This window comes from Hibiscus syriacus, unplaced genomic scaffold (genome assembly GCF_006381635.1).
Source record: "Hibiscus syriacus cultivar Baekdansim isolate YM2019G1 unplaced genomic scaffold, ASM638163v2 tig00110483_pilon, whole genome shotgun sequence".
NCBI lineage: Eukaryota > Viridiplantae > Streptophyta > Magnoliopsida > Malvales > Malvaceae > Hibiscus > Hibiscus syriacus.
Genome location: NW_024062759.1, coordinates 2,782,342 through 2,854,430, shown reverse-complemented (window position 1 = coordinate 2,854,430; position 72,089 = coordinate 2,782,342). Strand labels below are relative to the sequence as shown.

The window sequence follows — 72,089 nt, the reverse complement described above, 5'->3', positions numbered from 1 at the left end:
GTAACCTCAATGACTGAGAATTATGAACCATAAATCAAGTACGTCACCATTTCATTGTATCGTGGAAGCGTGAAAATAAAATAAAGACCATTAGAATATATGTTCGTCTCCTTAAGATATGTTCAGTGATGACTCAAAAGTTGATTTATGGACAATAATTGTTGGTATTAAAGAGTGAATACATGGTAGGATAATGAATGGACCGATCAACATGCATTAGTTTTGGGAGTTGTTAAACTTGAGTTATTTCAATAATTCGATAAATCGACGCCGACTGTAAATGTCATGAATCTTCATTTCTTCCTTATCAGCTCAAGTTATATTCTGAATAACTGATGATTCCGTTAGTTATTGAACTATTCCTATAGTGATTCTAAATTCTGATATTCTATCGGTAAACTGAAGATCCTTGTTTCTTTGCCCAATAAGATTATCCAGTATCTCTAAAGAATATCTGATAAATATTTCGATCCTCTAGTGTGTTCCACATGTACTACATGACAGTTTTATATGTTTAAAATGAGTTTTAACGAAAATATTGATTTACTGGTTTATGAACCATGGTAACATGGTATGTGATATCCGATTACGGTTTTCATCGAAAATTATGAATTGTACATTATTTATGAAATAATGGAATTTACTGGTTTATGAATTATGGTTACCTGAAATGTGTTATATGGTTTCCTGTTTTCACTGGAAAATATGAATTGTTCCTGATTTATGGAATCATGGAATTTAGTAGGAGTGCAGGTGGGTGTAAGTGATAACTCCGTAAAAGACCATATTTTGGGTCCTTTTAACTTAGGTTATTGAATGTTTAAAGGCTTATTTAGGACCATCTAGATGCATTTAGAAGCATTTAGTTGCATGTAGTGGATTTCGATTTGCCGTGGCATTTTATTTTTACTGCGGTGTTGTTTTATGGGAAAGGTACTTCTCTGGTGATGTGCAGGTATTGAGAGCAAGAAAAAGAGGAAAAAAATATAGTGACATAAGGATATTGTTGAGCAAAATGAATTTGCCACGTTCATCCGACATTTCGAAAGTGCTTAAAGTGCGAGGAGATATTTTTGAAGCCAGCTGTATCCGACTAGTCGAGAGCTCTGCCCGAGAAATACTCCTCGAAAATTCGCCTGGAGGGACCGACACTGCAATCGTCGATCCTGCTGACCACGCCGCCTGATCCTGCAGATCTTGTCTGTCCTTGGGCACCTGCAAAGGGATTATGTCGGTCACTCATACCAGCTACCCAGGCTGTATCATCACCTGTCTTGCCCGACTCCCAAGCAAGTTAACCATAGTTTAGGAAAGTCAAATCTTAGTTCAAGGGTTAATTTCCCCCTATAAATAGAGGATGAAGCCACAATGTTAAAGACTGGAGTTCCATACTGATTTGAGCCTAAAAATTTAGAAAAATAAGGTCTCATCTTTCTCCGTCAATCTCACTTGTCGTGGTATTTCTCCTTGACAAGTCTGAGGGAGTGGCGATCTGAGCATCCGAGAGGAGCCAGTCCGCTGGGAGCAGTTCTTAGTGGCCAAGGGAAGTACTGGGCAGTGCACGTCGAAGGCTTTCTCTCCTCTCCTTAGTTCTTTGCTTTCATATTTTGTTATTGGGTTGTATAGAACGAATGAAACTTGTTTTGTGCTTGTTTATTTCGAACCCCACCATGAACTAATCCTATTTGGTGGGAGTTCGCTTGGATGTTTACGTTTTATTTCAATGAATGGTTGCTTTTATATGCTTTAATCTGTTTTGTTTATGAAAATTAATTCCTTAAGGTTGTAGGAGCTACGAGAGTAGCCTTTCCTTAGGAGAGCTTAAGGGTTTGAGAGAATGCATTGGTAATTTATCTTTAGTCTTCGAGAGGAGCTAGGGAGGAACTACATAAACAAGGGGTTCTAGGTAGTAACTAAGCCTAATCGACCTTAGATATAAGGCTAGGATTTCATTTGACTAATATGAGCTGTACAAAAATGATAGGTTAGATGTTAATACTGTCGCAAAAAGGTATTATTGAGACATATCCTGTTATCTGAACCAATAGGATCACTGCAGGGGTTTACGCCAATCGATTTTGCCAGGGTATCTTTAATCTGTCGAGTCCCTTACTAGAGATAGCATAGGGCACCTCTGTAGACTCTGTCGAGTAGGTCAGGCATAGAAGAAATACCATTCAGAGAAATAGACTTTGATTTTTCCTAGTGACTCCTACCACTCATTCCCATAACAGCTTGTCGTGTTAGAAAGCTAAAGTCCTGTATATATTAAATCTAGTAATTGCATTTCATTTTGTCTTGACATTTCCATTTGTTAGCATGCATCACAATTTAATTTACCATGACATATTCATTTACTACCTCACTGACATAATCCATTTCCATATTAGTCAATTCATATTGCCACAACATTCTAATTTGTATATACCATTACTAACTTTACTTAGGTGACAAAGTAAAGTGCCTTGACAAACCTATCTAACTTCCCCAATTCCCTATGGAGACGATACTCTATTTATCACTTTATTACTTGTTCGATTGTGTATACTTGCACACATATCTGCACCCATATTTAGTACTCACAAAGAGCGAACAAGTTTTTGGCGCCATTGTTGGGGAATTGGCAACTGGAAGTTAATTTGATCTGTCATAGCATTTTTATTTTACTTGTTCATACTTTTTTTAGTTAGTTTTATTTGTTATTTTCTTTAATTTTTCTTCATTTATTTTTCTAGGTACATGACCAGAAGCAACCCTGAAGAGCCATTAGAACCGATTGATCCTGAAATCGAGAGTTTTTTAGACAAAGAAGACGCACTCAACGTATAAACATGTATCAACTCAGAAATTAAGGCATTGGTCATGAGGAAGATCAGAATGTCGGGAAAATTTAAATGCTAGGAATACAGCCAGACCTCGTGCCATTGGTGATCACTTAAACCCGATCTTAGAAGATTTAAATCCTGGAATTGTGGCTCCAAATATTCAGGCAGCCCATTTCGAGCTTAAACCCGTCACGTTCAATATGTTGAACCCTATAAGACAATTTAGGGGCATGCCAAATGAAGATGACAGGCAACATATTCGCAATTTCTTGGAGGTGTGTGATTCTTTCCGCCAACAAGGGGTGCATGAAGATGTTCTGAAATTAAAGTTGTTTCCTTATTCCCTACGTGACCGAGAAAGGGCGTGGTTAAGTGGCGTTCCAGCGGGTTTAATGGAGTCATGGACTGATCTGTGCAAAAAAATTTATTGCGGTATAATCCTCCGAATTTGAACACCCAATTGAGGAACGATATTGCTTCTTTCTGTTAAGCTGATGATGAGTCGATGTATGAATGTTGGGAACAATACAAGGCATTGCTTCACAAGTGTTCGAATCATGGCTTTCAAGATTGGACCCAGGTGGTGATGTTCTATAATGGAGTAAACGCACCCACGAGGATGATGCTAGATGCCTCGGTAAATGGGACGTTACTTGACAAATCACCAGTAGAGGCATTTGACATCCTGGATAAGATTGCCACTAATGATTATCAGTTTCCATCCACAATGCTTGGAGTTGGGCGAAAATCTCATGGAGCTTTCGAGCTAGATTCTAAAGATAACATGTCCGCCCAACTTGCTGCTATCACCAACATGCTAAAAAATTTGCAAAGGCCAAGTGAGGTGAGAGAAGTCAAGACAGCTCATTCAACATGTTTATTATGCCACGACAATCACAATGAGAGTGACTGCCCGACCAATCAAGAATCCATCAACTTTGTAGGTGACTTCAATCGAGGTAACAACAACCCCTATTCCAACACATATAATCCTAGATGGCTTCAACATCCAAACTTTTCATGGGGAAATCAAGGATCTAACAATGCCCATCATCCAGCTCGGCAGTAGAATTACAATGACTCCCAGAGTTATCAATCGAATATGCCATGGCATAATTCTAACAAGGGAGGACCATCTTCATCAAACATCAGTTCTTTGGAAGCCACAATGCAAGAGTTTATTGCAACAACAAAGACAATGATGCAAGACCATACAACCTCCATCAAAAATCAAGGAGCCCTTCTTTAAAGCCATAGTTCGTCGCTAAGGGCATTGGAGAGTCAAGTTGGTCATATTATTGCGGCATTACAAGAATGCAAACCAGGACAGTTACCGAGTGACACTGAAGTCGCTAAACCTCATGGCAAGGAGAACTGGAGTGTGTTGATTCTCAGAAGTGGTGCACAAATTAATGTTGAAAACAAGTTTGAGGGGAAACTAAAGGATGATTCACCCCCTTTGACCGATCAAGTTGATCACGAAGTGCAAGAAGAAGCACCAGTGGAAGAGGAAACGGCTGAGGAGTCGTCAAGTAAAGAAACTGATGGGGAAAATAAAAATGCCAAGGCAACTTCTGTTCGCACCCCGTCAGTGCAGGAAGCCAGACCCTCAACTCCTTTTCCGCAATGACTGAAGAAGCACAATGAAGATATCCAATTTAAGAAGTTAGTTGACATTCTGAGTCAACTACAAATCAATGTCCCTTTTTTAGAAGCTATGGAACAAATGCCCACCTATGCCAAATTTCTCAATGAGATTGTTACCAAGAAGAGAAATGTTGAGCAGTACGATGCAATTGTCACGGCAAAATAGTTTTGCTCCTCCTTAAGTAAGCTGCCACCAAAGAGACATGATCATGGCAGCTTCATCATCCCATGTTCGATATGAGACAAATTTATTGGGAAGACATTATATGACATTGGCTCAAGTGTGAACTTGATGCCTAAGTCAATATTCGTCAAGCTTTGGGATAGGAAATGCGAGACCCACCTCGGTCATCTTGAAATTAGCTGATCGTTCACACATTCGACCAGAGGGGCGAATTGAAGATGTCATCGTATGGGTCAACAAGTTCGTTTTTCCTGTCAATTTTCTGATTCTGGACTGCGAGGTTGATGCCACAACACCCATCATCTTGGGGAGACCCTTCCTAGCTACCGGTCGTATTCTCATCGACTGCGAGAGGGGCGAGCTGACCATACGAGTGGCCGATCAACAAGTCACTGTGAATGTCTTCCGATCACTTAAGTACATGGATGATTCTGAAGAATGCCAGAGCATTTTAGAAGTGGATACAGTAATAACAAAAGAAGCAGATCAATTTTGCCAGAATAATTTCATTCAGCTGGGACTTGATAAAGGGCTGATGTAAGACTTAAAGGTCAGAGAGCCTAATAATTTCTCATCCGAGGAACAACAAGCTAGCTTCCTTAAAGCTAGCCCGGGTACGTATTTTGAACCTTTGAACTTTGAAGAGTTTGTTCCTCCCTAGCCCTCATTACAGCATGATCCTACCCTAGAACTTAAGGATTTGCCACAGCATCTTAAATAGGCTTATCTGTGTAGTGATGAAACTTTGCCTGTGATTATTTCCCCGGTCCTTACTCCTAAATAATAATCGAGTTTGTTAAGTGTTTTGTCACAGTATAAGAAAGCGTTAGGATGGACGATGGCAGATTTCAAGGGAATAAGTCCAACAATCTGCATACACAAAATCCTGCTTGAAGAATGTCATGGCAAATCCATAGAGCCACAGTGAAGATTGAACCCAATCATGAAGCAAGTTGTGATGAAGGAGATTCTCAAATGGCTTGATGCTAGAGTAATTTACCCCATTTCAGATAGTTCGTGGGGTGAGTCCCGTTCAATGCGTGCCCAAGAAGGGAGACATGACTGTGGTGACGAGTGAAGACAATGAATTGATACCTACTCGCACGATCACTGGATAGATAATTTGCATGGACTACCGCAAGCTTAACAAGGCCACCAAGAAAGATCACTTTCCTTTGTCTTTCATCGATCAAATGCTGGATCGACTTGCAGGCAAGGTATTTTATTGTTTTTTGGACGGTTACTCGGGGTATAACCAGATTGCAATCGCACCAGAGGACCAAGAGAAGACCACGTTCACGTGCCCCTATGGAACTTATGCTTTCTGCAGAATGCCTTTTGGACTCTGTAATGCCCCGACAACTTTTTCAGCGCTGCATGCAAGCCATATTCTCTTACATGGTTGAGGATTATCTTGAAATTTTTATGGATGATTTTTCTGTTTCTGGTGATGATTTTCAAAAATGCCTCGGTAATTTGACAAAGGTACTGAAGCGGTGTGAGGAAGCTGATATCATACTAGATTGGGAAAAATGCCATTTCATGGTAACCGAAGGAATTGTTCTAGGACATAAAATTTTAGCAAAGGGTATTGAAGTGGACAAGGCTAAGATTGAGGTGATCGAGAAGCTCCCCCCGCCAAACTCTGTCAAGGGCATTCAGAGTTTCCTTGGACATGTTGTATTTTATCGAAGATTCATCAAGGACTTCTCCATAATATCCAAGCCTTTGTGCACCCTGCTGCAATAGAACCAACCATTTGTATTCGATCTAAAATGCCATGGCATTCAAAGAGCTGAAGAAAAGACTTATCTTTGCACCGATCGTAGTTCCCCCAGACTGGACGACTCCGTTCGAATTAATGTGCGACGCAAGCGATTTTGCCGTGGGAGCTGTGCTTGGACAATGTAGAGGTAAAATTTTTCATGTGATTTATTATGCTAGTCGTACCTTAAATTATGCACAATTGAATTACACTACCACCGAGAAAGAATTACTTGTCGTGGTATTTGCATTTGACAAGTTTAGGCCATACTTGATAGGCACAAAGGTCATAGTTCACACCGATCACTCTGCTATAAAATATTTAGTGAACAAGAAAGATGCCAAGCCTAGACTGATTAGATGGATATTACTCTTGCAAGAATTCGACTTAGAGGTAGTTGATAGGAAAGGTACTGAAAATCAGGTTGCATACCACTTATCTAGGCTAGAGAACATTTCAGAATGCCTTGACATTTTTGATATTAAAGAAGAATTTCCTGGCGAGAAAATTTATATGCCACGGTAATTCCGTGGTACGCTGACATTGTTAATTTTCTTGTTAGTGGTGTTTTTCCTTATGAACTAAACAACCAGGGCAAAAAGAAGTTTCTGTATGATGTCAAGTTCTATTTTTGGGACGAGTCGTACTTGTTAAAGCAATGTGCCGATCAAATTATTAGACGGTGTGTCCCCAAAGAGAGCAACGCAATATCTTATACCATTGCCACACAACAACCTGTGGAGAGCATTTTAGAGGTTTGAGGACTGCTGCAAAGGTCCTCCAATCGGGTTTTTATTGGTCATCTCTATTTAAAGATGCCCATGAATTTTGCAAGGCGTGCGGCCGATGCCAGCGCACTGGAAACATTTCCAGACGATATGAAATACCGCTGCAAAATATTCTGGAGATAGAACTTTTCGATGTTTGGGGCATTGATTTTATGGGACCATTCTCATCTTCTTATTGGGGATTTAAACATTTTACTTGCGGTGGATTACGTCTCGAAGTGGGTTGAAGCAATTGCTACGCCAAGGAACGACTCGAAGACGGTGCTCAAGTTCCTTCACAAGAACATATTCACGCGATTTGGAGTACCGAGAGCCATCATTAACGATAAAGGCACCCACTTCGATAATAGATTAATTGCCAAAGCATCGCAGAATTATGGAGTGAGGCATAATATTACCACAGCATATCACCCGCAGACGAATGGGCAAGCTGAAGTGTCCAATCAAGAAGTCAAGCAAATCCTTGAGAATGTGGTGAACCCTCGAAGGAAAGACTGGTCCCCCAAGCTCGATGAAGCATTATGGGCTTATAGGATGGCATTCAAAATCGCCTCTGGGAATGTCGCCTTTTAAAATGGTATATGGAAAAGCCTGCCACCTCCCAGTTGAGTTAGAACACAAGGCATATTGGGCAATCAAGAAGCTAAACTTCGACGCATAACTTGCTGGGGAGAAACGATTACTCGATTTAAATGAAATGAAAGAGTTTCGAGCACAAGCATATGAAAATACCAAGCTCTACAAGGAAAGAACCAAGAATTGACATGACAAAAATCTTTTGCCACGACACTTTCATGTGGGCCATAAAGTGCTGCTTTTCAACTCAAGGCTAAAACTTTTCCCTGGTAAATTAAAGTCACGTTGGTCAAGACCTTTTGAAGTACACCATGTTTATCCATATGACATTTTTGATATCAAGAACATGGACGATTAATCTATTTTTAAAGTCAATGGCCAGCGCCTGAAGGCTTACCAAGGAATCCCACCTGCACGTGACAAGTCGGCGCTGCTCTTGCACGACGTCGACACTGGTCCAGCATCTTAAGGATGCCCTGACATTTTAAATTTACTCATGTGCATAAATAATTCTTATTTTACTATTATTTTAGTCTTTATTATTTTTATTTAATTATGTTTATTTTATTTTTGTTGCAAGAGACTTCCAGCATGACCATCACGTGAAGAGTATGAAGGAAGCTTGTGAAAAATGAGCGACAAAAGTGAATAATAAAATGAGGGAGCTTTTTCACTTTTACTTAGGATTAAAATTTTTTAACTTTTAATTTTAGTTTTTTTTCTGCCTAGACCCCACCATTTCTTATTTTTATCCCCCACATAATCTCATTTTTGTTTTATCTTCATTTCCTTTTCACTTTTCCTTTAACTTTTTCTTATCTCATATTCTTCTTCTCTCTTTGACCGAAACCTCCATAACCGTCCAAAGTTCAAGCTTTTTCCTTGTTTTCTCATTTTTTTTCTCTTTTAACGATGGTCCACTCCCGTCCCCCTGCGCCACCTTCGCCACTACGGTTTGTGGATGATTCTGTCCGCGATCGGTTCCAAACACTCAAAAATCGTCGAGACTTTTTCGAGTTGGGATTTGTCTTCTCTGAGGAGGAAGATGCGGCTTTAGGGAGTGAGGTTCTTGACGTTGTAACCACGCATAAGTGGCATAAATTTTCCAAGCATCTCGCAACCATCAACGCCACTCTAGTGAAGGAGTTTTACTCCAATATATCCGAGGCAAACCAGCATGTCGTGACGATTCGTGATATTTCTATCTGTTTTACTCCTTCTGCAATTAATCGTTATTTTAAACTGCAGGTTGCTGAAGACCAGCATGCTTGCTTTGCTCTAGAAGCTAACAACGAAACTTACCAAGGCATACTGGAAGATCTCTGTCTTCCATACACACAATGCAATGGGCAGCAAATGAGCCGCAAGACCGTGGACCGGGAGAGGCTCATTCCATAAGTGAAGTTGTGGAATCATTTCATGAAGCACAAACTTTTACCTACTTCCCACAACACGACTGTGTCTTGCCAGTGAATGCTTCTGATTCACTCAATCATATTTGGGCGAGCCATTGATGTAGGGAGATTATAGTGGAGCAGTCTCATTTGTGCCTGAAGCGCCCTGCAAGTGCCTTGGTATTTCCAAATCTCATCACCGCATTATGCTGTAAAAAGAAGGTCCCCGAAGAAATGCTTAATGAGATTTTACTGGATATTACTAGGATCACCAAAGCGAAAATCCCTTTGTTGTTGGGATTGAAGGAAGCAAAGGGGAAGGAAAAAAGGCATCCACATCTCGCGTTTCACCATCTCTACATGCCAAGGCAAATTCTGATGCCCTGGAGCAGGCAGTCTAGCGCACTCAAGCTCATGTCGGGCAGCTGTCTGACAAACTGATGATATATTTCGCCTATACCAAATGCCGAGATAAATTTCTCACCAGTACCTTGATGGAATTCCACTCGCACACGAACTTCACCATTCCTGTCTTCCCAGACATACTCGTGCCACTGAATGAGGATGACGAGGCATCTGCAGAAGCACCTCGTCCTGTCCATACTGATGCCCCTTAATCGCATGGTGCAGAGAGTCCGCAGCTTGCTGAACCTGAAGAGCCTACTGACGCTGAAGAGACTGATGACCCTGACCCCGTCCATATTATAGCACCAGATGCAGATCAAGAAGCCAACCTCCAACTCGTTAATATCCCGGAGCCAGCACAACTTGTTGAACCTTTGGCGGCAGAACACCCTGATGTACTGCAACCTGCTGCACCGATGGAAGAAGAGCACCCTGAAGTACCACAGCCCACTGAGTCAACTGATGAGTCACAATCCGAGATGCCACAACAAGCTCCTTTGCGTAGGAGTCGACGTCGCCTTAGGAAGGCATCTCAGCATCCGGAGCCCCCGCTCCCAGCCGTTCCAGAAGGACCCAACACTTCTCTAGCCGCACCTGCGTCTGCCTCAGAGCATTCTAGCCCTGCCAAGTTGAGAAAGTGCACTCGCCGTGCAACCGCTGCACCACCACCTGCATGAAGTCAAGGTACCTTGCATTGCATTACATTTCATAGCATGTAGCTTCATTTTCCTTAGTCTTAGTAAGCATTGAGGACAATGCTTCTCTCAAGTTTGGGGGAAGTATGGTTCTCGCATCACTGCATGATAGTAGTAGTAAAATAAATATGCCATGACATTAGTAATTGCCTAAATAGTTATCTAGAATTAGTTAAGGATGCCCAATGATGATGAATTCTTGATGGCTAGGATATAATGTACATGACTGGTTGAGGATGATAGAACCAACTCTAGGACTTGCTTCTTTAAAACCCTTGAATACACGATTGTATGTTTTCCATGCTTGAGAAACTTAGAAATTTTTTATAAGAGAATTCTAAATGTCGTGACATAAAATTTAGCATGATGAAAAAATTTATGAATGAAATGGATGAAGTTATGAATAAATGCCTCGGCATATCTATAGAGGGACACTTCGCTATGCCATGGCATATGAGTTAATGAAAGTAGTCACGGGATGACTTTACCTGACTAGCTCAGGGGTGGAAGGTATGCTCCCTTTCACCTAGAGTGTGGGATGGTAGAGTGATAGGATGACTCCTCTCGTAGCAGAATTAAAGAAAAGAAAGCAAGGTGGGAGTAAATTTTGTGAATGCCATGGAAAATTAAGAAAGCTTGCTTAGAAAATTTTTAAATTTGTTAAGCATGGAATGGATACAAAGCACGCACACACCCACACAAAGAATCTTGCCCTAGGGGACAGTACTATATTTCTCGACCTAGTCTAGCATGTTGAAGCCATATGTGCTGAGGGCTAAAATTCTATCCCATAAGACTATTCTGCTTCTGAACTTGTCATTGTATTTTTGTTTTGCTTATTACTATCTATTGCTTGAGGACAAGCAATAGCTTAAGTTTGGGGGTGTGATAACTCCGTAAAAGACCACACTTTGGGGCCTTTTAACTTAGGTTATTGAATATTTAAAGGCTCATTTAGGACCATGTAGATGCATTTAGAAGCATTTAGTTGCATGTGGTGGATTTTGGTTTGCCGTGGCAATTTATTTTTACTGCGGTGCTACTTTATGGGAAAGGTACTTGTCTGATGATGTGCAGGTATTGAGAGCAATGAAAAGAGGAAAGAAAATGCCGTGACATAAGGAGATTGTTGAGCAAAATGAATTTACCACGTTCATCCGACATTTCGAAAGTGCTTAAAGTGCGAGGAGATATTTTTGAAGCCAGCTGTATCCGACTAGCCGAGAGCTCTGCCCGAGAAATCCTCCTCAAAGATCCACCTGGAGGGACTGACACTGCAACCGCCGATCCTGCTAACTGCGCCGCCTTGCCCTGCAGTTCTTGTATGTCCTTGGGCTCTTGCAAAGGGATTGTGCCGGTCACTCATACCAGCTACCCAGGCTGTATCATCACCTGTCTTGCCCGACTCCCAAGCAAGTTAACCATAGTTTGGGAAAGTCAACTCTTAGTTCAAGGGTTAATTTTCCCCTATAAATAGAGGATAAAGACACAATGTTAAGGAATGGAGTTCCACACTGATTTGAGTTTAAAAAGTTTGAAAGAAAATGTCTCATCTTTCTCCGTCAATCTCACTTACCGTGGCATTTCTCCTTGACAATTCTGATAGAGTGGCGGTCTGAGCGTCCGAGAGGAGCCAGTCCGCTGGGAGCAGTTCTTGGTGGCTGAGGGAAGTACTGGGCAGTGCACGTAGAAGGATTTCTCTCATCTCCTTAGTTCTTTGCTTTCATATTTTGTTATTGGGTTGTAAGGAACGAATGAAACTTGTTTGTGCTTGTTTATTTCGAACCCCACCATGAACTAATCCTATTTGGTGGGAGTTCACTTGGATGTTTAAGTTTTATTTCAATGAATGGTTGCTTTTATATGCTTTAATCTATTTTGTTTATTAAACTTAATGCCTTAAGGTTGTAAGAGCTACGAGAGTAGCCTTTCCTTAGGAGAGCTTAAGGGTTCGAGAGAATGTCTTGGCAATTTATCTTTAGTCTTCGAGAGGAACTACATAAAAAAGGGGTTCTAGGTAGTAACTAGGCCTAATCCACCTTAGAGATAAGGCTAGGATTTCATTAGACTAATAGGAGATGTACAAAAATGATAGGTTAGATGTTAATGATGCCGCAAAAAGGTATTGCCGAGACATATCCTGCTATCTGAACCAATAGGATCACTGCAGGGGTTTACGCCAATCAGTTTTTCCAGGGCATATTTAATCTGTCGAGTCCCTTACTAGAGATAGCATAGGGCACCTCTGTAGACTCTGTCGGGCAGGTCAGGCATAGAAGAAATACCATTCAGAGAAATAGACTTCAATTTTTCCTAGTGACTCCTACCACTCATTCCCATAGGAACTTGTCGTGTGAGAAAGCTAAAGTCCTATATATATTAAATCTAGTAATTGCATTTCATTTTGCCTTGACATTTCCATTTGTTTGCATGCATCACAATTTAATTTACCACGACATATCCATTTGCTACCTCACTGAAATAATCCATTTCCACATCAGTCAATTCATATTGCCACAACATTCTCATTTGTATATACCATTACTAACTTTTCTTAGGTGACAAAGTAAAGTGCCTTGACAAACCTATATGACTTCCCCAATTCCCTGTGGAGACGATACTCTACTTATCACTTTATTACTTGTTCGATTGTGTATACTTGCACACATATTCGCACCTATATTTAGTACTCACAAAGAGCGAACAGTAAGGTTTTGTGGAACCTACACATTATGGAGTGTTGGTTGGATGGAATAATATGATTTTTGATAAACGTTTTATGGGAGGGTGTTGTTGGAGAAAGTTACCGTTACTGCAGGCTCATCTGCTTTGTGCTCAAGGTAAGTCCTTACTTTGTGTGTAGGTGGATATATGGTTCTGGGGAACCTACACATTATGGAGCATTTGTTTGGAGGATATGTCTTTTGAATAAAAATATGTTTTTAAACTACTACTATTTAAAAAGAAAAGATATGTATCTTTTTACTGGTTTTACGGGAACATACTAGATAACCTATTTCGATCTCCTGAACTCAGTCATTCGAAATATTTTTTATCTGAACTGAAAGCTCATTGTCCGTTATCATTTGAAATATCAATAGGATCTCCAATCAGCATAAAAATATGTAGATGTTCGGAAACAATAAGAAAACATATGTTTATTTGTATCTGCACGTTCTTCAGCATTTGGTAGTTCTGTATTACTGAGCTTTCCGAAGCTCACTCTATTACTCAACATTGCATGTTAAAAGAATTGTACCATTGCAACTATCGTCATCTGTATGGGAGTTCTTCTGCGTTGGTTCCAGAGAATGGTACATGTGATTAGGGGGCATGTAATTGTATTTTGATTTATATACGAGTCTAAAAATCTGTTTTATTTCTGTATATTGATAAATCATTTTATAAGTTACATGTTTTAATAAAAGTTTTAAATTTTCCGCCATTTTTACAGTGGGTTACTCCGGTGGCCCTAATGTGACACTCTAGACTGGATCAGGTTATCCGCAAACACTTCCAGCTCAAGTTTATTTATTTATTTATATCTAACTGCAAGGCCTCTCTTATCGTAATCTCTTTTTGTCCTTTCTCTTTCTTTTCTCTCACTCCAAACACAAGTTAAAGAAGAGATGAGCTTGAGGAACACAAGCAGGGAACTGTTCCAAGTAGAAACCCAGGTGATGATGAATTCAAAGACAATGCTCCCAAAACTGAATCGTTTATAAAATCTTCTTCCAGTACTGAAAAATCTGCTAAAACCATAACTTACGGCAGCAAGCTTAAAGGAGTATAAGCCGAGGAGTCCCTTAGGACTGTCATATACTTGAGCTTATGGGCTCCTAACTAAGCTCAATTATACAAATTGCTCATCAGCTTTAGGCCTTTAAACTCTTGACTGTTTTTTCCCCTAGATCTGTTCCATAAAACAAATCCAAGTAGTCAAGGGTTTATGCACATATAATATATATCTATCTTCCTCATTGTACTTCATAGTTTGCCTGCATCACTTGGTCTCTGCCTCTCTTGGACAAAGAAGTGTTTGTATATACGTACCAATGATGAAACCTGATATCAACGTTTATAGAAATGATGTATTTTTATGTTGAAAGATGTAGTTAAAAGTTGGATTAAATCTGAAATTGTGAATATATATTTATAAGATAAAGTACACAAATGATCCATAAGTCTTATTTTATTGAGATTATTGACTATTAAAAGTTATAAAATGATTTTTGATTATAAGATATTGTTTTATTGAGTCCTCCAACTATTAAAAGTTACAAAATGGTCACTCGACTATTTATATGTTCTAAACTTATCTTTTTTGTTAATAAATTGACGACAGTTTGAGTCAGACATTAACATGTTGGCTGTAGTGTAATAAAATTTGATCCTAAAATCTCAAACAATTATCATATCTCAATCACATCCATCTTAAATTGTCATCAATTTTTTTTTTAAAATGACAAGTTTGAAACATATAAATAGTATGATGATCATTTTATAACTTTTAATAGTCGATAAACTCAATAAAACAAAGTCCTATAGTTAGGGGATCATTTTATAACTTTTGATAATAAAAATTCAATAGAGCAACACTTTATAGTCAAGGGATCATTTGTGTACTTTACATATATTTATAATACTAGTATAAAGATAAAAAATTATGACCAATTATGTTATTGTATTATAAGTATTAAAATGCATAAAATAATAAAATATAAGTACTATAACTTTTATTTAGAATATAAATTATTTATTATTTGATGAGAACTAATTTTAAATGTTTAAAAATAATACAATAAATGGTTATATAAAATAATAATGATTTTAAGCGATAGATTAATTGTTTTTTTTTGAGAATTTAGAAAAAAAAAAAAACCTTTAAATTCGGAATTTCTATTTATTTTATTCTAAATCTAAATAATATATTTATATATATTTGAAGACATTTAATTTCGTCCACCGTTGTTTATATAATATTATATTTACATATATATATATATATACATACACATATTTACATCTTATTTCACAGGCCCAAGACCCCAGCAGAAACATGTGAGGCCCAACAGACCAAGCACGTGACCCAGCAACAAAGGGTTTCCAGAACTTTAGTTCTGTCGTTCCAATTCGTATGGCCGCACGTCTCGTCCCAACGACCCGCATCCAAGCCGGTTTCCTCGGAGCAGTCCAACTCACCAACAAACGTGCAAGCAACAAATTTCAACACGATTAGGACTCTACACTTGAGACTAAAAATAGTGCTTTTGTTTTCATTATAAATAGTGGATGTAAAACACAATACAGGGGGGATTTTTCATACGATTTTACACAAAGATTACACGGAAATTACCCAAGAACATTAGCAGAGATACGAAAGGCAAAAGCAAGCATTTTTTTGTAAGATTCCTCGGAAATAAATAAGAGAAGGTATCATTTTTACCTTGTTCATTTGTTTTTCGCTCTTGCATGTTGATTCCTCCTTGCGATTTAGCTCGAAAACACCAAATAAAACAATTTTTGGCCGATGAACGGGAAAAGTTTCTGAGATCTATCTTTGTAGATCTAGTAATCCCGAGGCCGATTTTTTTTTTAAAACAGTGGCATATGTTCTTCATTTCTGAAGAACAATGCAGAGAGAATATAAAAAGGAGGGAGGGGGCTCACGGCTTAAAATGAAAAATGGGGTTGATTTTAATAATTTTAGCTTTTATAATATCCATTGAATCACCATGGCCCAACCCACACCCATGTCTGACTCACGCATGTTTAAAATTTAAAGGGTAAAATCTCCATTTGGCCCCTTCTGTGTTTAATGTGTTCAATTCTCCTCCTTAAATCAATGTTTTCGCTTCGAAATTGGCCTACCAATTGGTTTTTCCTTATAATTTGGTCCCTCACATTGGTGTATTAATTATTTTTGTTTATTTGTTTAGCTTTGTTTATACGCACATCTCTTTATTTATTCATTCATTTAATTGTTTTTTTCGTTTAATATTTTTTACATATTTTGCGCACTATTTATTCTTAATATATTTATTTCGATAGATTGCATATGCGTATATATGTCCTTTTCATCATTTGTTTTATTAATTTATGAATATATATTTACCTTTTATTCTATATATATATTATTCGTACTGTTAATTATCATTTGTTTTATTTATATTTCTCCTTTTCTTCATTTCTTATTTTTATTTCTTACTTACTATTTTTATTTTTTTTATTTTTACTAAATTTATCTTTCTGTATTTTAATTTAATTTATTTATTTTTTACCATTTTATTTAACCTGACTTTTTGACTTTTTTAAGGGCACATTTTCAATCAATCAGAGGTAAAATTTGGATCATATATTACCTTTTTAATTTAAACTTTCTATTTTCTTAATCTAAGACAACTGGAAATTATGTAGTACTGAAAGGGCGGTTCAAGGGTGCTAATCCTTCCTTGACCGTAACCGACTCCCGAACCCGACATATCACTGATAAGATGCAGATCAGGTAAGACCTAGGGTATCCGATCAACCCATTTATTTTAAAATCAATGATCGGTGGCGACTCCAAATCTATTTTCCTAAGTCGAAGCCCGATTCCGGGGCCCAACCGAAAGACGGTTCCGACAGCTTGGCGACTCTGCTGGGGACTTAGGTAAGCGAGTCAGGCTAAGGTAATTTCCAGTTGTCTTTTTAATGAAAAGGGTAAGTTTGAACTTTAAGGTAACATTGCGATCCTTATTACTTACTTTTGGTTATATATTTTTCTAGTAAATAGTTGGACTGACCGTTTTCTAATGATTTCAGCTTTCCAAACTTTTTCATCCAAAGGCTCTATACCCGAGCTCCGAACCCTTTAAGTGGGGGTGAAAGCGACGCATTCGTGTGAATTTATTCACCGCATATGCCTAGCAAGTAGCCTTCGGGATTCATATACCTTATGTCTTCGTGTGAATTTATTCTCCGCATAGACATAAGGGAATGTGTCCCCTCGAGTTTAACTTAGTCCACACAAGCCTGTGACGAGTTTAGGACTAAGGGTCTGGTAAGCCCAAGGGGGCACCAGCAAGGAGGACTCGAGTACCGTTTTTAGAACCTAAACCGGGAGACTTTTGAAGAAATAGAGCCTACCCCAAAATCACATTCCAAAACCTAGGACATTGTTTACCTAACCATGTTTTTGTCCCTATGTTTTTTTTCCCTTTCCATTTTTTTTCTTTTTTCATTTATTTATTTATTTCTACTTTTACTAACTTTTTACCTTTGTGTTTGTTTTTTAGCATTTGCATCATAACAAGAGGCCATTGATCCCTAAAAAGATGTTCATTACGCACAAAATAATTTGAATTAATTGATAAAGGTGTTGTAATACAAGAGATTAAAAACCCTGAGGTACGACTATGGTCCGAGAAGACTCAGAAGGAAAAGGGAGACAGTCTTCAAGACAGCTATGTGTCAGAGCTGGTTAGCTACGCCTCGATCAGCCTAAAGCAGAATGACGTACAAGAGCTCCGGGACATCTGGGACAGTTGGAAGAATGAGGTGAAACAGAAGTTCAGCCAACGGTACGGTGATGTTGCACTTTTGCTTCATGTTAAGATTGATGAGCCCTTAATTATAGCCTTGGTTCAATTCTGGAACCCGGGATACAGTTGCTTCACCTTTAACCGGGAAGACATGGTGCCCACCATAGAAGAGTACACTACACTGCTGCATTGTGAAAACATCAAACTCGAGCGGGCCTACCTTAAGCACATTAAAAGTCAACCTTTCAAAAATGCACTAGCTAAGGTTGTCGGAGTTGATGAAAAATGGGTAACTGACCGAGCTCGATGTAAGGGTAGTGGAGAAGGAATCGCTTGGCTTCATATCAAACAACTAATGAAGCACCATCCCGATGAGTGGAAGACAATAGACTTGTTTGTAGGTCTGTATGGTCTAATTTTATTCCCAAAGACCTTGGGATACATCATGCCACCGTAGTGGAGCTATTCGAACAACTCTCGAGAAGAGTCAATCCAGCACCAGCCATCTTGGCTGAGACCTTCGATCTCTCAATCATTTCCGAAGAACTGGCGGAGGAAGATTTACCGGGTGTATTCAGCTCCTTCAGGTCTGGATTCACACCACTTCTGGAAGACTAACGGGTTGCCTACCGCCGTTTCAGCACCACCTATTCACCTCTAGGTGAATTCATCACCTTGAAATGGCATGAAGGCTTCGAAAGAAAAATGATGAAGGTCTTTACGCATCTTCAGGACCGGGATATTGTCTGGAGAGCCCCCTGGCTATTTCTCAGTGACGTTCTTTTCCGATGTGGTGACTCTGACACTGTGACCTTACTTGGACTTTGGGGAGCAGTCGGGTATGCTCCGCTATTAGCACTTAGACAGTATGGAGCACGTCAGTTTGTCCCAGCAACATGCGGGTTAGCTAGGTCAGAGTTTGAGTATCACGGCGACAGCTATAAGATGATCAAAGAAGCAGCCGATTCGTGGAGGAAAGTATTCCGGATGGATGTAGCTGCCAGAAGCATGCTCACTCCGGATTATGTGGAGTGGCGAAGATTGAGAAAGAATGACAATATCCCTATGCCAGACTGTGATGACACCCGGACCATGGAAGAACATCTCAGGCATGTCCCTTCTGAACTCGAAATAGCCAAGACCGAGTTTGAAGCCGTGAATAATGAGCTGAAGCAAAGAATAAAGGAACTTGAAGCTGAACGTTATCAGTGGAAGCTTGATACTGACTCTCAGAAAGATCGGGCAGAAAAACAGGAAAAAGAACAAAAAAGAGTCCGTTTTGAGCTCGAAGACTTGAGAAAGGGGTATCAAGATAAGGTCAAGGATAACTCCAAGTTGAAGGTAACCTCTGAATACTGGAAAAACGAAGCTCATAGCCTGAAAAGGAAGTTCGAGGGGCCTGATGAGAGAGCTTGGAAAGAACAAACGAAGACTGCCCAAAGACGCTTGGCAGATAGTCAATATCAGAACCAGCGTTTGAGAGTTCGGGTAGCTGACTTAGAGAAACAGCATGAGAAAGATGGCAAGACGATAGCTGAGTTAGAAGCTATTGTAGATGGGTTCAACAGGCAAGCAAACGAGCTTCAGATGGTGCCTTTCGACGGAGGATTACAATGGCGTTTCCGTTGGGAACAAGCACAGCGAAGGGTGAGGGCCCGAGACGCAATCATCCGAGATTTCCTGGATCAAGTGCAAAAAGCAGCCCGTCATCTTCATGGCCTAGCAAGGGAAGCTGGTGTGGTTCGACAAGGCATTCAACCAGTGACAGATGAAGGCAGAAGACTTGTCAACCTACTGGAAGCTATTCGGGGTCTAGAGGATTTAGTCCAAATGTACCTTTAATCTGGTTTTATGTCTCTTAAAAGATAAGACATTTTTGTCTGAACAAGGGTTATTTATAATAATGAACACTTTTCTAGATCAATGCCTCCAATTGCATACATCATGCATTGCATTTCTTGCATTTTATATTTCATGTCTGTTTATTTTATATTTTTTCCATGTTTTTACATTCGTATTAACTAACAGAACATGTCTCAGACACCGAGCTTACCACCACAAGCATCAGATACACATCACCCGCACAATACTCGAGAAAAAAAGAGACAAATGGAAGGCAGAATGGAGAAGATCGAAGAGCACATGGCAAGACTTCAAAAGGAACTAGAAGATAAGATGGCTCAGAACAGTGAAAGTACTCTTGAGTCCATCAAGAAAAATCAGGAGTCCTTGGTCGACCAAATCGTAGCAAAGTTGTCGGGTCTACAGCAAGCTAGTGCATCAGGGGGCATCTCTTCCGAGGGGGTGGCCATACCACCAACCCCACAAGTGGTTATCTCACCCGGAATATTACACGGGGACGCATCTGCTACTAAAGGGAAAGCAGCACTACCCGGGGACTCATTCGTTACCAAAGCGAAAGTTGCACCTGCTGTGAAGATACAAACTTCTACAATCATCCCTGATGATCATCCGGATGATTATCATGTCCCAGACTTTGATGAGGAAGATAAAACCAAAAAGATGGAAGAAAAGATAAAAATATTAGAAGATCAAATAAAGATGGTCCAGGGAGACCATGATTATTATGGAGTGGACGCAATGGAGCCGAGCCTAGTTCCAGACTTGGTGCTTCCACCAAAGTTTAAAGTTCCTGAGTTTGAGAAGTTCGACGGGAACAGTTGCCCTTCAGCCCATATCACTATGTTCTGTCGAAAGATGACAGGATATGGCGGGAATGACCAACTCCTGATCCATTGTTTTCAGGAGAGCCTGTCCGGTTCAGCTATTCGGTGGTACAACCAGCTTAGCCGAACTCATATCAAGACGTGGAAAGACTTAGCCAAGTCTTTCTTGGAGCAGTATAAGCATATTAACGATATGAGACCAGACCGGGTCATGTTACAAAGCCTAGAGAAGAAACACAATGAGAGTTTCCGACAGTACGCACAGAGATGGAGGGATTTATCTGTGCAAGTTCATCCACCCTTGGATGAAAAGGAAACAAGAAAGCTGTTTGTACAGACCTTGAAGGCACCTTACTTCGGGCACTTGGTAGCAATCACGTCGGGAAGTTTCTCAGATTTAGTCATGGCCGGTGAAATGATCGAGTTGGCCATTAAACAATGAAAGATTGAGGGAGGAGACTCCAGTAAAAAACCTCCCATGAAGAACAAAGAGCGAGAGATCAACAATGTAAACACCTACAGTGTCAGCAAGGGGGTTACGATCTCAAGCTCAAATTCCACAGCAGCTGTACCATCCGGTACTTCTAGACAAGACCAGAGAACCAAGAAGAAAGGGAAAGGGAGCAGTTTTGACCCCATTCCCATGACGTATAAAGAATTATACCAACAGCTCTTCGACACTCATGCAGTGTCGCCTTATCCTATGAATCCAATAAATCCCTTACCGAAATGGTATGACGAGAGCGCTCACTACGAATACCATGGCGGTGTGCAGGGGCATTCGATTGAAAGTTGTCTCACATTCAAGAGACTTTTGCAACGAATGAGAAACAAGAATTGGATCACTTTCAACTCAGGAGCACCAAACGTCGCCCAGAATCCCTTGCCCAATCATCAGGAGACAGGAATCAATGCCATTACTACTGAAGGGGGAAGGAGAATTAAATCAAGTGTTTCGGAAATTAAATCTCCTTTGGCTTGGGTATGGAGCCAAATGGTAAAGGCAGGATTTCTTGCACCATATCCAGATACGACAGAAAATGAAGACGGTAACCATTGTTGTTACCACAACAAAGAAGGGCATAAAGTGCAAGATTGCCCAGAGTTCAGATTGTTAGTCCAGCTCATGATGGATCGAAAGGAGCTGGAGTTTTATGAAGAAATTCAAGAGTCCTTGGAAGCAGATGTTTGTGCCACTGGAGAATCATCAGATAGAAAATTTGGTAGGGGTAGTCCTTTGATAATTACCCCTAAGGCAAGTATGACAGTGACAACACCAGCCAAAGTTGTAATCTCCGCACCTCGGCCTTTTCAATATAAGGACAATCGGCAAGTGCCATGGAAGTACGAGTGTCAGGTGAGTACTTCCGGAGGAGGTAATAGTAAAGTGGGGCAAAGACCACTGGAGCCATTCAAAGAAGATGTGCTAGTTGTCAATGAACCTATAAAGGAGGAAGAAGCTAAAGAGTTCCTCAAGATCTTGAAGCACAGCGAGTACAACATTGTAGAACAGCTCCATAACTTACCTACACGTACTTCAATGCTAGCACTATTTTTAAGCTCGGAAGCACACCGAGAAGCGTTGTTGAATGTCCTTAATCAAACGTTCGTGCCACAAGACATACCAGTCAGTAAGATGGATCGACTGGTGAACAATATTCAAGCTGATAATCTCATCTCATTTTCAGATGATGAGATTCCATCCGGGGGAAGAGGCCGAACAAAGGCGTTACACATTACTACCTACTGTAGGGGGCACGCTTTACCAAGAGTCTTAATCGATAATGGCTCGGCCTTAAACGTGATGCCTTTGGTTACACTGAAGAGGCTACCAATAGATACCTCTCATATGAGAGCTTGTCAGAATGTGGTCCGAGCATTTGATGGGACCAAAAGAGAGGTAATCGGAAAGATCGAGGTACCATTAACTATCGGACCAGCCACCTATGATGTTGAGTTCCTTGTGATGGATATCATGCCGTCCTATAGCTGTCTTTTGGGAAGGCCATGGATTCATCAAGCAGGTGGCGTACCCTCCACGTTGCACCAAAAAGTTAAATTTGTTATCGACGGGGCCTTAGTAATTATCAACGCTGAGGAATATATCGTGGCAAGTGTGACCACGGAGGCTCCATACATCGAAGTAGACGAGGAAGCAGTAGAATGTTGTTCATTCCGCTCCTTGGAGTTTGTGAATGCCACATTCGTGGCGGAAGGAAAGAGAATCCCAAGACCTTGACTCTCCAAATGCACAAGGATGGAGATCAAGCAAACCCTGGGCCAAGGCGCCAGAACCGGGAGAGGTTTTGGGAAATATTTGCAGGGAATGATCAATCCTGCCCGTCCTATCCCAAAATTAGACCAATTTGGGCTCGGATTTCAGCCCAGTTATCATGAAAAGAAAAGGAGATCCAAAAGAACCGGGAGAGAAGGTTGGCCAGATTGACTGGAAATGAACTCCAATGGAAGCCTATGACATTCCCGTCGCTTTCAGAACATTTAATATTCGAACTATCCCTATTTGCCTATACCCAGGGCAATAGGTGATTCTTTGTAAGGGTAAATAAACATTTGGTTTAAGTTAATAAAAGATGCATTTTTCTTTCCAGGGCAAACAAACCTTTCTTTATTTGAATTCATTCTCTATCTCCTCATTCCAGTACTTCATTTCCATTACTCTCAAAGTTAATTCTTGACCGTTCCGTGTGGGATATCCTCTCACACATGCATATCTTCTTCCTTTCAGGTTCCCAGATAACGATAATGTGGGCACTGATAATCCTGATCCAGAAGTGGATTTGAATCAACATTTGTCTTGGGGAATTTGATGAATGCGATAATCAAGAGGAGTACAACTTGCCTACCGAATTGTTGAGAATGATAGAAAAAAGAAGAAAAGCAAATACTGCCACATGAGGAGGCGATCGAAATCTTAAATTTGGGCACTGAGGAAGATCGAAAGGAGGTTAAAATCGGCAAACTCTTTCGACTGAAGCAAGAAAAAACCTGATAGTCTTACTTCAGGAGTACGGAGATGTGTTCGCTTGGTCGTATCAAGACATGCCGGGACTAGACACAGATATGGTAGTTCACAAACTGCCAATCAAACCAGAATTCAAACCTGTGCAGCAAAAACTGAGAAGAATGCGACCAGAAATGCTCCTTAAGATCAAGGAAGAAGTCAAGAAGCAATTTGATGCCGGTTTTCTCCAAGTAGCCAATACCCGGAGTGGGTGGCCAACATAGTGCATGTGCCGAAGAAGACGGGAAAGTACGCATGTGTGTCGATTACCGGGACCTTAACAAGGCAAGTCCCAAGGACAACTTTCCTCTGCCACCATATAGACACTGGTGGACAATACGGCCGGGAAGCCTACTTTTCATTCATGGATGATTTTCGGGGTACAATCAGATCAAGATGCATCCCGAAGACATGGAGAAGACCACTTTCGTCACAATGTGGGGAACTTTCTGTTACAAAGTGATGCCTTTCGGATTAAAGAATGCTGGGGTAACATATCAGAGAGCTATGGTGACCCTGTTCCACGACATGATGCACAAAGAAATCGAGGTTTATGTCGACGACATGATTGTCAAGGCACAGACCGAGAATGAACATGTCAAGAATCTGAGGAAGCTCTTCCAGAGATTGAGAAAGTTCCAACTGAGACTAAACCCTAGCAAGTGTACTTCGGGGTAACATCTGGAAAACTATTAGGCTTTATAGTCAGCAGGAGAGGCATACAGGTCGATCCTGATAAGGTTAAGGCTATCCAGAATCTACCTCCACCACGAACCCAAAAAGAAGTCTGAGGTTTTCTGGGCAGACTAACTACATAGCTCGTTCATCTCTCAGTTAACCGACAATGTGACCCCATCTTTCATCTCCTCCGAAAGAATAGCCCTGGAGCATGGGATAAAAACTGTCAGATTGCATTTGAGAAGGTAAAAGAGTACTTATCTGCACTCCTGTCCTGATGTCCCCTATCCCAGGAAAACCTCTGTTTTTGTATCTCTCCATATTCGAGAGCTCCATGGGGTGTGTCCTGGGTCAACACGACGAGTCTGGGAAGAAGGAAAGAGCTATCTACTTAAGCAAGAAGTTCACCGATTGCGAGGTCCGATATCCTCCTATTGAGAAGGTTGTTGTGCCCTGGTATGGGCTACAAAAAGACTTCGACATACATGTTGTATCACACCACTTGGCTGATTTCCAAGTTAGACCCACTAAAATACATGATGGGTTGTACCTGCTCTATCCGGAAGGTTAGCCCGATGGCAGATGCTTTTGTCTGAATTGACATCGAATACGTGAGCCAAAAAGCGGTAAAAGGCAGCGCTATATCCGATTTTTGGCAAGCAGAACTGATGAGAGCTATGAGCCGCTGGACTTTGATTTCCCAGACGAAGACTTAATGGCCATATCTTTAGGAAGCAAGCATTTCAACGGACAGTTCCTGGAGAATGCACTTCAATGGGGCATCAAATGCACTAGGACATGGCATCGGGGCAATCCTAGTCTCCCCAGAAGGGAGTAACTACCCATTTACCAGCAGACTGAACTTTGATTGTACCAATAACATGGCAGAATATGAAGCCTGTGTCTTGGGAATTCGGGCACTGGGAAAAATAAAGACTTTGCGGGTGTATGGAGACTCAGCCTTAGTAATCTATCAGCTCCGAGGAGAGTGGGAAACCAAGGATATAAAGCTGTTAGAGTACCGAAAACTAGTGTTGGATCTGCTCGAAGAGTTCGACGAAGTCACCTTCCACTACGTGCCTAGAGAAGAAAATCAAATGGCTGATGCTTTAGTTACCTTGGCAGCCACATTCAAGGCTGGCGGGGAGTCTGAAATGATGCCAATTAACATGCAGTCGTATGAGTACCCAGCTCATTGTTACCAAATTGAAGAAGTGAAAGACACTAAGCCTTGGTACTACGACATTCTGCAGTATATCAAGCATCGGAGTTATCCAGAAAAAACCACTGAAATCGAGAAGAGAACCCTTAGAAGGTTGGCAGCTGGATACGTCCTTGACAGAGAGGTTTTATACAAGAAAAGCCATAACCAAGTTCTGTTAAGGTGCGTCGATGCTGAAGAGGCAAAAATGATAGTGGAAGAAGTACATGATGGAGTTTGTGGAGCACATGCAAATGGGCATATGATGTCAAGACAAATAATGAGATGCGGATATTTTTGGTCCACACTGGAAAGCGATTGCATCAACTATGCTAGAAGATGTCATAAATGTCAGATTTATGGAGACAAGATAAATTTTCCACCTCATCCGCTTCATGTAATGACGTCACCATGGCCTTTCTCTGTGTGGGGCATGGACGTTATCGGGCAAATCCATCCGAAGGCTTCGAATGGTCACCGTTTCATTCTCGTAGCAATTGACTATTTCACGAAATGGGTAGAGGCTGCGTCATACGCCAGTGTCACTCAATCCACTATTTGCAAGTTTCTGAAGAAAGAAATTATTATGTCGGTATGGTCTACCTGAAAGGATTATCACCGATAACGCAACAAACTTGAACAACAAGATGATGAGTGCGCTGCGAACAGTTCAACATAAATATCACAATTCCACTGCTTACAGACCAAAGATGAACGGAGCAGTAGAAGCACAAACAAAAATATTAGAAGATAGTGGGAGAAAACAACTGAAACTTACAAAGACTGGCATGAGAAGTTGCCTTTTGCTTTGTTCGCTTATCGAACCTCGGTACGAACTTCGACTGGGGCAACTCCATTTTCACTAGCCTATGGAATGGAAGCAGTGCTACCCATTGAAGTCGAGATTCCGTCTCTCGGTCTGTCAGAAGTCAAACTGGATGATGCAGAGTGGGCACAATCCAGATATGATCAGCTTAATCTGATAGATGAAAAAAGACTGAAAGCCATTCATCATGGTCAAATCTATCAGAAACGAATGATCCGAGCACATGACAAAAAGGTGCGCCCGAGAATATTCTGCGAAGGGGATCTAGTGCTAAAAAGAATTTGGCCAGTCTAGAAAGATTTCCGAGGAAAATGGACGCCAAATTAGGAAGGACCTTATGTCGTAAAAAAGGCTTTCTCCGGAGGAGCCCTCATCCTGACTGAAATGGACGGACCTGAATTGCCACATCCCATCAACTCGGACGCAGTCAAGAAATACTTCGCTTAGGATGAAAACCCGAGAGGGCGTCCTAAGTTGAAAAAAAAACAAAAAGAGAAGAACGTTTAGGGTGAAAACCCGAAAAGGCGCCCTAAATTGAGAAAAGAAAAAGAGGAAAAAAGAATAAAAGAAGAGAAAATAAGGTGGGTTCAAGATGAAAACCCGCAAAGGGCGTCTTGCAACCAAGGATGAGTCCAAGTTGAAAACCGGAAAGGGCGATTTGGATATTAACAGTGGAAACATCCCGGCACATGAATCTTCTACGAACTCAACAAATCAGAGAAATGTTGCACTCTCCCAAACGTTATCGCATTTTCAAGGATCTTTTGGCAAAGGCTGCATTCAAAGTCATCAAACGGCTTTTCAGCTCAGAAATGCCCACATTATCGAGATCTAAGACATTCATTTACACATCATCGTGTATTCGTTTTCTATAATGTTTGCCATGTATTATTTGTTCTTCTCCTCCCTTATGAATAAAGACAATCTTTCCTCCAATTCCTTCTAAGCATCTTGAATTAGATTTAAACCTAATGATTTATTTATTTTTGTGAAAGATAATCGCATATTACTGTACAAAGATTCATTGGAAAGTACAGGTACCCAGAAGCCGATCAAGGCTCATGCACATGCTTGAGATGGTTGATGAGCATATCTCAAATAAAAAAAAAATAGAATGTGCACATCAGATTTAAACATTTGAAGAATTCAGGATCAGAGATCGGAACTTCAAGCTTTCAAAATCAAGAGTCAACAACGACAGGCCACCGGAGATCGAGATTTCTCTCCAAGAGCCCAGAATAACATATGTTGCATATACATTTTAGGCATACCTAAGAGCATGACATCCATAACATCGCATATATGCATATCTTTGCAGGTTTTACCCAGAGTCAATTTCAACTTCACAACGAAGGATATTGGACTCCAGACAACGCAAGTTCAACTTCACGACGAAGGGACCGCTGGTTGTCAATAAATAATTTCAGGGCCAATTTCAACTTCACAACGAAGGATATTGGACTCCAGACAACGCAAGTTCAACTTCACGACGAAGGGACCGCTGGTTGTCAATAAACAATTTTAGGGCCAATTTCAACTTCACAACGAAGGATATTGGACTCCAGACAACGCAAGTTCAACTTCACGACGAAGGGACCGCTGGTTGTCAATAAATAATTTTAGGGCCAATTTCAACTTCACAACGAAGGATATTGGACTCCAGACAACGCAAGTTCAACTTCACGACGAAGGGACCGCTGGTTGTCAATAAACAATTTCAGAGCCAATTTCAACTTCACAACGAATGATATTGGACTCCAGACAACGCAAGTTCAACTTCACGATGAAGGGACCGCTGGTTGTCAATAAACAACTTCCCGATTTCAGAGCCAATTTCAACTTCATAACGAAGGAGATTGGGCTCTAGACAACACAAGTTCAACTTCACAACGAAGGGACCGCTGGTTGTCAACAAGTAATTTCCCAGTTTTAGAGCCAATTTCAACTTCACATCGAAGGATATTGGCCTCGAAACAACGCATCTTGCATTGGATTTCAACTTCACGACGAATGAAGTCCAATTCTCAGGCTCAAATTCACGACGTAGGAGCCATATACAATTCCAACTTCACAAACAGATTGACTCAACTTCACGACGAGAGAGTCATCTGTAACACCACAACACCAAAGTCTTCAGGTCAAGTTTCACCTTCACGACGAAGTACCTTGAGCCAGAAGAGGATTCAGAGACCACTTGCCAAAAGCTTTGAGCTCGTTTTCAACCTCACGACGAGGGAATTCGTGCTCAAAGTATTCCAGTTTTGACTCAACCTCACGACGAGGATGTCATTTCGTGATTGACAAACCAGTTTCAACGTCAGATCTCTATGACAGAGGATATTCGATATGGATGAAATTTGTGTCAGAGGATATTCGATATGGACGAAATTTGTGTCTTTTAATCTTTGCTCTATTTTCGTTACACGATAATGAGCAAAGAGGGGCAGTTGAAGACATTTAATTTCGTCCACCGTTGTTTATATAATATTATATTTACATATATATATATATATATACATACACATATTTACATCTTATTTCACAGGCCCAAGACCCCAGCAGAAACATGTGAGGCCCAACAGACCAAGCACGTGACCCAGCAACAAAGGGTTTCCAGAACCTTAGTTCTGTCGTTCCAATTCGTATGGCCGCACGTCTCGCCCCAACGACCCGCATCCATGCCGGTTTCCTCGGAGCAGTCCAACTCACCAACAAACGTGCAAGCAACAAATTTCAACACGATTAGGACTCTACACTTGAGACTAAAAATAGTGCTTTGTTTTTCATTATAAATAGTGGATGTAAAACACAGTACAGGGGGGATTTTTTCATACGATTTTACACAAAGATTACACGGAAATTACCCAAGAACATTAGCAGAGATACGAAAGGCAAAAGCAAGCATTTTTTTGTAAGATTCCTCGGAAATAAATAAGAGAAGGTATCGTTTTTACCTTGTTCATTTTTTTCGCTCTTGCATGTTGATTCCTCCTTGCGATTTAGCTCGAAAACACCAAATAAAACAATTTTTGGCCGATGAACGGGAAAAGTTTCCGAGATCTATCTTTGTAGATCTAGCAATCCCGAGGCCGATTTTTTTTTTTTAAACAGTGGCATATGTTCTTCATTTCTGAAGAACAAGGCAGAGAGAATATAAAAAGGAGGGAGGGGGCTCACGGTTTAAAATGAAAAATGGGGTTGATTTTAATAATTTTAGCTTTTATAATATCCATTGAATCACCATGGCCCAACCCACACCCATGTCTGACCCACGCATGTTTAAAATTTAAAGGGTAAAATCTCCATTTGGCCCCTTCTGTGTTTAATGTGTTCAATTCTCCTCCTTAAATCAATGTTTTCGCTTCGAAATTGGCCTACCAATTGGTTTTTCCTTATAATTTGGTCCCTCACATTGGTGCATTAATTATTATTGTTTATTTGTTTAGCTTTGTTTATACGCACATCTCTTTATTATTCATTCATTTAATTGTTTTTTTCGTTTAATATTTTTTACATATTTTGCGCACTATTTATTCTTAATATATTTATTTCGATAGATTGCATATGCGTATATATGTCCTTTTCATCATTTGTTTTATTAATTTATGAATATATATTTACCTTTTATTCTATATATGTATTATTCGTACTGTTAATTATCATTTGTTTTATTTATATTTCTCCTTTTCTTTATTTCTTATTTTTATTTCTTACTTACTATTTTTATTTTTTTTATTTTTATTAAATTTATCTTTCTGTATTTTAATTTAATTTATTTATTTTTTACCATTTTATTTAACCTGACTTTTTGACTTTTTTAAGGGCACATTTTCAATCAATCAGAGGTAAAATTTGGATCATATATTACCTTTTTAATTTAAACTTTCTATTTTCTTAATCTAAGACAACTGGAAATTATGTAGTACCGAAAGGGCGGTTCAAGGGTGCTAATCCTTCCTTGACCGTAACCGACTCCCGAACCCGACATATCACTGATAAGATGCAGATCAGGTAAGACCTAGGGTATCCGATCAACCCATTTATTTTAAAATCAATGATCGGTGGCGACTCCAAATCTATTTTCCTAAGTCGAAGCCCGATTCCGGGGCCCAACCGAAAGACGGTTCCGACAATATTGAATATCTATTTAATAGAATATATTGAATAAATACTTCTCGCCTATGGTATTTTTTTCTTAAAGATTAACCTAAACAGATTCTGAGTTAATTTTTTATATCATATCATTATTAGAGATGGACTGATAGGATAATCGTTTTTTAATCTTAAATTTACATATAATTTAAATATTATTTTTATCTCTTTCGTCCATACAATTTTATATATTTATCCCTTAACATTTAAAAAATTATTTTCCTAATTAACGTAAAATCTTTCATTGATTTACATTTGTTTTCTATCGTATAATTATATGATAGGTTTCTCTTAATCAAAATGTGTAATAAGAATGAAGTATTTGCAGCTTCGATTATTTGTGGCAGATTATGTTACTGCAAAATACATAAGGAGATACTGAACTGCTTCATGTAAATCACAACAAACAAGCCAAAGAAAGAAAAATCATCGCTTTCTCCTTATAAATAACCTCTACCTGGATGCAAGACCAGCTTTGAGAGCATGAATGGTAGAAACATCGGTCTTGAATGATTTAGCCAATATGTCATCATCGATGTCGGTGGCGAAAAGCGTTTTCGGAATCGACACAGTTCCTGCATTTGCACTTCCGAACGCAGAAATCGCAATAGCCGGATGGTTAGTATCGGCATTGTACTGATAGTGCACCAATCCTTTCGGGAAGATAAACATGTCGCCCGGTTGTAAACTCTGAGTGAAAAGCTTGTTCGTCGTGTCGACAAAACCGACTTCAAGGCTCCCGTCGAATAGGAAAAGCAGCTCGGCGGAACGGGGATGAGTGTGGGGCGGATTAACAGAGCTTGCAGGGAACTGAAGAAGAGCATAGGAGACACTTTGGCCATTTAGAGCAGGGAATTCCACCATGGTAGTTTTTAGCACTGTGAAATTCGCAGGGAAGCTGGTTTCGTTTATGATGACTCGCATCCCTGTGTAGGTGAAGAAGTTTCCATCAATTGTGTTCTGGTTTTCAGGTACTATAAAATCAGTGAGAATATCAGGATCACCGGCTAGGGCGATTTGGAGTATGGGAAATGAAGATAACAGAAGGGAAATGAAAACTTTCAAAGCCATGTTAGAAAACCTGGGGAATTGTTTGATGCGGTGAATGGATGATTCGAGTTTGAAGGACGGTGCTGAATTTATAGGGTTTAACAAAGGTTTTTGCTTTGCCGAATTTATAGGGTTAACAAAGGTTTTTGCTTTGTTTGCAGTAGGTGAAGATTACCAAGTACCTTGTGCTTGATTGTGGGTTGGAATTTATGGGGTTAATATATCCATACAGTCGAAGGTAAAAAATGATTTATTGGCGACATTTCCAACATTTTATTGTCGCATTTTGCTTGTTTTCATTGATCAAGCTAGACAGAGTCGTAGAATGAAGTCTTTTACCATAATATGAGATTAGACAGAGGAGTAAGTCCAACATAATTCTTAATCAACGTTTCTGTCATTGATTGTTACAGTGTTGACGAGGAAATTGACGAGAAAAATAAATAATTGTTTACAGTGGGTGAAGATTCACAATACTAGCATGGCAGACCACAATGACAAATGAGTTAAATTAAATTTTACGATCATGTTCAGGTGTCAAATTATTGTTTTTCTTGAAAGTTCAATACTTATTTATTTTTTAAATATTTTAATTTAAAATATAAGTTTTTAAAAAACTAAATATAGAAATATTAAAATAATAATTAAATAATTAATTTTATGTATATTAAAAAAATAGTAATATGATTAAAATTTTAAAATCTAAATATATATTAAAAACTAAAATTAATATATATTAGCAAAAATTAAAAATATTCTTAAAATATATATTATAGATAGTAATACAACATATACTTATATCATAATATTTATACAGAATATTTGATTAGTGGAGAGTTACAAATTTTGTATCAAAATATAGTTAAGAAAGACAATAATTCTTTTTGTATTAATACATACATCTAATGATCTAATCATACTTCGAATAATTCTAAGGACTGTTTGTAAACCCTTACACAATGTATAATAAGTTAGTATATAAAGTGAAACTTAAAAATTATCTTAAATATGATTAATTTTGTATATTGATGCATATAACTTACGACGTTTCCTAATTATATTTAGATATAAAATTTAAAAATCTCAACCAATTTAATAAAATTACTTTTGTATAAGTATTGATGATATGCTTATATATTATATGTATTTCAAAATAATTTTAACTTTTTAAAAATTTATCATTTATCATTTTAAAGTTATGATTTATATTTAATATTTTGAGTAATTTAATTTTTATTTTTAATATTTAATTCTTTATTTTTTTGAATATTTAAATATTTTATATTTTATATGTAATATATCTTTTAAAAATTATATAAATTTTAGAATTTTAAAAAATTAATTTGACACTCAAACACGATCAAACAAATTAATTTAATTCATATATCATATTATATGTCACGTCATCATTTATTATAAATTATCACGTTAATATCGTGTATCTACACATTAATATCGTAACAATCAACGATAAAAATATTGATCAAAAGATTATATTAAAATTATTTTTAAATTAAAAAGTTACATATATAAAAATAATTGGAGGATTACATCAATTTCTTTCTAAAAGTACAAATACCTCAAATACTTTTTTTCCCTCAAAATAAAAATATACAACAGAGAAAATTAACAATTCCTAAAACCTGGATTTCCTCGGTACTATTACGTAGCTGTATCACTAAACCTTGCGATCTGCACTCTTCCACCCACCCTAAAAACCCTACCTTTATTCCTCATTATCGCCTCAATACCCTCTTCAACTCCATTTTCTCCAATTGGGGAGCAAAACTGAATAAAAATTATTTATGGGTTCTCTCCTAAATTTCAAATCTTCAATGGTTGCTGCTTCAAGGTGCTTCAAGATTCTCCTTCGATACAAAGGCACTTTCAATTTCAGTTCCAGTTTGGTTCGTGGTCTGGGTACCCATGTGAGTTAAAAAAAGCTCCATTTTTCCCTTTTTCTCCATTCGATTGATTAATTTCTTATATTTTTAGCTTATAATCGATGCCCATGCTTTTATCCCAGAATTATTTTTCAGATGAATTCCCTTGTATCCGCCTGTTTTGCCCCATTGTAAGTAAAATCTTCGGAAATTATAACTCGCTCACAACTCAGGCTGCTCCGGATGATGAGAGAACGACAGATGAATTCTTGAATCAAATCCTCGATACATATCGACACACGCCGAATTCGAGCCGGGAAAGGTGTAATGCTTACATTCATAATCTCTGCAAAGCAGGGAATCTTTCTATGGCTATTAGATTACTGCGTTCTTTGCGTGATAAAAATATATTCATCCCCATTGCGTATAATACACTTTTGGCTGCTGCTGCTGAAAGAAATCAGATTGATCTTTCATTTCAGATATTCGAAGATTTATTGGTGTTTCATAGACAATTGAACTCAGCTTGTTATCTTAACCTTGCAAGGTCATGTGCTAATACTAATGACTGTACAGCATTGATTAGATATGTGAAGCGAGTATCAGAATTAGCTTTCCCGGATAACACGATTGTTATGAATCGGATCATCTTTGCCTTTGGTGAATGTAGGCAGATAGAGAAGGCTCTTTTGATATTTAATCAGATGAAGGGTTTTGGATGTACGCCTGATGGATATCGTATAATATTTTGGATATCTTAGGTCGTGTGGGTCGGGTGGATGAAATGGTCCATGAGTTTACCACTATGAAGGAAGCTGGCTTTGTTCCAGATTGATTACTATAATACGTTATTGAACAACTTGAGGAAGATTGGGAGATTGGATATGTGCTTATTGTTTTTTAGAGAAATGGGTTATAGTGGAATTGAACCAGATTTGATTACTTATAGAGAAATGATCGAGGCATTTGGCCGATCGGGGAACACTGAAGTAGCATTAAGCCTCTTCAGTGAAATGAAGCAGAGAAAGATCCGTCCATCAATATACATTTATCGATCCCTAATTGACATTTTGAAGAAGGCAGGGAAGATGGATTTGGCAATGTCGTTTTTAGAGGAGTTGAATTTATCCTTTTCAGACTCATCTGGTTCGAAGGATGTTAAACGAAAATGGTAGTTATGTAATTGATTCAGGAATTGAACTTCCGAAGAATATTTTTTTCTGTCATCTTGAGTACTTCAGTTTGGCTTAAAGTAGAATATGGATGTGTTACAGACGCTCCTTAATGCAATAGTACTGATGTTGGTAAGTGCATTCTGCAGTCTACTGTTTTTCCCGTACATTTTGAGTTGGTGATTTATGTTGGCCTTGTAGATTTATAATGTAACCTGTGATTCATGTTGAAATGATTGATAGCATGGATTTGTGTCATGCCAGATTATCGTTTTCATTATCGATGACATAGCTGATGTTTGTTGCTTTCCTTCAGGTATTCTTGACATGAGAAATATAGGGAAGCAGAGCCAAAGGCAAAGCTCAACCATGGACAATATATGGTTCAAATTGCCCAAAATGAATGTGCATTCAAGCCTGAAATTCATCTTCTTTGTAATGGAAACGAATTGTCATTTTGCCAATGGTCAAGTTGCTTCAACTGATGACGATGCTGGGTAAGCGAGCTTTGCGACTTGCGGTTGTATTTTGGACAATAAATCACATATGAAACGAGATGGTACCAGATCCCAACTTTGGGTTCGATCTGACAAATCAATACAAATAAAGTTTTCTAGTTTATTATTACAAGATCCATTAGAATTGATGGATGCAAAACGAAGAACACATACTGAAATGGACCAAACTGATGATGATCGGACCCTCTGAACCGGCCCCGGGGGGGGGGGTGTTCCTTCAGGATTATCCTCACATTGATCCTTGCGGTTGCGGGTGGTTTTTGTGCTGCTCCAGTTTCTTTCATCTACCTTGTCATGTTTAGGACAGGCTCTACCATGCTCCGTGCTTCAACGGTGCGCAGGTGACACGAGGCAATAACGGGGAGAACTCGAATAATTAGAGCTGAAAAATCTTGGACATCCTAAGCTGAAATGTATCCTTGAACCACCACACTTTTTCATTCAACGAAGATTCAAATTAGCGTATCTATGTTAATTTATTTGAGTAGTATGTTAAAAAAAATATTTTTATAGGATTCAAGTGTTAGATGTAGCCTTTTCAACCGATTTGGACATCTATTTGATATCCAAAGTTTAATTGCTTTTGATTTCAAATTCAAATATTCAAACTCCTTATGTATTAATTTATATATTTAATTATTATCTAACTTTACATGTTAAACATGATTTAATAAATTATATGTAATGGATATTTTTTTTTTCCTTAAATAGAACATGCATTTATATACTATAGGAACTATAGCATTGACCATTCAATTATCTAGTTCTTCTACTTTTACAACCTATTTTTTAATTTTGTCAATCATATCACTTAACTATTTATCGTGTTCATTTAAACCACTAGCTGTTAACAGTCGACAGAAATGAAAATGTTGATGTGGCAGTTAAAAGATTGCATTAATTATACATTTAATCATTAATGTTTATATATTCTATTAATTCGATATGAATTTAATATATTAATCATTCAATCAATAACTGACATGTGTCATTAGTGACATATGTCACGACCTGATTTGAAGGTTTTTTTATTTTAATTCACTTAATTAAATAAATTTTATATCCAACCAAATAGTGACATGTGTCACCATCCGGTTGGAAGAAAACTAAATTTCAAATGAAAGTAAATGGGAAGGGGGTTGAGCAAATCAAACCTAGGAACCAAGGATGGAGTAAGCACGGCAATACCATTAGGCTATTTTTATCATTTGTGTTAAAAAAAATACACAATAACATATATATTGTGCTAGTGAATTGAGTATTTTTAATTTAATTAATAATTTTATTGTTTATTAAATATAAAATGTATAAAAAATATAAATGATTCAATTTATATTTAAATGTACAAATCATTTATATTTTTTTGTATAAATTAATATTTAAAATATATTAATATTTTAACAAAAATACTTAAATATATGAATAAAAATATATTTATATAAATATATGTTTGTATTTAAATACATTTAAATGTGTTTTTATTCATATATTTAAATATTTAATTTAAAAAATATACATATTTTAAATTTACATTTTGTGGTGGCATCAATTATAGTATCAATATATTTGTGTTATTGTGTATTCTCTAACACAAATGGTGAAGATAACTTGTGATGTGAGCGTGCTCATTCCATCTGGTGCTCAAGTTCAATTCTCCTAGCCCTTTCATTTACTTCCTTTTGTATTTTAGTTTTCTTGGTGATATATGTCACTGTTTGGTTGGATAGACAATTTATTTAATTTTAATAAATTAAAATAAATAAATAAAATATTCAAATCATGTGGTGACACGTGTCATGATCATGTGTCGACACAAGTCAGTTATTGATTGAATGATTAATTTATTAAATTAAATTTAAATTCAGATCAAATTGATATAATATATGAAGATTAAGGACTAAATGCATAAGTATGTTAATTTTTAACTGTCATTAAGCATTTTCATCAACCTATTATAGGATAAAATATACTATTGATCACTCAACTATCTAGCCTTTTTACTTTTCAGACCACTTAATTATTTAATTATGTTCAATTAAGCCACTTGTCGTTAATATCTACAGAAATAATGACCGTGATAGTTAATAAAATTAATATAATTACACATTTAGTCATCAATACTTATACATCTATCAATTTGGTCTTAAAATAAATTTAATTCAATAAATTTAATCCATCAATTATATGGTGACATGTCACTATTAGATTAAATATTTTTTTATAATTTAAATTTATTTAATTTATATATTTATCTTCAAACTAGATTATCATAAAGTTAAAGAAAAATCAAAAAGGAAATAAATGCAGTAAAACTAAAAAACTATAAGGAATCAAACATAGAACCTTAGGAAAAGCTTGCACGCCTAACCACTAAGTCAAGTGCCAAGTTTATGTTATCATTTACACAATATCATATATATTTTAGTTAATGTAGAAAAAGAAAAAAAAATATGCTCATGGTGAGAATTGAACCTAGATTATATATTTAATAAAAAAAACCTATATATATATATATATATTATAAATTAGTTTATATAATATTAAAAAAATTAAATTCAATATTTATATATTCTTAAAATAAATTTAATATTTTTTCACATTTATAATTCAAGATTTATATATATTCTGTTTTTTTATCTTTATTTTTCATTTGATTTTTCTTTAACCAGATGGTCACATGTACAAGTATTGAATTTATTGAATTAAATTTATTTTAGGATCGAATTGATAAAATGTATAAGTATTAAGACTAAATGCATAATTATACCGATTTTATTAACTGTCACATCAGCGTTTCGGTTAGATATTAACGACAAGTGGCTTGATTGAATACAATTAAATGGTTAAGTGGTTTTGATTGACAAAATTGAAAGATCAGTGGTAAAAGTAAAATGACTAAATAATTAAGCAGTCAATGGTATAGTTTATCCTAAATTAGTGATGTATCGAGAAGAGATATTGCTAAGAATACTAATGGGATGAGTTTAGTAGATAATATAGATTCATCTTATTTCACGTTTAATTAAACAAAGATAAGTTTTGCTAGTGGAGAGACGAGAATGAAAATAAAGTTAGACATGTCGTAAATAGTGGGACAGATATAGGTATCATGACCTTTTGCTCATCTTATTTTCATCGACCTCACATTATTTCCACATTTTTTTGTTGTTGTCTTCTCGATTCTCAAGACTTCGTTTTGATTAATTCGAATTGATTCGGGTCGTACATCTGGTTTGGTGGATAAGTCTTTCAGTGAAAATTTTATGCATACACAAAGACTCAAACTCGAAACCTACTTAAACGATATCAAGCTACTAATCACTTGAATCAATCCCGTTGGTACATGAAAAATATATTTAAAAAGATAAACTTTTTTTAAAATATAATTTTGATAATACTTGTGTTGTATATATATAGATTGAAATTTTGTAAGTGTATTGGTGTTTAGGTCCAGAAAGAAGAGTCCATAGAACATTTTAAGGTTTGGTCCGACAGAAATTTCAAAAGCCCGTCATTGACTAAAGTATACAGGTTTTCGCGGCAGGTTCCAGAACAACCCAGGCCCTATAATATAAATACCATATGTTTTCTTTCTTGCATGCAAAGTAACATTCCGTTCTTCTGTCCTCGAGTCGCTCCGCCGAGAGACTCGCCCCCAAACAATGGCTCCTCCCACACCTACTCTCTCTTCCCCACCCTTCCCCAAACTAGCCGTCGCCGGCCTCCGGTACGCTGTTTTTCATTTTTATTCAAATTTATTTATTAGGATTCTCATTTCATCAATGGTGACATTTGCAGTCGATTAGAAAATCTTTTAACTTCTTTGATTTTCATCCGTTGAAGATGATGTATATGTTCGACTCGTGTTTATCCTTTCTAGGGTTTCCGTGCATCTTCGATTATGCTTTTTTTTTTTATCTCTTTGTTTTTGTGTCTTTATAGCTAGCTTACATGGATTTAAATTGCGTGTTTTCATTTGCCTTGCATTTATTGTGGTTGCAGACTTAATGGATTATTTGTGATCATTTTCCTTACATTTATCGTGATTGCAGACGCAATGAATTATTGTGCATATAATAACGGTTTCGGATGACACTGATACCGCTCCATAATGGCGCTATTTAAATCCCTTCTGGCATATATATTTGTTGCTTCTATGTTCTGCAATTTGTTCATCATTTCGGATATCTTTGTTTACTTTCTATGTTTTTGGGTTTCTCTAGCGATTTTTGAATTGGTGCACTCATTCTTATGTATTGAATGCTAAAATTTATGTATTTGAAATTTCGAATGAACTTTTCACAGTTAATTGTGAAACGTTGGGCATGCTTTTCGCTGTTATAATCCATCGGTTGTTGTTATTATAGGAACTTACTGCTAGAATTGTTGGAAGGCTTGGATTATTTAATTGGTCATGTCATTGAAACGTTCTTGTTTCGTGTTTGCTTCTTTTCATATGCCCTGCTTGACAGCATTTGTACTCGACCAGGTCAAAGGACTTGATTTTAAACCAACGCAGCACTGTCCGCCTTGTCTATAAGCCCTCGGTTGCGGCATTCAACTCGAGTTCGCAGGCCACTCGTATTCAGATGTTTTCAAACGGCATTGATGCATGGGATTTCTCGCTTTCTATAGGTATGCTAGTTTGCATAAACGATGTCTTTCTTTGCCTTTCATCTTCATAGTTTTTGGTGAAAAAATATGTTGTAATGAATTCGTAATGCATTGGCAGGCTCACGGTATAAACGCCTTTCAGCCTCGTCATTGCAGCTTTTAGGTGAAGTTGCAGACATTTCTGCCTCATCAATGCAGTTTCTGGATGAAAATGAAGGTGACTTGTGGCATAATGTCAATGTCTTACCTAGACGGCAGGGGTCTCTCCTAACAACAAGAGCATATAAGGATGATATATTCGAATTCCGTTACCCCGTGATAACCGAAAAGCCCAAGTGGTGGTGGAGGACTTTGGCCTGTGTTCCCTATTTAATAGCTTTGCAGATTTCCGATACCGGATATTTTCTTCAACCTTTCCTAGAACATCATGAGATGCTTGGAAATTTGATTTATTTCATCCCGGGAGTCATAAAGAGATTTCCTCCATGGTTCACAATGATATATTGCTATTTCGGATACATTGGGATCGTGAAGAACAAAGACTGTCCTCATTTCATTAGATTCCACCTGATGATGGGCATGTTATTAGAAACTGGTCTGCAGTTACTGTGGTATACAGGCAACTTCTTCCCATTCATACACTATAACGGCACGTTCGGGATGTACTTTTGGGCCGGCATCGGATTCGGCTTCATCTTCGCTTTGCTGGAATGTGTTAGGAGTGCTCTTGGTGGTAAATATGCTCACATCCCTTTTGTGAGTGATGCTGCATATATACATACTCTGTTTAATATAGGAAGAATTCAGAGGCCATTTTAGAAATCTTTCATGGGTGTATGGGTTTAAAAGTAAGAAATAATTGCTTAGGCTTGTTGGAGTAGACCTAAGTTTCTTAGAGGATTAAAGCATAGTGATTTATATTAGTTGATGTTTTGATGAACATCTTCTCTTTTAACTCTATGATTATCTTTCCCCATTATTAAGTTTTTAATGGTGACCAATCGAAATCAAAATAATATATTATGTACTATTTTTATTGAAAAAATAATTAGGTGACCAGAACGAAATAAAAATAATAGTTGAGATATTAAATGTGTAATTTACACTAATTTGTATTATTGATATGTTAATGTTTGTGAAAACTCTCGTCTTAATCAGTTTCCGCATGATAAATGGGATAGTATAAAGTCAAGGTTAAACTACAGATTTGGTCATTTTTGTTTTAATTTTATAAATGTATGGTTACTCGATTAAAAAAATTTAATTTGTAGTCACTTTTGTTTAGTTTTAATTAAAATGTGATCAATTTCGTTTCATTTTAATTAAGATGTGATCATTTACCCTAATCAGTCGTTAAAGGTGTGTGGCCACTTACTCTAAACGACCATTAAAGGTTTGACAATTTGTGGTCATTTACCTTAATAGGCCGTTAAAGGTTTGTTGTCACTTCCTCTAAACGATTATTAAAGGTTTAACAATTTGATGAGTGATATGTTAATAAAATGGTTTAATTTTTGTTTTAATCTTTGAATTTTAGATAAAATTTAATTATTGACTTTTTGTAAATCTAAAGCAGTTTAGGGATAAGTTTACAATTTGCCAATTTTTAACAACAGTAATCCTTTTACCATATTATTATTATTATGTTAGACTTAACATTCCAATTACATATAACACAGGAAGACATCATATTTTTTTTTCAAGTCTATGTCTATCCAAAAATACCAAATAATCTGAAGTTTTTCTTCATCCACTATTTATTCTACTTTAATTAAGAAAATAATTTTTCCAACACTATGTAACGAACCATTATTTTGTCCACCTTATTATCCCTTCAGATTTACCATTTCTCATCGGAATCTGAAAAGTTATGATTTTTTAATGATTTAATACAATTTTAAGTCTGAAAAATTGGGTATAAGTGCAATTTTAGTGAAGTATATAATTATACCAAATTTAGTCAAGTACAAATAAATGCATTAAGATTGTGTCTAAAAACCACCAAATAAATCCCCCAAGCCTCTTTCAACACTTTCCTTGCATTTGCTGGTTTTCTACCAAAAGAAAACCGAAGGGATTTAGTGTAATAAAACCGGAAACTGTGATGCCTGAGAAAGCAAAGCATCAATGTAAGAGAAGCATCCAAATTTGATTTGACATTGCAGAATCAGACCCAGTGTTCCTCCATTCAAAGCCACAATCTTTATCACCCACAACTGCTGCTGCTAAATACGATCATCTTCTTCGTTTCCCAACTCTTTACTTCACTTCAATCCACATCAAAACCCACAAGCTTTTTCCTTTCAACTTAACCTTAGTTAGATCTAAGTTAAACTCACCTATCGGAAGGAAGATCGTAGAATTTCTGGGGAAAAGTAGAGGTTTTTAGGCCGGATAGTTAACCGTAGAGCTGTGAAAAGATGAGGCGGCGAGGACTAGATTTTAGGAGACCGGTGAGGAGGAGGCTTCCCAATGTTGTGTGGTTTACAGTGTGCGGGATTTTGGTTTTGGTTCTCATCGTCGTTTTGAGCAGAGAAGGCCAGATTGAATCAACACCCACCATTTCTAGGGTAAAGATCTACTCTTTCTTCTTCTTTGTTTTTGTTTTCGACTATTCTCTAATGATTTGGAAAGCTCTTATTGTTTTTTTTTAATTCATGGACATCTTTGAACAAATTTCTATTTTGGGTTATGGGTAAAGTATTTGATTTGGGTGAATTTAGGGGACAAATTTTCTTTTTATCATTAGAAGTGATTTGTCGTCTGCAATTCTGTGTCTGATGTGAATTGGAATCTAGATGGCACATTTGCTTGAACTTTTTCTGGAGTTTCTCGTAGGATCTGTGGTATATTTCAAGTTTCAGAGATTTATGCTCTAACTGTTATATTTATAATTCTTAACTGTTTTGTTGGGACATTTTTGTCTGCTGGAGTTGTTAAGAATTTGTTCTTTTTCGACACGGTAGTTTGGATTTTGTTTAGCTGAAAAGAAAAAAGGGTTTGTGTTGGCATGTCAATTATCATCTATGTGTGTTGAAGCAGGTCGTTTTGATTTAATCCGTTTTCTTCGTCGAGTAGTAACTCACTAGAATTACATGTCCTTGTTAGAAGTAGTAGTTTGGCCCTTCCGTTTCGTACACTAAACTTATTCAAGACAAACTTTAGGAAATACAAACCTCAAGGACCGAATAACCGAAACTGTAAGGAAGTTGAATGATAGCTTTGGAATTAAAGAGAATTGGTAAGTATTGCAGGTTTGATCTTATGTAGTGGCATATGCTTATCTGTTCTTGGAAAACATGCCTTTAACTACTTCTGGGTGTTCTAAACAAAGGGAGTCATAAAATGGTCAGATGTCATTTTTAAGGTATAGGTTGTTCTAATTACCTTATCTCTGCACCATCAAATGGCTTGTTTCAATTTAGAAGGAGCTATGCGTGTTAATCATATGCTGTTGAGGAGGTATGGTCCCGTAAATCTATTTATAGTGGCTAGGCCAGCATAGTATGAAGAGTATTACTGCTCCTATAAAGGTTGGTGGCTTTAGGTATCTTTTGAAGCCATAGGATATAAATAGGAGAAAGAGGTATTTCAGAACCATACATCATTACATTTAGGGAATTGAATTGATCTTTAATCAGATAAAGAGAAAAATTGGATAACCGATCACAATGCTGTGCTTTCTGTTATGCTACCATTTGCTTTGTACTATAGGTCACCGTGAGACTGGGAGTGTATATTACTTTCAAGAAGCATGACATTTTATGGAAGTAGCACTCCGTAATTCACGTTGATGTAAAGCAATAATTTTAAGATATGTCTTATCCTGTAAAAAACGTAAGCATTAGGATGCTTGAACTTATTAGAAGAGATCAATAAAGTGGTTTTTAAGACACAGAATAGTTGCAGCACTTTGTCTTACATTCTGAATGGAAATTTATCATATGACTAGATACGACTGTTAGGATGCTTCTGTTCTCTAGTGGCACGAATTCCATTCATCTTCATAGGGCTGAAAAGAAGTTGAAGTTCTTTTCTGTTCCCTGCTATTCAACGATTAATTTTTATCTATGTGAACTACGATTAACTTTTATCTATGTGAAGTTCTCAAATTTATGTGTGTGTTCCATATTTGCAGAAACCTAATCGGCATGACAAAATTACGGAAGGAATAATCACTGATGAAATGTTGAGCCCCGACTCTGTCACTAGACAAATTACTGATCAAATTTCTCTTGCAAAGGCTATTGTTGTGATAGCAAAAGAAAGCAACAATCTCCAATTTGCTTGGGAATTAAGTGCTCAAATCCGTAATTCACAGGCCCTTCTGTCAAATGCTGCAACTAGGCGAACTCCATTGACAGTTGGAGAATCGGAGATTGCAATTCGTGACATGGCACTTCTGCTCTTCCAAGCCCAACAACTCCACTATGACAGTGCAACAATGCTCATGAGATTAAGAGCCAAAATCCAAACTCTTGAAGAACAGATGAGTTCAGCGAGCGATAAAAGTTCTAAGTATGGACAAATAGCCGCTGAAGAAGTACCCAAAAGTCTGTACTGTCTCGGTGTTAGGTTGACTACTGAATGGTTCAGAAACCCAAATTTACAAAAGAAACTCAGGGAAAAAAGGCAATCGGATGCGAAACTTAAAGACAACGATTTGTATCATTTCTGCATCTTCTCTGATAACATTCTTGCAAGTTCCGTGGTGGTTAACTCGACGGCTTTAAATTCCAAAAACCCGGAGAAGATTGTCTTTCATCTTGTAACTGATGAAATAAACTATGCTGGGATGAAGGCCTGGTTCACCTTGAACAATTTTCGGGGAGCGACTGTTGTGGTTCAGAAGCTAGAGGACTTCAAGTGGTTGAATGCTTCTTATGTTCCGGTTCTTAAACAACTGCAAGATTCCGGGACTCAGAGTTATTATTTTTCTGGGCATAATGATGATGGCCGGACTCCGATCAAGTTCAGAAACCCCAAATACCTGTCTATGCTTAATCATTTGAGGTTCTATATTCCTGAAGTTTATCCGGCACTAAAGAAGGTGGTATTTCTTGATGATGACATTGTGGTTCAGAAGGATCTGTCTGGTCTGTTTTCCATCGATTTGAACGGCAATGTTAATGGAGCGGTCGAGACATGCATGGAGACATTTCATAGATATCACAAGTACCTGAATTACTCTCACCCTCTTATAAGGGCACATTTTGACCCCGATGCATGTGGTTGGGCATTTGGGATGAACGTTTTCGATTTGGTTGAGTGGAGGAAGAGGAATGTGACCGGCATCTATCATTATTGGCAAGAACGGAATGTGGACCGGACATTGTGGAAACTCGGGACACTGCCACCCGGACTGCTGACATTCTATGGACTGACAGAGGCATTGGACCCGTCGTGGCATGTACTGGGGCTAGGCTATACAAACGTAGATCCTCAGTTGATAGAGAAAGGGGCCGTTCTACACTTCAACGGAAATTCAAAGCCGTGGTTGAAAATCGGCATAGAGAAGTACAAGCCCCTTTGGGAGAAGTACGTCGATTATTCCCAATCACTCTTGCAACTGTGCAATTTTCATTGATCAACAATCGCCATGGAAATCTCTAGTCGTTCAACACCGTCTTAGAAGATTGAAGGTCGAGTATGCTTGTATAATTTTAAAGAGGCCAAGCATGGCTGCTGGTTGTAACATGGTATTTAATTCATTCCAGCTTAGTTCGTTGTAGCATACGCTGTTCATCAATATCGAACTAGTTAAAAGATCATTGAGACAAAAATTTTGATCTGCGTCATTGTAGAACTTTATACGTCGTAATCTGCATTGAATCTAAATCCACCATCGTTCCGATTGTAGCAGTCATATGCCTGCATATCTTTGCTTCTAAGTAATGTTGTTACATTTTACTGCATTGGAGGAATGGATGATAGTATGTATGGATGGATGAATGTCCGTCTGTTATCATTTTTGTTCATGGATTGTTGAAAATGTGCCCAAAACTCTACTTCAGCAACTGATTTTCATACCCTCAATTTATGTTGGAACGATAGAAGAAGTGTACGATGTTAATCGGTAGCATTTGTCTGGCTAAAAAACACAAACTTTTAACATCTTTTTTTATACTTAATAAAGTACAATTTAGAATGAGTATTACCGCTTGTCACCCGGGTTCGATCCCCGGCAACAGCGAATTATAGTTTTTTTCCCTTTAATTTCACCGGCTAATACGTGGCTGAGCCTGAGGTGTGGGCCAAATGATAACTGTAAATAATCATTTTGTAAATAATTTCTAATCGTAATTTACACTTCCCTTGTGGAAAGCATCATCCGATTCCCTTGCCCTAGCTTCCCAAGAAATAACCCCAAAATGGCTACATTGACCGCAATTGCAGCTCGTAGAGCAGCCACTCTAGCTCGGACGCCAGTTCCGTCTCAAGCCGCTTCTCTCATTCCTCACCGTGGTCTTGCCGGCGCCACGGGTGTAACACCCCAATTTAGGGGCTAAATTTTAAGAAATTATAAAGTATTGGATTTAATAGGTATTTTGAAATAAATGGTGGATTAAATTGTAAAAGTTTAAAGTTGACATACCATTTTAAGAAGTACAGGAAATTGAGTGACTAAACCTATGATTTAACCATTTTTTATATATGTTGAATTATAAATCTCTCCCGTCAGTTTCAGAATGGTTTTTCAGTTTTTCCCTCTCCAACAACTCTTCTTTCAACTCCGATCTACTCGTCGTCCGACCTTCGATCGACGAGTCAAAACCACCATCGTGTTCGTTGTCGAGCGAGGAACAAAACCCCTCAACCCTTTCATCGTGAATTGTCGTCGTTCGTCGTTAATTTCATTCGGAAGTATCGTCGGTAATAACTCGATTTCAATTGGTTTTTCGTTGATTCACGACGATCCGATGATCCATTTACGACACCGCCCACACCATCGTGTTCCTTGCATCGCTCTGAGTCCGCCGGTGTCATCCTTGATCTCCGTCGACGGCGGCGCGTGAGGAGGTAAAGCGGTCAAAGTTTCCGATTTGTTGCAATCGAGCTCTCCGCCGTTCAAAATTGTGAACCGAGCTTTGTAAGTATCTCGGAATCGCTCAAAATAATTTTTAAGAATTTTTTCATGATTTTTAGACAGCCGAAAGGGGCCCCACGTGCCCCCACGCGCCGCCACTGCGCGTGGGGATGGTCCAAATGACCGGTTTGACCGGTTTTGGAGCAGATTTGACCCGGTTTGACCGGTTACAATCCGACCCGACCCGTTGACCCGACCCGTTGACCGTTGACCACTGTTGACCAAAACTTTGACGGGCTTTGACCGGGCATTAAACGACCTTTGACTTTGACCGAGTATACCTATCCTGACATTTTTCGACGTTCCAAATCCGATTCCGCAATCTATTTTTCGAAATTCAGACCCAAAGGCCTCGAAATTGGTAGTCAAACCTGTTGACTTTGATTTTGACTGAAAATTTCAAATTTCCGAAAAAGTCATTTTATGCTTTCGACGTCCTGAATCCGAATCCGAAGTCCGTTTCGCCAAATTCGAATCCAGCAAGCTGTTTTTCACTGATTTATCACCCAATTTGATCCGTTTATCGTAATTAAGCTCCGTTTTTTATATAATTTATGTTGATATGTATCTGAGGAATTTATTGGAAGTTGAATTGAAGATCAAAGGCGTTCGAATGGGATTTTTATGGTCGATCAATATTGCATGGAAATCGAGGTAATACTTTACTACCTCTTTATGCTTTATAGAACATGTTGATATTGGTAAATGCATGAATAAGATAATGTTGGTCACTTTTATGGAGTTGAATAATTATATACTCGATATGAATGTGGTAGAAATTCTATAACTGAATTCGGATCGAATGATTAATATAAGAGATTGAGGGAATGTTAGAATTAAATTACAAGTTGTGTGATTTGTGATAAAGAAATCAGCCATGGATTTGTAACTTATATTTTAAAGGTTAAATGTTAAAGGTACTTGGATGGGAAATTATGAGAATACTCCGATAGGATAAAATTACGAAAATACCCTTATGTTTGTGGATGACAAGAATTATCCCTAGAAGTTGGTTAATAACTCTGAAAAGACATATTGATCCGATATAATTACAGATGTGCATAAGAAATGCTAGTTTTGCTTAGAAAATTTGGATAATTGGTTTTTAACCCTAAAGGGTTTGTATAAGATACTATAAGTCTGTTAAGGAATCATTTTGAGATCAAAGAATGTTCGGTAAAGCAATTAACCATTGGATCTCTAAAGTATAATTATTTTTGTTAAGAGTTAATACCGAAATTATCTGATTAAGAAATTACAAAAATGCCCTTGAGAGGTAAAAATAGTCCAAGTTGACTCTGAATGAGGAAGTAACATGAGAATTTGTTTTTAAACCGATAAATTACTGATTTGATTGTTGAGATCCTATTTTTGTATGGAAAATTCTGATAATCTGTTAGTAATATCTGAGAAGGCATTTAACTTGGAAATCTCCGACTTGAGTAAGTACATGAAGAATAATAATTTATCGATGGTGATATTTTGTCAGAATAGTTCAAAGGGACTGACATAAATGATAAGTTTGAATTAAATAATAAGACCGAACGGAAGGAAATGATTGAAATATTCTAGATTTGTAAAATGACCAAATTACCCCTGGAATGGAAATGACTCAAGAATGTCACCAAGCTCAGGAATGAATGGATATACTCAAGCTTTGAAATGAATAGAAAAACGTTGAGCACCAAAATGACCAAAATACCCTATTGGCCTAGAATAAGTAAATGTCTTGGATTAATTAAGGAATCCAAATAAACATGGATGTTGTACTGCTCTTAAAAGTTATGGAACGCAGCTTAAGTGATCAACCAACGTTAGTGCTATATCATTACATGAATGATATAAGTACCACTTGAATGTTTGTTCATCTTCTCAAATTTGGATCGATGATAATTCTGGAAGTACTTGGCTCGGCTCAACTCTAAAGCGCATACAGTACTAATAAGTAGGTATTCGTGAGTCAAATTAACCACGAATACCAGAATGACTTTATTATATGAATAAATTGAACTGAAATGAAGTACAACTTGTATTTGAAATTCAGAAACGTCTGAATTATTCTGGAAAACTTTAAAGTAATCGGGATATACTTGCTTACTAAATGAACTAAGTAACATCAATGACTGAGGATTAAATAGGTGATTGGATGAGTTTGGAAACACTGTTGAACTTACATGATGAATTGTCCTTATGGGTTATGTGCCATGGATCAAGTACATCCGTATTTCCTGATATTGTTGAAACGTGGAAATGAAATAAAGACCGTTGGAAGATTTATTCAGTGATGATTATGAGGATGATCTATGGATCTGCATTATGGTATTAAAAAGTGAATACACTGGAAGGATAATGAATTGACTTGTTGACATGCATCAGTTTGGGAGTTGTGTAACTCGAGTTGTTTGATAATATGATCGATAGTCATAGATTGTAAATGACATGAATCTTCGATTCTATATTTTCATCTAAAATCACTTCGGTCATGTTGGAAAACGCAAGTAACGCAGAAGGAAAAGATTCTGAATACCTCATTTGGTTCAATTGGGCTGAAATCCTATGAATTCAAAGTATATTCTTGAATACCCCTGATTGTTTGGGTAATGGAATCACTCGCAGTAAATCTAAATTTAGAATTATTCTGTATAAAGGTTCCTGGACGTTTTCCTGGTGCATATAGAAACTTAGTGGAATTCTAAAAGTATCAATCTGAAATGTCTGATTAGATCGGTTAGAAATCGATTCTCTTCAATAAGATCTTATTATTGGAATCCGATCAAATTGCACAAGTTCATGTTATCCATATTGATAACTACAAAATGCATCTGAAAAATAATTGGATTCTCTAGTGTGTTCCTTATATTTTGAAAAATTATTTTATTGTTTTAACATGTGGTACACTGAAATCTATGGTTACTGTTTTATGGATGCACCAACTTAACAGTGATGGCTTATGGATTTGTATCATTGTATAAACTGTATCTTGGAGATACAGATTTGTAAAGTCCAGCTCTGATCAAGCTGTAAAATTTTTATGGACCTAATGTGACTCTTAGGTAGGCTCTGCGGCCCTGAGATCATTCTCGGGTAGGCCCTGCGGCCCTAAGATGTGTTCTTAGGTAGGCCCCAAGGCCTCGAAATCTATCTTGGGTAGACTCTCAGGCCCTAAGATGTTCCCTTAGGTTAACTCTTTGTAAGATGGTTTTAAAATACGAGTTTAAAAAAGCTCCACTACAGTATGGTTTATGGGATTTTACTGAACTATCATTTGATTAGTGTACCTATTATGGTTTTATCGTACTGATGGAAGACACTAGACATCCTATTCGACCTCATGAAAACGTGATAGTATGAAAGGTTTCTTATGAACTGAGATTCATGACTTCTACTCGATGAACTTCTAAGGGAACCCCAGATTATTCCGCCCACTGGTATACGTATGATTCAATAAGGAAATTATGGCTTCCCATTTATCTGCATGTCATGTAGCATCATCTGGTAGTTCTGTAATACTGAGCTTTCCGAAGCTCACTCTATTACTCAACATTACATGTTAAAAGAATTGTATCAGTGCAGCTATCGACATCAGTTAGGGAGTTCTTCCGGTGTTGTGTTCAGAGTATGATACATGTGATTAGGGGCCATGTAATTGTATTTTGTTTTATATACGAGTCTGAAAATCTGTTTTATTTCTGAATACTAATAAATGATTTTATATGTTACATGTTTTAAGAAAAGTTTTAAATTTTCCGCTATTTTTACAGTGGGTCGCTTCGGTGGCCCTAATGTGACACTCCAGATCGGATCGGGTTACCCGCATCGGTCTGAGGGGGTTACAGCAGGTATTCTACTATTCCCCATTTTCCTTTTTTTATTTGCTTTAAAATTTATATTTTATAATCAATGGGTGCGAAATTTGTCTTTCGGATTCAATTTTAATCTCCTTTTACCTTATATCGTAGTTGAGTTTGAAGCTAAAGGATCTTAGAAGTTTTCTTTTGCAGATCACCATGGACCTCCGAAGGTTAATTTTTGGCAAGATCCAATGAATCCAGCTCAATGGAAAGAAGAACATGTCAGTTTGTTTACTTTCCCTCCATTTTAAAATACCCTCGTTCAAAGTTTCTTTTTTTATTTTCAGATTGGGGAGTTGAATTTTTTTTTTTAATTTGGAGCTAAGATTTTTTTGAGTTTGAGCAGCTGTCTCATTCCTGCATACAATCTGGTATCTTTCACTTAATATTTTGTTATATGGTAGTTCATAGATACAACCAGTTAATATAGGCTAAAAAAAGTAGAAATCTATTGTAACCAAAAAGCTTACTAAGCTTATCAAGTGTAACTCTTTAGAGTAAACTGGCTAACATTTTAGATTAAAATCAAAAATATTATGATCAATGTAACAAATCATGTAAATTATATAACTATTCTGGTTGCAATCTAAAAAGTTATTAACTTGAAGCTATGTAATATTCTTAGTAGTAACCGAAATTATTATTAATTATGTAATTTTTTAGAGCGGATAGATATCATTTTAGTTTAAAATTCCTGTAAATTAGCCTTAGATTACGTCACACAGCAGAACTAGCGTACTTCTTAATAGTTGTTTCTGAATCAGTGTACTGCATTTTGATGAGATAGCATATTTAGGGAAATTAGGGAACTGAATTGACATATTTTTGTACGGTTGTACAGTTCGTTATAGTCTCTTTAACTGGATGGGGTCTGCTTTTTTTAGTGGATACAAGTTCTTCACTAAAGGCAAGAAGGAAGAGTTACTTTCTTGACTCTGAACTTTGCTTGTAATTGGATTAAATTTATTTATCTTATTAATTTTAATTTTATATCAACATCAAGAAAACAAATTTTATGTTAATTTTATGTAATTTACATGGAACAAGCTTACCATGTTATAGAATTTGTGTTAATGCATACTTATTAGTTTTATTTGTTTGTAAAATCTGCAACTATGTGTTCAATAAAGCACTGAGCATATATGTGTGACATACATCTATGTTGCATCAACTCTCTCATCCCTAAAATACTTAAACCCAACATGTAATTGACAAACTGAACCATTCCATGACCTCTAAAAGAGTGTGTTTATGAGTTTTTAAGTTATTTGAAATACTGAACTGAACAAAATCTTTACTCTTGTACAATATTGAGCCATTTTCGGTAATCAACTAATGTCGTCCAGAGATATCGGTTCCCTCTTTTCATATCCACAAGCATCTAACGAGGAGCTGAACATGGGGTTGCTTAATCTTTTCTAAAAGCATGATAGAATGCCCAACTTAACATGGACTTGTTGTACAATTGCCATTGATGTACCTTTCATTTTAACCATTTAACTTTATGTTTTGTTGCAGAAGGCTGTGGAAACGACACACTAAAGAGGTTGAGGCTTTTATTTTTTTTGTATTTTTTTAAATATATTTCAAGTAATAATGTGCGTCCGGAAAGTTCATGTCCTTGGATGTTTTTGCTTCATTTTGTTAGAAAATTATTCGGTTTTCTTGTTGACCGTTTCTTTTATGACGACTGAGTAAACTTGGAGATCAGTTCTACATGGTTTGTTGTTGTCATAGGATGTGTAACAGGTTTTCAAGACTCAAAATTCGTCTGTTGGGCTTGAAAATAACGAACTATGCATTAGTGATTTTGATTACATTGTTATATTTTTTTTTATCAGTACTTAAACTAATCATAATCTCTCGTAAATCAGAGTTAATTATGTGTAAATACATTCAACATGCTAGTTTGGCGGTTAAGAGATTATTGTTATCCCTTGAGGTCTTTGGTTAAACATGTCTGTACGAGTGACAATTACATAAATACACAATTAGTGTTTACATTATTTCATGATTATGCAATATGTAATCATAGACTTTGCTTATGGAATAAGAATAGAAATGTGTAATCAATCAATTTGAACCCCTTAGCTTTCTTTTTTATGATATTTTAAAGTACTTAATTAAACAATCAATGTTTTACTTTTATATGACAGGATTGTAGGTTCAAATCTCAATGTGTGTTTAAATTTTGAAAAATTAGTATTTTAAAGTTGTTTTTATTATCTTCTATCAGTATGTTCAAATCAAAATGAAATTGCAATCTACATATGGACCGACTATGTTGAACTGACAAGAACACGCTGATTTTGGTATAAATATCTACATTCTGCATTCTTCAATCACTTTTAAATTCTACCATTTACATTGCTGTTACTCTACAGTATAGGCCTTATCAGAGAGTTTTATTCTACCATACATTTCATTGGTCTTCAGAGATATTCAATTCTCGAACTCTGCTTCGTATGAACGACGGAAAACCTGTTACTCCGATGGCTTATCTTCAAAGTAAGAAAGTGATTATGAATATCACCATTTAATTAACAAATTTTCTATACTTGATCTTTTCCATCCTGCGTACCAAGCAGAGCCTAAGAGTCTAGACAAACACAGTGTTATTTCCTTCAGCCTCGGGATCTTGGGATAATTCTAAAGGTCAAGAGTAATGTCTTCGCTTTCATCTTCAACATCGGCTTCCGAATTATCATGTCCTTGGAATGTGAATTACATCTCTTGGTTAACTAATTGAACGAGGTCTGGCTTGTTAGCAGCTCTGTAAGCATCTATGAAAGCCTTAAACAAGGATTCATTCGGCTCGATCTCTCCATACTTTAGTTGGTTGTATATCCTCTTCACACCTTCAAACATGCCGGCTTTCCCATAACAACTCACAAGATGAATATAGGTAACAACGTCGGGCTCCAGGCTCTCATCCTTCATTTTCATGAATATGTTCAAAGCCTTGTCGATCTGCCCCGATGAACCATAAGCATAAATCATTGCATTGTACACTAAGAATTCAAGACGTATTTCCGCATTTATGATGGCGTCGCAAGAACAGTAATGATAATAGCTTGTCTAGCATGAGGTTTCCCTTCCCGGTATGATGACTCTAGCTGTGTTACAGCTTGGATCGGAATCCCTCCCTTCTTGAGTGCAGTGACCAGTACGTTAAAGGTTCCGGTGTCGGGCAATATCTTTCGGTTAATCATCTCATGCAACAATTCACCAAACCCACGTAACTGACTTTTCCTAACATACCTTATTGTATGAAGAACAGTCACTTAACAAACCGGACTGTTTCATCTCATCCACAACATCAATAGCTTCATCAGGCATACCCATACTTCTATACAGATACATCATTGTTGCAAATAAAACCCATCAGAGCCACCATTTTCTTTCAAACTGTCGAAAACACATCTGTCTTCAAATATCATCCCAAGATCTGCATAAAGATTTAAAATACTATTTGATACAACGTTATCTGGACCGCCATCCAGTTCCTTAATCTTTTCATACACACGCTGTGCTCCTTCCAGACAACCAACCTTGGTATAAGCCTTAATCAGCGACAATAGTACTATCTTGTTTGCTGATACTCCAGACTCTTCCATCATGCCAAAATATCGAAGAGCTTCTTCAACACTACCGCTTTCAGTAAATCCATTGATTAAGGACCCGAAAACAACTTCGTCGGACTTCACCCCTGCACTGGTCATTTCTTTGTATACATCAACGGCATCAGAAAGCTTGCCAAGACGAGCATAGCAAGCAATAAGAGAGGAAAAAGTTTGACACTTCGGTTTTAATCCTGCTGCTCGCATTTCACTTAAGAGGTCTCTCACATGATCGACTAAATCACCTCCAGAAAACATTTGAATAAGGGAATTATAACTGCATTCATCAGGCCAAATCCCGTGATTCCTCATGCTCTTGAAAAGAGAAAAAGCTTTATCGTCAAGTTCCGCTTTGCCATAGGCTTTGATCATGACATTATACTCGACAAAACTCTCTTCTGCCTCCGATAATCTCTTTTTCCATAAAATACAGCCTCAGCTTCAGCCAAAAGCCCCCTTTCGGCATAAGCATCTATAATTGCTGCACTTGTCTTTGATGAAAGTTCATAACCCAAAAGGAACTTTTCAAAAAGAGTCTTTGCCTGGTCAAGCAACCCTTCGGCAATACACATCTTCATAAGAATAGGAAGAGATTGCTCATCGATGTGAATACCAGATTTCTCCATTTCATCAATCACAGTCTCCACTTCTCGAACCATATTCCTCTTGCACAATATATGAAGAACAGCTCTGTTAGTTACAATATCAGGGAAAAGACCTACTTTTCTGATTTTCCTATAATATTCGAGGGCTGTCTTAATATTACCGGAACCAGCATACAAAGACAAGAAGACGTTATAAGTCTTCGTATCAGGAGTTATTCCCCTTTCTTCCATGTTAGTAAGCAAGGATTCTGCCTCCGACAAGTGGCCATGACTTCCACAAGTAAAGATCATTGTGATAAAGGCGATGGTATCCATCGCCACACCGGATTCAACATTTCAAAAAACACAGCTGCATCTTTGAGCCAACCAGCTTTTCCATACAAATCAATCAGAGTATTGTATGTTGACGTTAGTCGTGGTTTTCTCCTAGAACTTTCTGTATCTTATGAACCTAAACTCTCCGAAACAGGATTCCTACCACCTGTCCTGAAAAGCTCAGTTGATAGGAAATGCTTAAAACTAATGGCTGAACCAGACCCATCGTCGAAATCAATCATCGAATCCAACTCGAGATCATTCAACTCCACCCTCCCAGTGCACCAGTCCTTATAAAACCTATCTGCCCTATCAAAATCCCCAGCATCCTTCAAAACCCTAACAACCGTATTCATCGTCACTTCATCAGGGTAAAGTCCTCTAAGTCTCATATACTTAATCCAAAGAAGTGCTTGTTTCACCATACCAGCCTTCCCATAAACATCAACAAGCATACCATAAGTATTATTTATCGGCAAGACACCATTTTTTGCCATTTCAATCCAACAAAGCTTTAACTCATCCCATTTTTGAGCCCTCCCCAGTGCTCGAAGCACATAATATAATGAATTGCATTCGGCTCAGTCTTTCAACGATTTGAAAAACTCGAAAACACGAACAACTCTCTCGCAAGTACTCTGGTTTTTTGGATTCAAATTCTCACAAACCGAATAAAGGGTTTTCTCTAAATCATTGTCGGACTCCAAAGACCTAAGAATCGAAGGCAAAACACCTCCGCACCTTTCCTTTTTAACACTACTTGAAGATTGAAGAACTTCTAGCAGGAGAAAACAGGGTTTTAGAGTGACACTGTAGCTTAAACTCTAGAGAAACCCTAGATTCTATTGAATTCTGCTTCTGGGAATAAAGTTAACACTTGTTCTCAGGCCTTGTTCAAGAAAAAATGGGTTTTTAGAAAACCTCCGGTCGGTGTGATTAAACCCAGAAAAAGCTCTAGCTACGTAAGGAAAATGGAGGCGAGAAAGCTTACTTGGCAAAACCAAGATGTGAGGCGGGAAACTTTCACGGCTCAATTCTCCTGAACTGCAACTCTGAAGCATTGTATTGCTTTGGGGTTTTCCTTGTTTGTGATGATTTAGGGTTTTAGGCTCAGTGATTTTGTAGGGTTTTGGACTTTCTGATAATTCTGATTCTTTACATTCTTTATTTACATTTTGTCAGCCTTTCAAGAGTTTTGGATTTGGAAGTTATTGTGATTTTTTTCCTGGTGTTGTTGGCATTTTTGGCATTGGTGTTAAAATAGCTTACACAACATTTTTGGTTTTTTAAAATTTAATATTCAATAATTTATTATATTTTTCATTTATTAAAATTCTAAACATAGATGGTTTTTTATGTAATATATTACTGATAAATTAATTTCATTATAGATAAAAAAAATAGAAGTTTATGAAACTGGTTTATTTTAAATTTATATTATTAATATATTTATTCGAGTTCTCTTTTGTAATCGTTTGAGAATTAAATTTATATTATTAATTTTATTTTGTTACTCATGTTCTTTCTTTTGTTTATAGTAAAACATGTTGAATAATTTGCGTTTTACTTTCTTCAAACATTTAATCAATTTTATAATGGTTTACAAATTACATTTCACAAATTAAATTTTATTTTTAATTATTTTTATACCACGTTAACATTAGATTAATAAAATAATAAAACAAAATTTAAAGATAATTTATGTGTAAACTCGTAAAAGAAATTGAACGTTTTAAAATTTTTGATATTATCGAAAAAGATTCAATTGATTATTTATTTTAAGAAAACGTTGTAGCCATGAGTTTCTCCAAATTTGATGATGGGATTATGCATTGTGTTGATGGTGGGAAGCTTTTGTGTTTGTGATTTGTAAAGGACCTCATTTCCTTCCAGATGAAGGTTAGAATTTAAGCAGGGTTAAACTTGGCCATGGGGTTTAGGCGTTGGCTTTTCGTGGAGAGGAAGAAAATGTATTATTTATATTAAATTTATTTGTAAGATAATATATGTTCGAAAAAATTTCAATAATTTAATAATGAATGTGTAAATACTTTTGTGGATATCGTACTCAAACTCAAAATCTCAAAAAAAAAAATAACAAATCCTCTAATCAATAATACCGTTTAATTCATGCTTTATATGTAATTTTGAAATGATTTGGCTGAATCTAGAAAAGTAGTTATGTGCAATGATTAATGTCAATTACATCTAAATAAAAAGAATCAGTAATACGTCAAGTAATATAAAATCAAATACGCGACATTAAACATTACCAGCTTACAAACGAAACCGCAGGTATAGGTGATATAATTCAATATTTTGCTCTTAAGTTGTATACATTGATAATAAATACACTGTGCCCAGTGATATGCAAATACAACAAATGTATATCCCAAATCAAAATTATTAGGACTATGTTAAAAGAAATCAAAATTATTAGGACTAAGTTAAAAATCAAAATTATTAGGACGCCCTTAGAAAAATCATTTTGAATTTGTGCAAAATGACACTATGGTTAGCTAAGCAACCTATGGGGTAAGTGGAGAACAAAAACTTGTTGGCAAAAAATAGAAATAAAAGAATTGCAATTACCATCATTCAATACGCCTCTCCGTCGTCTCATAGAGCTGACATCATGGTTCGTCTTGCAGCCTCACGCTTCATCTCTGCACCTTTACCACTGCCTCGGAAATACTTGAATACTTGCTGCCAATTCAAATCAGAAGATCAATGAGGGCTTAGATGAAACCAAATTCGAAAAAGAAATTAGGTCACTAAACTTTCAACTTGATTATTTCAATCAAGTTACAGGCCTTTAATTGTTAGAATAATTTTTGGCGTAGTATTTAAGTAAATTTTTATAGTAACACATAAGGTCATCATTACATACATATTTTATCAATTTATTCCTAATTTTATTAACTAAATATGTAAATAATGAAAACCAAATTTGTTATTATATAAATTTATTTAATTGTCCTATTAGTAAGTTCGTCATCTATTGGCCGGTGGCTTGTTTGAAACTAAATTGAAAGTTAAGTAGTCAAAATAAAATTGTACTGATAGTTTAGTGACCATAGGGTAGTTTACCTAAATAATATCTGTATCTATATGTGAGACTTGGGTACTAAAAGAAATGAGAAGTTAGTAACAAAAGTGAAAGGTATCAGAAAAGAGGGATCAGTGGACCTGAATAACCCAGATGCTCACAAGTGATTCACAGAGAAATAATCCAAAACCCACGAAGTATATTATCTGCAAGTTAAAACCAAGCCTGGCTAGTGTCAAAGCATTCTCAAAGGCAATAACGTTATTGAAACTTGACTATGGCCTGCACTATTTAGCTAAAGAACCCATGAACTTACCCCCAAAGCACGATTCTGTGTGAAAAGATCCAATGCAGTCAAAATACCTCTGCACAAAGAATTTCACCATTAGGACCTCAGCTATGGAGCATCCTATAGAGGAATTGAATAACAAGATTAAAGATGTTTCCTATAACATGATTGTTAATGGAATCAAGAGAAGAAAATAAAAAGCAAAACTTACGTTATGGACCCTTCCCTGAAAAAGAATCCAGGAGCAATTGCAGCTAGAACGCAAAATAGTATATGGAACTGCAAGGAGGAGGAGGAGTCTTAAATGAGGAGTTTTCCAACATATATTGGATGAATATTCAACAACTAAAATTAGAAAGCAATGAGCTTACGGAGTAACCCAAGAAAAACGATCCAAATCTCAACGCAGTCAGTCCTGTAAAAGGAATACGGACATTACATCTAAGTTAATGATTACAAGTGGCATTTATAAATAATTCTCATGGTTGTTATCTTTCAACTTGCAGGTACAAGAATTCTCATAGGGTATTGTTGATTGGAGAAATGGAGTTGCGGTGATGTTTTGTAGTTTATTATTTTTGGTTTGGATAAAGAATTACAAACAAGGGTTTTGTGAAGGAAGTAGAGACTATATGATCTTAATAAGATGATGAACAGCGAAAGAGAGAGAAAAAGAGTTTTTCAATTTTACATGATAGTTCAAATATGTGCCCGTATTGCTAGTATCTAGGGTGATGATTGATGTTTGTAAGTAGGCATGATTACTAGAGTTTGACTGTCATATAATATATTTAGCTGATGTTAAGTTTAACAACTATCAAATTAATAGATTATAGTTGTCTGGATTATACGAAACTTTAAAGTGTTTAATAAACAAAAAAATAATAATAACAAAAGTGCGGTTTGCAGGAGAGATAAAACAGATGTCTTAGTATTGTGAGAAATGGATCCAAATATCTAATTTGCTCACAGTACTAAGAGTAAAAAAAAAAGGAATAATTCTAATATCTAGTAATAATTACTTATCCAAAAAAATATCTAGTGATAATTGGATACATACAACTGTAGTAACCAAAAAAACCAAAATGAGGAACAATCTAAAAGAAGTACCTTACAGCCTTATAAAGAGGACTATACCACAAGTAAAAGCCTCCAGGGATGCCGGTTAAGGTATATATGACGGCAAGAAGCCAAATTATTAAACCTAGGACAAAATATAATAACTTCATAGACTGATAAAAGATGCCAGAATGGCGATTAAATACTAATGATTAAGGGCTATGCTAAGTAATTTTAAAAACTCACAGTATCCCTTGATCCATGCTGTAGTAGCGGCTGCTATATTGTAGAGAAGGCAGATAACCAAGTCTGTCATGTCCGTATAAATGTATAGACATAAGCCAGCATAGACCATTATAACAAATTGGCAATTCAAACATTTTTTTCAAGAAATGAACATTTCAAGCTAATTTTCTAGATCATGAGACGTCGTTGAGAAATAAGAACCCGTAATACCAAAATATTTCCGGTGATTATTTCTAATATAGAATGAGTCGGTCATCCAATTTAGCATCTTATTAAACAAAAATGGTAATATCGTTGGTCAAGAATTTTTATTTTTGAAATTGAAGGGCTCCATTTTTTTTCTAAATTCTAATAAACAAATTAACCTGCTGATTCTAACAACTAATAGCAAAGCTAATCACTATTTGGAGCTCAAACCTAAGACCGGAAAATCAAAAACCAAAATCGAAGCACGGTCATGCTTAAAATATTGAAACCTTCAATTTCTTTTAAAAGAAAAACCTTGAACTTTAACTCACCTATCAAAGTTGCGAAAGCAACATATATGGTTGGTTGTAGGTGGGTTGGTATTTCATTTGCGATGTCATTATGGATAATAGGACAAAATGGTGGCCAATTTTTCTCCTCTATCACTATTCCAGCTGCCAAGACAAAGGCAAAGCATACGTGTGACTAAAATTGGTAACGCACAAAATCGCCAAGCATAATAAAAAAAAGAACCAACATCGTTCTATTGCTTCCTCCCTCCTTTCAACTCCTGCATGATACAAAGATAACACTCATTATTATGAAAACAAATTATTCTGAAAACAAAAGTTGCAAAACCACCCTGCAAACAACACTACTTACGTATGAAATTCAAATTTACATTTAGGATAAAGTCGTTGCATAATTTAGTATTTTCACAATGAAAAGGGAAGCAATTGAGAAGTCAAGAACATAAGATATTGTACAGGCATTCAGACAGAAAGATTGGAATAAAACTTAAATATGATTCAGAAAATGAGATTCCAAAAGACAAAAACAATCGAGTTTTGTGCCAAGTTAGCATTATTTGTAAGTACTTCACAAATGCGTATAACCGTAGCTGCATTGTGAAAGGAGTAATATATTAATGCTGATATCAAATGCCATATAACTATTCGGAAGCACCAGATTTATATTTCATCAGCTAACCTTGCTCAATTTCAAGCAGACAACAGAAATTACCTGCTCTCGCCTTTTCAGTTCAGCCTCTTTTTCTTTAAGCTCTTTCTCCTTTGCTTTGACATTCTAAAGTTTATAAGACGGAAAATATCAAAAGAAGGCTTTAGAAACATGATAGTAACCCATCAAATATCTGGAAAGTTTTAGAATACCTTGGTAGAATGAGTATCAAGAGGAATATCTATCGTTGCACCACTCTGATATGATGGCCTTGACTAATATTTGGTATTTATAATTAAAGAAACACAAGCAATATCATAAGCCCTTGCAGAGGATTAATAAGCATAAATACGCAAGCACAACACATAAACATGAGACAATATGCAAGAAAAGAAAGTAAAACATTCACATCAGAAACAGTTACATTGTTTACAGGCATTCCATGCATAAAAGTTACACAAAGCAATCAAGGGTAAGCTAATGGTAAAATGGGTCCCAATTGTTAAAAGTCAGCCCCGAAAACGGTGCATTAATGCACAATTCGGTGCAATAATTTAATCATTGTAATTTAGGGTATTTACAAGTTAGTCCTTAAAGCTTCAACTATAAATACTCTAGCTCATTTAGCTTCAAAATCATCCCAAAGCATTCTAGCTTTCTTCCAATACTAGAGAGAATTTAGAGAGTTTTTTAGAGTTGTTTTCTCCTTTTTATCGAGAGAGAATTATCATTGTTTTCTCTTGGTAGATCGAGAGAGGTTGTAATTCCTATTTTCTCATAGTGAATTCTTCTACCGTTGCCGTGGTTTTTACCCTATTTTATTTAGGGGTTTTCCACGTAAAATTTTGTGTCTCTTTTTATCTTCATTTTTATTTTCTCAAATATCAGTTGCGATTTTGCTCTATCCGATAGCCGTCTTCCGCAACAATTGGTTTCAGAGCCAGATTAGAGTGTGTAATACTGTTATTGTTTTGTGGTTGCCACCAAAAGGTGGATCCTCCAACATAAGAAAATAAGAAGTTATTACCCATTCTTTGAAGGTTCCAGAGAACTATTCATGATAGTGAAATAGTGGGAGCTATCCGTAGAAGAAGCTATGGCAACAAAATTTGATATTGAAAAATTCAATGGGAGAATTTCTCATTGTGGAAATTGAAGATGAAGGCCATCCTAAGGAAAGACGGCTGTCTAGCGGCTATTAATGAAAGGCGGTGGATTTCGCAGATGACATCAAATGGAACGAGATGGACGGGTGCTATGGCAAACTTTCATCTAGCATTAGCAGATGAAGTATTGTCAAGCATCGAGGAGAAGAAGACAGTAAGGAGATAGGGATCATTCATCAAATTGTACGAGGCCACATCGCTGCACAATAAAATTTTCCTTAAGAGGAATTGTACATCTCCGTATGCCAGATTTACTTCAGTGACGGAGCACTTAATACACTGAACACCTTATTTTCTCAGCTTACATCCTTAAGCTGTAAAATAGGAGAACAAGAACGTGCTGAACTTCTACTTCAAAGTCTACCGGATTCGTACGATCAACTCATCATCAACTTGGCAGTATAGTCTTCGATGACGTTGCAGCTGCTATTCTACAAGAAGAAAATTGGCGCAAGAACAAGGAAGACAGACAAGTAAATCTGAAACAAGATCAACAGAACGTGGCCAAAGCAGCAGTCATAAACATGGTAGATCGAAGTCGAGGAGCAAGAAGAATTTAAAGTGCTACCACTGTGGAAAGAAGGGTCACTTGAAGAAGGATTGTTGGAGTCTAAATTAAAACTCCAATCCACAAGGCAATACCGCAAACACTTCAGATGATGGAGATGCTCTATGCTGTGAAGCATCAACCACCGTGGAAGGCAGAAAAAGATTTGCAGATATATGACTCATTGATTCGGGAGCGACATATCACATGACCTCAAGAAGAGAATGGTTCCATCATTATGAACCTGTCTCAAGAGGATCTGTGTATAGTTGCAATGATCATGCCTTAGAGATCGTTGGTGTGAGAACCATCAAATTGAAGATGTATGATGGAACAATTAAAGTTGTTTGAGATGTGCGGCACGTGAAAGGTCTGAAGAAAAATTTATTATCCTACGGATTGTTGGATAATAATGCTAGCAAGATTGAAACACGGAAAGGAATCATGAAGGTGTTCCGTGGAGCGCTTGTGGTGCTGAAAGGTGAAAAGATAGCTGCAACTTGTACATGCTGAAGGAGAGACATTGCTAGAAGCAGAAGCCTCGTTGCCTCATGTAGTTCAGATTCTGCAATGCTATGGCATAAGAAACTTGGAAACATGTCAGAACAAGGAATGAAAGTCCTTGTGGAGCAAAAGCTACTTCCAGGCTTAACAAAGGTATCACTTCCTTTGTGTGAGCATTGCATAACAAGTAAGCAACACCGGTTGAAATTCAACACATCAAATTCTAGAGGCAAAAGTGTTCTAGAATTGCTTCACTCTGACGTATGGCAAGCACCAGTAACGTCCCTAGGTGGAGCAAAATACTTTGTCTCATTTATTGATGACTACTCAAGGAGATGTTGGGTGCACCCTATTAAGAAGAAGTCAGACGTGTTTTCAACTTTCAAAAACTTCAAAGCGCGGGTGGAACTTGATTCTGGAAATAAGATCAAGTTTCAGAACAGATAATGGAGGAGAATACACAAGCGAAGAATTTGATGACTTTTGCAGGAAAGAAGGCATCAAAAGACAGTTCACAGTGGCAAACACTCCTCAACAAAATAGAGTGGCAGAGCGGATGAATAGAACCTTGTTAGAAAGAACAAGAGCAATGTTGATGGACGCAGGCCTAGAAAAATCATTCTGGGCAGAAGCAGTCAATACCACCTGTTATTTGGTGAATCGAGCTCGATCAACTGCAATAGAGCTGAAGACACCAATGGAGATGTGGACTGGTAAACCAGTTGATTATTCAACCTCCATGTATTTGGAAGTATTGTACGTGATGTACAATGCCCAAGAAATTTCAAAGCTGGATCCAAAATCCAGAAAATGCAAATTCTTGGGGTATGTTGATGGAGTAAAGGGGTATCGCTTGTGGGATCCCACTGCCCGCAAAGTGATCATTAGCAGGGATGTTATCTTTGTAGAATAAGCTACAAAGAAAAGAAGACAATGACAGCGCTGAAAAGTCAGAGACTACACAGATACATGTAGAAAAGGAGTTTGAACAAGGAGATTCTTCTGAAGCAGAACCAGCACATGATGAACAAGAACCAGAGTTCTGAAGCTCCAACAACTCGTCAATCAGATCGTGTGAGAAGACGTCCCAATTGGCACTCATATTATGTTATAGAAGGAAATGTTGCATACTGTCTTTTAACAGAGGACGGTGAGCCATCAACATATCAGGAGGCAATAAATAGCTCAGATGCTTCACTGTGGATGATGGCGATGCAAGAAGAAATCGAAGCCCTTCATAAAAATAATACATGGGACCTTGTGCCACTACCACAAGGAAGGAAGCCAATTGGTAACAAATGGGTTTTCAAAATCAAGCGAAATGGTGACGATCAAGTTGAGAGGTATCGTACAAGACTGGTGGTCAAAGGATATGCTCAAAAAGAAGGTATTGATTTCAATGAAATATTTTCTCATGTGGTTCGACTAACAACAGTTCGAGTAGTTTTGGCAATGTGTGCTACATTGAACTTACATCTAGAGCAACTAGATGTTAAAACAGCTTTTCTTCATGGAAATCTTGAAGAAGAGATTTATATGCTCCAACCTGAAGGTTTTGAAGAAGACGAAAAGAAGAACTTGGTTTGCAGGTTGAACAAATCTCTGTACGGTCTAAAGCAGGCGCCGAGGTGTTGGTATAAGAGATTTGATTCTTTCATTATGTGCCTTGGATACAACATACTTAATGCAGACCCTTGTGCTTATTTCAAGAGGTCTGGTGATAACGATTTTGTTATTTTGTTGTTGTATGTGGATGACATGTTGGTTGCAGGACCCAACAAAGATCATATTGAAGAATTGAAGGCACAACTGGCTAGGGAATTTGAAATGAAGGACTTGGAATCAAAAACAAGATTCTAGGGATGCAAATTCACCGAGACAGAAGTAATATGAAGATTTGGCTTTCACAAAAGAATTACTTGAAGATCTTGTCATGATTCAACATGCAAGATTGTAAGCCAATTTCTACCCCTCTTCCTATTGAAGTAATATGAAGATTTGGCTTTCACAAAAGAATTACTTGAAGAGATCTTGTCATGATTCAACATGCAAGATTGTAAGCCAATTTCTACCCCTCTTCTATAACTTCAAATTATCCTCCAGTATGAGTCCTAGTAGTGAAGAGAGAGAGGATGGAGATGTCTCGAGTACCGTATGCATCAGCAGTGGGAAGTTTAATGTTCGCTATGATGCACAAGACCAGACATTGCACAAGCAGTGGAGTGGTTAGTCGGTACATGGCGAATCCAGGCAAGAGCATTGGAATACAGTAAAGAGGATCCTAAGATACACAAAGGGACCTCAAATGTTGCATTATGTTACGGAGGATCAAATTACTTATAAATGGGTATGTCGATTCTGACTATGCAGGGGATTTGGATAAAAGTAAATCTACTACAGGATATGTGTTCAAAGTTGCTGGTGGAGCTGTAAGCTGGGTTTCAAAATTGCAGTAAGTTGTGGCTAATCTACAACAGAGGCATAGCAAGGAATCCATCATTTCATTCAAGGACAAAACACATACGAGTTCAATACCATTTCATTCGTGAAAAGGTGAAAGAAGAGACGGTAGATATGCAGAAGATCCATACCAAAGACAACATAGCAGATTTCATGATGAAGGCGATCAATGCTGATAAATTTACTTGGTGTCGATCCTCTTGTGGCCTGTCAGAAACGTAAGCAACATGATGGTACAATATAGAAAGAATGGTGTGAAGATATGATTGTTCTAATCAAATCTTCAAGTGGGAGATTGTTAAAAGTCAGCACTGAAAACAATGCATTAATGCACAATTCGGTGCAATGGTCAAAAGGAGCACACAATTGTTGAAATTGCTAAATGATATAAGCAAATTTAGTCATTGTAATTTAGGGTATTACAAGTTAGTCCTTAAAGCTTCAACTATAAATACCTAGCTCATTTAGCTTCAAAATCATCCCAAAGCATTCTAGCTTTTTTTCAATACTAGAGAGAATTTAGAGAGTTTCTTGAGAGTTTTTCCTTTTTATCGAGAGAGAATTATCATTGTTTTCTCCTTGGTAGATCGAGAGAGATTGTAATTCCTATTTTCTCATAGTGAAATTCTTCTACCGTTGCCCGTGGTTTTTACCCTATTTTATTTAGGGGTTTTCCACGTAAATTTTGTCTCTTTTTATCTTCATTTTTATTTTCTTAAATTATCAGTTGCGATTTTGCTCTATCCGATAGCCGTCTTCCGCAACACCAATAAGAATTGGGGATAAAAAAAAACAAGCAGAAACTGCACCTACGATCAGGATATACATGACGTTCAAGCCATGGCTCCTGTCTTAGAGAGAAAGCAAGCTTATCCATCCATATTTGCTCCCCTAGAGGTTAGTGTGCATTCATTCTCGGTCTGGGCATTTTTCCTTTTACGTAGCACCTTTCTTGGACCTATTTGATTTATTGAAATCCAGCAAGATAAAGCAATTGCTTGGAAGTGCTATGAATTCATCCATGAAAGGATTTTGGTACACTATAGAAACCATTAAGAAGTAAGGCATTTTCATGTTCTCATTCGTTAGCATAAAACTTTGCTGGAACCTTCAGCGTAATGGCAATCAGTTTCATCAGTTTGAAACCACTCTAACTGCTTAAATTCCAATGCCACTACCAATCATTAGAACCAAAGTTTAAGCATGACCATCATTAGAAAATCAATGGTTGACATTAGCTAGTCATTTCAACAAACACATACATAAAAGTCCAGCATGTTAATCACTCTCTATATGCCACCATTCTTTGGTGTTCTCGACAATTGAAAATCCAGTAAGAAACATTATACAGGTATAGGAAACAAGACAACAATAGGAAAAAAAACAAACTCACTGTAGAAAACAAGTAACCTCCGCACCGCCGCCTGACCCTTTCTTAACCGATGGATCCTGAAATAAATAAAATGGGAACATACATGTCGTTTATAATAAAAAATGATAAGTGTCGTAACCCGTTTTCGCCCGGGCACGAAATATTTATTTGGCGGAAAAATTGATGTGAATAAATGGTTTTTGAAAATAATTTGAGAGTCGCCATCGGCCTTTTGGGTCAGGTAGGTCGAATACCTAAAATTATTTTTTAAAAGAGTTTTAAGAAAACATCAATTAAAAAATGAACTCTGCGTTATAACCAAAAATTAGTTCTTTTAATAATAAAAAGGGATTCGTGGTCGGTTACGTTTAGGAAAGGATTAGCACCCCTACACGCCCAAAATTGATACTTTTTAATTATAAATTCTCTATAAAAAATTTCAAAATATATAATTTATAATCCTATTATTCAAAATTATATACAATATATTTATTTAAAAATATCGGAAAATGACTTCTAGGTGCTTAAGACAGTTCTTTTCTTTGATATTAATAAATATTAATTAAATATTTTTTATAATATTTAATTTTAAATACCAGAATAGGACATCCAGTTGTATTAAGACTGCCCTTTTCTTCGATATTGAAAAATAAATATTTATTTAAAAAAAATTTATTATTTATTATATATTTATGACTTCATAATAAAAATATAACAAGTAAATTAAAACAATTAAACAATATATTAAAAGCAGTAAAACATTTAAAATTAGTGACTAAATTATAGTAAAATTAAAATTAAAAACCTAATTCATAATTAATCAAATTATAGGATTAAACATGCTATTTTCTTATTTTATTAATTTAATGACTAAAATAAAACTATAAAATTCGGATATTAGAATAAAATAAATTAAAACATATATTCAGATTAAAATATTAATTATTAAAATTATAGGACTAAATCTGTTATTTATCCTAAATATATTATTTTAATAAAAAGGACTAAAATAAATAAAACTAAAGTTTAAAGATCAAATTAAAAGGATTATAAATTCGATTTAGTGACTAAATTATAAGAGTTACAAGTTGGAATGGCTTCGGACGGGGTTTACCCTTTATGAAATTACAGAAATACCCTCCCCAAAACGACGTCGTTTGGGAGAGGGTATTAATACCCGAAACCGGCTGGCCCTACGGGCCAGCCTCTCATTTCTTCCTTTCTGTTCTCTCTCTAACAGAGAGACAAATTTCTCTCTGGCTTCTCTCTAGCTGAGGGAAGCGGGTCGTCGGCCGGCAGTCGTCTGCCGCCGCAATCTACACCGCCAGCCACCGCATCCGGTGGCCGGAATTTTTTTTTTTACACCTAAACGTAGATCGGACCATCCTATTGATGGTTCCGATGACCGTTTTCTTTAAAACAATCCCTATCAGAGCAAATCTACAAAAATACCTTCGGTTTTCGAAGGTTTCCGATGATGTATGAGGGCTTCGGTAGTATTTCTCCGTCTTCTCCTTGCTTATTTTGGGTTTTGTGTTTGCTGGTTGTTGTGAGTTGGTCACTATTTTTTCTCTTTGCTCTTGGGTTTCTTTGTTTTTTTTGCTGGTTTTGTTGCTGTCTCTCCGTTCTTCCTCTTCTTTTTTCTTGCAGGTGGGTGATGGCTTTATAGCCATCACCGGTGCTCATTTCGGACCGGTCCGAAGGGTAAAGTTCAGTGAGTCACCGGACTCCCAGTGGTGACTCACGTTGGGAAAGACGTGCGGCTACGGCCGGCCTTCTGGAGCCTTCGATAGACGTGGTGGCAACAGCTGGTGGGAAAGAGTGTCGGCAGCGGTGATTGGAAACTGGGGCGGCGCCGCGTGGCCCTAGGGTAATGGTACCCTAGGGTTTCATCTGGAACCTTTCTGTGTACCGTTGGATCAAAATCAGATCCAACTGTCATGAGGAGCTGACGGCTGCTGGTGATGATAAACCCTAAATTGGTTTAGGGTTTAGCTGGGCCATTTGGTCGGGCCTGGTTGTAACGGGCCAGAGTTGGGCCTTGGGTTGTATCTGTAATAAAATAATAATATTAATAATAATAATATTATAACAAACTAATAATAATAAAAATAAAAATAAAAATAAATAATAATATAATATAATACCAAATGTAAAAAAAACTAGTGTCTTCAGCTGCCCCTCTTTGCTCATTCTGTGTTAACAAGAATAGGGCAAAGATGAAAAGACAATAAGTTTTTTTTTCATTTGACTTCATTTGATATGATGGAAATGTTGAATAAATTCTTCTCTTTCTTCAGATGAGTTCTTCTCATTATGAACTTTCTCTGGGGATGATGTTGTATTTCCTTCTGTGATAGAGTCATTCAAAAGGTTAAATAAGCTCTTCTCATTATGAACTTCTCTTCTTTTTTTTCAGATGAGTTCTTCTCATTATGAACTTTCTGGAAAGGTTGATGCTAATCTATCTACTTCTGTGATAGAATTATGCAAAGGTTGAACAAGCTCTTCTCATTGTGAACTTCTTCTTCTTCAGATGAGTTCTTCTCATTATGAACTTCTTTTTCTTCAGATGATTCTTCTCATTATGAACTCTACCTGGCAATGTTAATCATCAAATGATGAATTTAAACAAAAGGTTGAACAAATTCTTCTCATTATGAACTTATTCTTCTTCTTCAGATGACGAATTCTTCTCATTATGAACTCTCTTCTTCAGATGACGAGTTCTTCTCATTATGAACTCTATCTGGCAATGTTAATCCATCAATTGATGAATTTAAACAAAAGGTTGAACAAATTCTTCTCATTATGAACTTCTTCTTCCTTCTTCAGATGAGTTCTTCTCATTATGAACTTTCTCTGGAAAAGTTGATCCATCAAGTGATGAATTTAGGCAAAAGGTTGAACAAATTCTTCTCATTATGAATTTCTTCTTCCTCTTCAGATAAGTTCTTCTCATTATGAACTTTCTCTGGAAATGTTGATCCATCAAGTGATGAATTCGAGCAAAAGGTTGAACAAGTTCTTCTCATTATGAACTTCTTCTTCCTTCTTCAGATGAGTTCTTCTCATTATGAACTTTCTCTGGAAAAGTTGATCCATTGTTATGGATTTAAAATCTTTGCTAAAATCTTTGAAATTCCTGTTAAAAATTCAACATGGATAAAAATGAATGAAAATGCACCTATTTTTGAAAATACCTAAATATGATGCATGAATGTTAAGTTATTTGATTTCAGATTGGTGAACTGAGTGTTTCTTCAGTTGTAGAAACCTAATAGATCTTTCTTCTTCAAATCAGAGAATCTATCATTTTTGACAAATGTAGATATAATGTCACAAAACCTCTTGAGAATAAAACTCAATAGTATAGGCTCTTGAAAAGCTTGCATTCATGCAACATGTTGACTCTAATAACAACTCATCTGATTATGAAGTGATGGATTCAGATGATTTCACAGATATCGATAGTTCTTTTAATACCGAGAAATCTTGAATTCTGATTCTGATGAGGAGAGTAAACTGTTATACTTGACAAAAATGGGATTCTCAGAGGCTGAGGCTTCAATAACCATGGAGAGATGTGGTTCAGATTCATCAATTGCAGAATTGACAGATTTTATATGTGCTGATCAAATGGCTAAGGTTACTGATGCACTTCTTATGGTAGAAAATAGGAAGCCATTATGCAATGATCCCAATTACAAGCAAAGGCGAAACTTGGGCTATGATTTGTGGAAAAGGAAGAAGCAGAGGAAGCTTGCAAAGAAGCTTCTTAATGAAGATGATCATGCAGTTCATCTTTCAATTCCAATGATCGGTTCTGGGGTTCCTACCGAATCAGATCAGATAACTCAAAGAACACTTCCAGAAGATGCTATTGGGTCTCCTTATTTCTACTATGAGCAAATTCATCTTTCAAATCTAATGATTGGTTTTGGGGTTCATACCAAACCAGATCAGATAACTCAAAGAACACTTCCAGAAGATGCTATTGAGTCTTCTTATTTCTACTATGAGCAAATTCATCTTTCAAATCCAATGATTGGTTTTTGGGGTTCATACCAAACCAGATCAGATAACTCAAAGAACACTTCCAGAAGATGCTATGAGCACATTATTCTTCCAAATTCAATGATTGGTTTTACCAAACCAGATCAGATAACTCAAAGAACACTTCCAGAAGATGCTATGAGCACATTGCATTTATTCCAGTTAATGTTTGGACTTGGATATCACAGTACTTATTCGATGTAGAGCCAGACTTTATAGATTCGAAGCATTTTCATGCTGCTACACTAAAAAAGGCTATATTCATAATTCTGCCAATTAAGAACATATTTTCTATTATTCTTCTTCCTCCATATGCTGATGCTTTTCCATTGACGAAGAAATGATGGCCTTCCTTGCATCCAAGAACAAAGTTGAACTGTTTATAAACATGTACATGAAGTGCCAAATTGACAGAAAGGATTTGTAAGGCTCTTGAAGCTTATGACAAAGAGCCACTTTCGAGTGTCCAGAAGTATGTTCTTGATGAGTGCTAAAAATGGAATCTAGTATGGGTTGGAAAGAATAAAGTTGCTCCAATTGAACCTGATGAGGTGGAAATGCTTCTAGGTTTCCTTAAAAACCATACACGAGGATCTGTATAGAGACATGTTTCCTAGTGATATCAATGTCCTGTCTCTTTTCTCTGGAATCAGTGCTGCAAAGGTCGCCTTCTACTGTCTTAGCATATCTTTGAAAACAGATGTGCAAGAACTGGATGATGATCGGTTGGAGCAATTGATGAGTAGTTTTAATGGACTCGACCTTGTTGTCAGTGGCATCCAGCATAACAACCTTATTGTTCATGGCTTTAAGATGGTGATGATTTGCTTACTTTGTATTCCATGCTTTTAAAAGGTATTAACATAAAGTGATATTCAGAAATCTTTAACTTATTTCAAAATTATGTTAATTCAATAAAAGAATAAATTGAATTTTCGAAAATAAATTGAACTTGAAATAGATAGAATTGTATTCAAAGTTATGACAAGCATAAGAATGATAAAAATTCAAATGTCTCAACAAATTATTAGCATAAGTATTTCTAAATTAATCAAGTTGACACAATTTAGAGAAATGATGTAAGCTTTTGTCTGGAAGATCTCAAACGTTGT

The 72,089-nt window shown here is 36.9% G+C and overlaps 5 protein-coding genes and 2 pseudogenes across 5 annotated transcripts; 4 read left to right on the top strand and 3 right to left on the bottom strand.

Annotated features, from left to right (window-relative positions):
- Window positions 1–30,821: 30,821 nt before the first annotated feature.
- Window positions 30,822–31,439, bottom strand: LOC120129196 (putative germin-like protein 9-2). Its single transcript, XM_039146769.1, has one exon. The coding sequence runs from the start codon at window positions 31,437–31,439 to the stop codon at window positions 30,822–30,824; it is 618 nt and encodes a 205-aa protein (XP_039002700.1).
- A 1,583-nt stretch (window positions 31,440–33,022) lies between these two features.
- Window positions 33,023–35,055, top strand: LOC120129195 (annotated as a pseudogene).
- On the top strand, window positions 34,561–40,439 carry LOC120129260 (protein TIC 20-IV, chloroplastic-like). The gene is made up of 5 exons (XM_039146809.1): window positions 34,561–34,605; window positions 34,717–34,970; window positions 35,213–35,324; window positions 39,464–39,626; window positions 39,724–40,439. The coding sequence occupies exons 1-5, from the start codon at window positions 34,561–34,563 to the stop codon at window positions 40,422–40,424; spliced, it is 1,275 nt and encodes a 424-aa protein (XP_039002740.1). The 3' UTR covers window positions 40,425–40,439.
- Window positions 40,440–41,646: 1,207 nt separating this feature from the next.
- LOC120129194 (probable galacturonosyltransferase 10) lies at window positions 41,647–45,378 on the top strand. The gene is made up of 2 exons (XM_039146768.1): window positions 41,647–42,175; window positions 43,744–45,378. The coding sequence occupies exons 1-2, from the start codon at window positions 42,026–42,028 to the stop codon at window positions 45,190–45,192; spliced, it is 1,599 nt and encodes a 532-aa protein (XP_039002699.1). The 5' UTR covers window positions 41,647–42,025; the 3' UTR covers window positions 45,193–45,378.
- Window positions 45,379–45,930: 552 nt separating this feature from the next.
- On the top strand, window positions 45,931–52,213 carry LOC120129197. The gene is made up of 4 exons (XM_039146770.1): window positions 45,931–46,088; window positions 50,694–50,764; window positions 51,385–51,464; window positions 52,062–52,213. Exons 1-4 carry the CDS (start codon window positions 45,977–45,979, stop codon window positions 52,120–52,122), a joined length of 324 nt encoding a protein of 107 aa, XP_039002701.1. The 5' UTR covers window positions 45,931–45,976; the 3' UTR covers window positions 52,123–52,213.
- Window positions 52,214–53,192: 979 nt separating this feature from the next.
- LOC120129136 lies at window positions 53,193–56,298 on the bottom strand (annotated as a pseudogene).
- Window positions 56,299–57,669: 1,371 nt separating this feature from the next.
- LOC120129259 (secretory carrier-associated membrane protein 1-like) lies at window positions 57,670–61,311 on the bottom strand. Its single transcript, XM_039146808.1, has 13 exons — window positions 61,282–61,311; window positions 61,085–61,147; window positions 60,936–60,998; window positions 60,552–60,555; window positions 60,451–60,483; window positions 60,245–60,367; window positions 59,727–59,789; window positions 59,532–59,625; window positions 58,793–58,862; window positions 58,633–58,700; window positions 58,449–58,497; window positions 58,273–58,338; window positions 57,670–57,789 (listed from the first exon to the last, which is right to left on the bottom strand). Exons 1-13 carry the CDS (start codon window positions 61,309–61,311, stop codon window positions 57,703–57,705), a joined length of 813 nt encoding a protein of 270 aa, XP_039002739.1. The 3' UTR covers window positions 57,670–57,702.
- Between the last annotated feature and the right edge of the window lie 10,778 nt (window positions 61,312–72,089).

Excerpts from the sequence above, each read along its gene's own strand:
- LOC120129196 (XM_039146769.1), bottom strand. The coding sequence starts at position 31,439 with ATGGCTTTGAAAGTTTTCATTTCCCTTCTGTTATCTTCATTTCCCATA.
- LOC120129260 (XM_039146809.1), top strand. The coding sequence starts at position 34,561 with ATGGATGTGTTACAGACGCTCCTTAATGCAATAGTACTGATGTTG. Across the intron at positions 35,325-39,463 it reads CCATGCTCCGTGCTTCAACG|CATTTGTACTCGACCAGGTC; the intron begins GTGCGCAGGTGA and ends CCTGCTTGACAG. Across the intron at positions 39,627-39,723 it reads GGATTTCTCGCTTTCTATAG|GCTCACGGTATAAACGCCTT; the intron begins GTATGCTAGTTT and ends ATGCATTGGCAG.
- LOC120129194 (XM_039146768.1), top strand. The coding sequence starts at position 42,026 with ATGAGGCGGCGAGGACTAGATTTTAGGAGACCGGTGAGGAGGAGGCTT. Across the intron at positions 42,176-43,743 it reads CAACACCCACCATTTCTAGG|AAACCTAATCGGCATGACAA; the intron begins GTAAAGATCTAC and ends CCATATTTGCAG.
- LOC120129197 (XM_039146770.1), top strand. The coding sequence starts at position 45,977 with ATGGCTACATTGACCGCAATTGCAGCTCGTAGAGCAGCCACTCTAGCT. Across the intron at positions 46,089-50,693 it reads TGGTCTTGCCGGCGCCACGG|ATCACCATGGACCTCCGAAG; the intron begins GTGTAACACCCC and ends TTTCTTTTGCAG. Across the intron at positions 51,465-52,061 it reads CTAAAGGCAAGAAGGAAGAG|AAGGCTGTGGAAACGACACA; the intron begins TTACTTTCTTGA and ends GTTTTGTTGCAG.
- LOC120129259 (XM_039146808.1), bottom strand. The coding sequence starts at position 61,311 with ATGCCTGTAAACAATGTAACTGTTTCTGAT. Across the intron at positions 58,498-58,632 it reads TTCAGGGAAGGGTCCATAAC|AGGTATTTTGACTGCATTGG; the intron begins GTAAGTTTTGCT and ends TTCTTTGTGCAG. Across the intron at positions 57,790-58,272 it reads TGAGCATCTGGGTTATTCAG|CAAGTATTCAAGTATTTCCG; the intron begins GTCCACTGATCC and ends TTGAATTGGCAG.